Genomic DNA, 72,089 nt, shown 5'->3' with positions numbered 1-72,089 from the left:
GATTGATGAAGAGGTGCGCCGAGAAAACAGTAAGTCACATGTTTCCATTTTGTGACATCAATGGCGACCAATTGCTCTCTCTCTGCTTGGGTAGACGACAGAATATTTGAGAGAATATAGTCAGCGTAAAGGGCCTGGCTTCAAAGAGGTTATTAAATCACTGTGCAAATGAATGCTGTTAGTACTATAGCGTAGTAGATGAGAGGATAGGCAGACTCAGTAAAAAAAATAATACATAGAAATGAATGATTCCCAATTACATTTCCATTGTTACTTTTGCACATAACCAACTATGCCATGTGACATGCTTTCTCTGCTGAAGCCAAGATTGCCACTGATCAGGACAACTTGCCTGGTTGATATGATACTCAACTCCAGTGAACGTATCCATGTGTTATCCACATAATAAATGTGATTTACAGAATGATGTGTTGAGTTGTTGTCATCAGTAGATGAGCAGAGCCGTGTGTACAGTGACAGTGTGACACAACAGCAGCTAACCACTGACAACCTGACTGCTAGGCTAGAGACCACTGCAATGATGAAGACTGACGTTTGGATGATTTACTGTACCTTTAAGAACATGGAAATTACACAAACATGTCATGTTGTTGTCACTCTTTGCGCCGCTGTCTGGTAGAATACAGTATGGGTTCAGCAGCGCAGACAGCCCGTGGGGTCAGTCGAGGGCCAGTCTGGCTGGGGCCCATTCACCCTCCACACAGCCTATACATTTCCATGATGAGCTCACTCGGCCCACTCAGCCCAGGGTTTTGTTGCTCACTAATCTGATTATCATGCCCAGTCTTTCCATCATTTCTGCATGTCTGTGCCCCCCACCCCTCTTTTCATGGGAACACTGGCCTTTGTTTTGGGCAGGTGGCATGGAGGGGCCCAGGGCCTCATTCTCAGAGAAAATTACAACTCCATGGTATGTCAGAAGAGACCACTGAGTTAGTAAACAGGTTATACTAGAAGATATCCATAAATTGAATATTGTCCCCATAAATAGGCCTACGTTACAGCATCTGAAGCTGTCAAACTCTGGTTTATACATAGTTCCTTTAATAACAAGCAGACCTATAATGTATTTTCCTTGGCATGCATTCCGCCACAATGAACTGTCGTCTCGATATGTCTGCTGTTATTCTATCTTGTTCGTTTGCAACTTCAGTAACACAGACTTATCTCACAGGGGCAAGGGAGGGTCTCACAGGGCAAGGGAGGGTCTCACAGGGCAAGGGGAGGGTCTTACCGTGGAAATGGAACGCTCGAGACTCGCCGTGGAAGCCCTGGACCTGAGAAACTCCATCCAAACCCTCTCCAAGCGTCAGTTCATCTAACACGTTGATGCGCAGAGCGGGATCGACACCAAAACCTACAACTTATTTACAGAAACACATGCAGACACAATATGGACATACATACTTCATGTCATCTCACAAAAATAACAAACTTAAGTCATTTCTTCCAAATGCACCAACTGTGAGTTATGATGATACGTGCATCAAAGTGTTCCAACAGAAATACAGAAGTGACATTTCGTGACGTTAGAATGATAAGGTTCTATCTCCATTTAGGGCAGTTCAGAGATATTGAGCGTCAAAGTTTTTACATTCCATTATGTTTTGTGAAATGGAACCTTTGTATTTTATGAATTACTAACTCAAAAATGTCAACATTTTAAAAATAACATCCAACAATTCTAACGTCACGATTTACCGCCGTGTATCCTTCTTATAATAGAGGACAAACACGACATATTCCACATAAAATAGACTCCAGCACCAGGCTAAATGTGAACAGTTGTAAGATAACCTTTAAATGGGTTGTCTGATATGCATGCAGTCCTTGATATCCCTTGAAATACTAAACTGACATTGGCAATAGTGTGTCCTACCTGAGGAGAAGCCAAATAAACCGAGGACAAGAAATGTTTGTATTAATCCCATGGTGAATATAAAAATTAGTCCATCTTTTTGTCCACTTCCAAGAGACAGTATCGTTCAATCACATGCGAACGATGTAACGCACCAGCGCAGCAGTATTACAAATCCCAATTTTTTGCAAACGGCATAATCATAACTTTAACGCACAATTTGGCAAAACACATCTGACCCAAAAAGCTTTTATTCCATTCAGCTCGAGGTTCCTCCGTTTGTCTGTGACACAGGTGGAAAGGGAATGAAAAAAGCAATGGTCCTCTGTTCGCAGTCTCCACGAGCGCAGTGGTGAGGAGAGAGAGAGAGAGAGAGAGACAGAGAGAGAGAGAGAGAGAGAGAGAGAGAGAGAGAGAGAGAGAGAGAGAGAGAGAGAGAGAGAGAGAGAGAGAGAGAGAGAGAGAGAGAGAGAGAGAGAGACAGAGACAGAGAGAGAGAGAGAGAGACAGAGACAGAGAGAGAGAGAGAGAGAGAGAGAGAGAGAGAGAGAGAGAGAGAGAGAGAGAGAGAGAGAGAGAGAGAGAGAGAGAGAGAGAGAGAGAGAGAGAGTGGAGCCATGGAACAGGTCCAATTAGGCCCCCTTGTGGCTCCTGGCGCGCAATGGTCGAAAATAGAGCACGAACGTTGAACCGTTAGCCACTCCATACATTATTCAACATTTAGCAAAAAATCAAGTAAGACTTCTTGAATTACTAGTTTTTTAATAATCACTGCCATATCCACTATCCTAAATGATTCTTTAAAACATGGGCATTATTTATGCCTTTATTTTGTAGCCTATTTTGTTTGTACATTTTCATAGAACATTAAATCAAGTGCTTGGCAATGACAGTCATCTGGTGTGTTGTCTGGAATCATTTATTTTCATAGGAGCTTTGTTACCTATACTTGTGTACTCCTCTTGGCTCGCACTCCTTCATGGGACGATGGGACCAATTAGAATTTTAAACAGAACACTTTTTGCGAGGCTGCGCCGGTAAAACATTGTTCTTTTTCCCCAAAAAGCTGGAAGAACACTGTATCACATTTCATGTCCAGAGAATCCAAACAAATCGGCTGCCAATTGGACAGTAATAGAATTCTCTCTCTTTCAACAGCCAGTTCTGAGGCAATCTCAACAACATGGGTCTGGCCAAACCTTGGATTCCAGTAAAAGATATTTTATTCAAGCTGGGCTGACAAGTGGATGACAGATCCGTTATCTACTAAGAGCGAGCAGATTCCATCCATGGGGACATTCCCAGATCCTCTCTGGCTCTGTGCTCCAGTTCTACTAAACAAGTCGTGAGCTTAGAATGATAAGGTTCTATCTCCGTTTAGAATGATAAGGTTCTATCTCCGTTTAGAATGATAATGTTCTATCTCCGTTTAGGGTAGTTCAGAGATATTGAGCGTCAAAGTTTGAAAGAACAGTATATGCAGGGCCTCAGAGAGGTGGGGAAACAAAGTTAAGACTGGCTACGTTAGCTTGTCTGTCAGAGAGACGCGCGTGTTGCGGTCAGAGAGCGCCGCGTTTTTACTGATGAGGCAGGAGGACCCCTGCGCTGCTTCTCAGCCAGGCCTAAATACACAATACCACAATGTCATGTTGTCATGGTGAATCCATAATGGTACGGTGTTGCCTCAAGGCAACATTTGCATTTTAACAAGTTTCCATTACTTAATTAGCAAAACATTATTGACGGGCTTGAAAAAGGCCAGGAAAATATGTTTTCAGACGATGTTTGTGGAGAGAAATGGCTAAGCTGACCCTTCAGGACTAGACTATAGCTCTAACTCCTAGCGTCAGTTCTATGTACGCAATTTTTAGGGCATTTCTGCTTTAATGGGATAGAGGCAGTAGATATTGACAGGAAAGATGGGTTAGAGAGAGCAGGGATGACAGGCAGTAATACATGTCCGCGGCTGGACTCGAACCGGCGACCTTGAGATGACATGGCTGACGCCTTGAAATTGGCTATAAGAAGACAGTTCACGGTCAATAAATATCAAAAAGTGTGGTTGATCTGGCGTTATTGTTATGGATCAAGGGTCGGACACATACAGGTCCAGATCAAGGTTCTGACGTACAGATCGCACTCGAGTTCATAGTGCCGTCTCGTATCTGCGACCTTAAAATAGGCCAGAACCGCTATTGTTCTCGGACGTAACCACAAGACCACCGAGACGCTACGGAATTATGACGGTTTTAGGATATTTAAACCTTTCGAACTTTCAAACCTTTCGAACGTTCAACGGAGCGAGAGCGTGGTCAACTCTGTATAGAGACTTATAACCATTGGCTTCCCTGAACCCGCATAATAATTGCGCAATATCTCTAGGGCTTTTCGTCCGTCATCTGGTGCGTCTCGCATTATGAGCGACAAACTTTTGTCATCTAGAAACTGAATGAGCTCTGCGTAAATCTCTGCATTTTTCTCCTCATCTTCTCTCAACTCCTGAGCCGAAGCTGTTAAGGGAAGGTCTGCTTTGAGAGTGTCTTTCAGTTTCTGTAGCCGGAGATGGCCCATGAACTTTGTTTCCCACAGTTCGTACCTTTCCTCATCTCCGTCAAACGCTAGTCGAGAGACCAACGCGAACTTCTTTCCGATTGTCTCGCCATGGTAGCACTCTGGGCCCATAACCTGTTAAACGTTGGTTATTGCGTATTGGCTAAAACCATAACGATCGGACTGCACACTGAACGGCGGAATCATACGCTGTCAGACAGGGTTCATGTTATCAAGGAAGCAACTTTTATTGTGGGAATGGTCACATATATAGGATCAGCTGGCTCAATCATTCATGTCACACAGCTGGTGTCAATCAATCAATGATGCCCCACTCACACTGGGATAGGGATGACTGGAGAGCACACTCATGTCAACAACATGTTTAAATAACTCCAAGCCTTATGTTTGTAACTTCAAAATACAGTCATTACTCCCAGATGAAGTTCTGGCAATAGCCAATTGGCTGCAAAACAATTTAGCTTCAGTAGCTGAATGCAGTAACACGATTGGATGGAGTATTTTTCATCCACGTTGACTGATTGGTGACACATGACATCGATCTGGCATATCAGCTATGCAAAACAAAACATTTACTAACTCAAAAATGTCAACATTTTAAAAATAACACCACACAGGCATTAATAAACACCTAATGGATCAGATTATGTAAAAAACTCAATATTGACAAAAATGGAGATAGAACCTTATAATTCTAATGTCACGAAGTGTAAGTAGTGACGTCATTTGAGACAGGGTCTGGTTAAAAAGTGCTCAAGTAGGGCAAGGTCCTCTTTCAGTTTTTTCCCAGATTATGAAAGTGCAGATTGTAAACTTTCAAATGATGTGTCATACATTCAAATCTGAAAATAGTTGAAGAAGAAACGCGCTCTGAATCGAACCACACACACAAAACAACTGACTAGCGCTGAAAAGGAACATTGCTACGAACATCTAACTGCATGTTTAGCACATCACAACATGCTGATAGAATGTGAACATGCTAAAAACACATAACTACACATAATTAGATGATCACACAGTCCTTGCTTTTAAACACGTTCTAATATGTCAGTTTGTTTACAGGCCACGTATCACTTACCCAGTAGCCTAGGTTCACAATTCACACATTATAAGTATTTAGTGATCCTAAAACTGTTGTTTGTTATATCAAGTGGGCTCTTCAACACTTCAACTTTCGTAATATGCACCAAAATGGAAAAACGAGTTTTGAAATTGCCTATTTGTGCTACTTTGCATATCACATGTTAGTCAGTCCAAATATACAATGACAATGCATGTTATTTAGGGGTAATTCATATAATGAGTAATGAGTCGTTCAATCACCCTCGATTATGTCCTAATTTTAGAAATATCCCTGAAAGTTGTTCCTTTTGTCAAGTTTCAATATCAATATAAGTGGGACATTCTTCATGTCACATCCCATGTCTAATCCTCTATCTCAATCCCACTGAGATATCCACCAGTCAGAAGATACTCGTGAAGCCTTTTAAAGCACTGGGTAGCCATTGTCAATATAATAGACTTGTGCACTGCCTCTATGACTGTGCCAAGGACCCACATCTGCTGTGTGAGAGTGCCTCCAACACTCCATTCATTATTAATACAGAATTTCATCTGGGTCGACTCACAGGAAATGTAATTACTTAGTATTGCCCACAAGTTGTCATTTCCTAAAGTGCCATCAGGAAAATAAGGTCATTAAAACTTGCTCCCTGGCCAAGAATATACGTATAGCAATGCAAACAGCCTCTTATGGCAAGGACAGTGAATGCTCTTGTGTGATTCTAAGCAGACATGATGGAGGATGCTTAACCATGCTCTTGGGGGTTCATTTACTTAGCTTCACCATAACCTTACCTATGAGCAATACCGTCGCCTCTTTCATAAGGCAGCTGACAAAGTTGGGCTTAGGGCCTAAGATACTGGGGGCCTTCTTCAGAGGCACAATTGACAGCATCCTGACAGGTTGTATCACTGCCTGGTAGGGGAACTGCACTGCCCAAAACCGCAAAGCGCTGCAAAGGGTAATGGGGCCAGCCGAGAAGATCAGTACTATCTGTACTATATTGCATATTGTATGATATTGCATTTCATCTCATTGTAACCTGCACAGCATTTTGCAGTACTGTTCTACTGCAGTACGACTGGTCCCGCTGTAGTACAACTACCAGCACTTTATCACTTTATTACGAATGTAAGAAGAACCTGAGCCTACGAATTTTACTCTTGTGTACTCGTACATTGGGTATAATAAAAGCAATTCTGATTCTGATTCTGATATCAATATCAAAGACGCTGAAGCAGTCAAAGTCAGTTGTGGTACTACCTGTGTTTGAAAGGGGCTTAGTTTGGGAAAGTGGCTACTCTCTCCTGTCTCTCCTCAGAGCTTCCGTTGGGGAGTAGAATTCCAGGTCACATTGGCCTTGTAAAAGTCCCCTTGTTATTTCCAGGGTAAACTGGCAAAGAATCTTATAATATAATATACTAATATATATATCTTATAAAGGGTTGTGGTTATTCATCCTAAATTACTGGTATAAGTGTTGTGAGGCAGGGTAAGGCACAATTAAAACCAAATGTAAGATTTACTTTCATGTCCTGCATACCAATTCTCATTTCCCTGAAGTGTACACTTCTCACTTCTCAATACAAATGGGAAATCAAGTGTTAACTTATTTTGGAACCTCTCAGTTGGAAATTACCTCGATGTTACAAAAGTATTTGGAGCACTAGCAGTACTGAATTTCAACAAATGGTGTCACCGTTGTCCCATTGTAGGGAAGCTGGGTGACACCGTTTCGTGACACTTTGGTACCAGCATCAAATATTCATCAAAATCCATCAATCAATAATGATAAATGTATCATCCTTAATGGTTCACTAATAAAAGGACGAAACCCAATCTTCAGTTATCACATTATCCAAACATATATGAATATTGATCTAATGGTAAACAGGCAATCTGGGATTCAATCAACAATAACAAAGCTTCTCCCCACCACTTGATTTGGTAAACAATTGATGTATAAGGCTGAAGAAATGTAACCACTCTCAAATCCATAGATGGAGCTATGGATGCAAGGACTGACCATCCATGAGATTAACATTTAGTTAATAGTAGCTATAAGTGTTTGTTTACAATTACATTCATTTACAAACAATAGAGTAAAACAACACACTATAAATAAGTCAATATATAGTATATGTATATATATATATATATATTTGGCATATACAACTTACTCAAATCAGTATTGCGAATATAGAATATTATATATCTAGAACACTAAGTACCAATTCCTCATTGTGTTATCTTGCCAGGTGTGTACAGTAGATACTGTAGACCACTTGAACCCATTCTGACATATCCACTGGATGCAGATTTGACCATAGTGCCTTTAACCATGAGTTGATGGAGCAGAATACCCTTCTCCATCTGGGATGTCTTTAGAATCATAGATGTCAGTCATGTGAGTGTAAGTGAAAGGAGCCCTGGGTTATGAGTGTTGAGGCTACAGCATACACAGACTGACGTGAAAAGTCACTTTATACTGTCTGGAATATTGCAGTCTCCAGGAATCTGTGTTGGAATATGTCCAATTGTGTCCAATCTGGAATATGTCCAGTTGTGTTGCAACTCTTTTTTTAGCAGTGATGAGTCATCCACAGCTAAATAAGAAAATAATTGCAAATTGAATTTATCAAAGGTCCACAGATAATTTCACAATAGGGAAAACTTTTTTTCTTTTTTTTACCAAAAGGCAAACTCGCAATTTAAACAATTAGTGACACTGGATGTGTACACTGAAATGCTGATAACTGATGTGTACTACGGTCTCTGTCAACTTGATTGCGTAAAGAAAATGAAATAGATATCTTTGGTTAGCAAATTTTAGTTTGCTATGAGACACATTATCACTCATTACCATGAGTAACATTGGATGTGTTCTTCGAAATGAAGAGAGACTGCAGCCCAAAAGTAAACCTTTCAATATTTGTTCAACAATGGGTTATTTTTGATATCTCTGTCCCCGTGGGCTTGTTAGATATATAGACTGTCATGGCTTTGCACTGCTCCTCAGTGTGACTCTATTCCTCTGGTCTCCATTGTGTGGGTGTGCACAGAGTCGGCTCTCCAGCCCTCACAGTGGATGAATGGACCTGGGCTATTCAATCCACCATACTGAAGCTCATTAGAACTCTATAGAAGCACAATTGTGAGCCCCACATTAGACACTTCCTCAGTGCGCCACAGACACAGCACAAAGTGCCAGTTTGCTGCTAAGCTAAGCGCATTGTCTTCTGATTCATAGAGTCTGGCTCTCCATTCATGATATTAAGTTCGAGTGGTGGAATATCAATTGAGTGGCCAATGGCCCGGTATCTTTTTAAGAGCTCTGTGGGAGAGAGAGAGGGAGAAAAGGAGCTCAGCTGGTCTGCAGAGTGCTGGATCTCAACAGGGACCATTGTGGGGGTCTGAATGGGGACCCCCGGTTTTCTCCTCCAATAGGGAAAGGAGAAAGGACATCAAATAAATTCACATGAACTTGCTTTCAGAACATTTTCCAAGAGCTTCAGAATGGCTTAATTATACCTCCCTCTTTGGGAGAGCTACATTGGAATTTGGCTAATTAAGAAGCAGTGAATCCTATGTGCTGTGCATTTAGAGATAAAACAAATAAATAAGTTAAGTCCTACAAGGTTACAAGCTAACTTTAGCCAACCTTCATTCACTAAATGTGTTGATAAGTCCATTATCATCAAGGAAAGTCTGGTCCAATTGAATGAAAACAAAATTCAATCACATTTACACAGCAAACCCCAAATAAATGCAACATTTTACCCAAAACGGAACGACTCAAACTCACATCATCTAGCAAAAAATGTGTTAATCAAACAGCTGTCTCATCCTTATGATGTCAGTGAAGGTACACCTGTCTTGTAGCCTTGATTTCTGTGGATCTGCAGTTTGTCCTATGAAGAACAGTCCTCCCAGAATCTACTTGTGTAGAGATGAATAGCTCTACACTGCAGCCTGCGGCTCACTCATTCTGTCATCAACAAAATGGCTCGCTTCACCCTAACACCAGACAAAGGCCCTGGGGCCGTATCACAAACACTGGCCCATGTGGAGCATGTAAACACGCATTAGGGCCCTACAGAGGTAGATAGCACACAGCGCCGCGCCGCTAACACCCCATCACGTGAGCACCGCTATGCTTCCTCCACCAGTCTGGGGAATAAAACCTCAAATTTGATTACAAGCCACCTTTGGCTCCCTGGCCGTCAGACAATGGTGCAGGCTGTCTGGGCCAATTTCCATGCCCAGCATGAGGTATCCCCCAAAAAACCCTGCCCGCCCTCCCCGTGGCCCGGACATGCTTGTTTACTGTGCTCCGATTTTGGTTCATTTCAGTCGCCCCTATTTGTCCAACTTCTCTATTATGGATCAGAGGAACATAAGCCGGAACAGTCGTTCCGCAGTGCTAGCCACTCGTTGTTTAATTTATGCCACCACCCATCTGTGTGTGTCTCTACTTAAATTGGGGCCTCTGAAATTCAATGAATCTGTTAATAAATCGGGTAAATAGTCAAAATTATATTCATTTTGATGATATTACTTATATAGTATATGATATGTGAAAATGGTCTCTGATTCCTGCAAAGCTGTACTAGCTTGTCTGGCTATGAAAAGTAGAACTACCCTGTTCTCACATTGATACATAATATGACATTTATCATTTCAAATCCAAAGCACAGTAGATATGAGTATCATATCCACCAATTCCATTTTAATCTCTTGCAAAGTGGTTTAGTTTGTGTCCATGTCACAGGTGTGACAGATCGCCTGGGCCTGATGCTAACTTCTGTGGCTCATTGCCACAGTGGTGGTTTCCACATGCAGGACGAAAGTATGTTTTGAAGGTTAGAGTGATTGTCAACCTCTATTCATAAAAAATGTAGCCTCTCAAGTCAGTAAATGACTGAAAACTGTGTAAAAAAAAGTGGAGGAGATTTTCTCATAAGACAAACCGCTTTGAGAAGCTATTTTAAAGATTTTGGACTTTAGGAGGTTTATTAGATTAGTTAGAAATAAAAAACCATGCAACTGAACATCTTGACTACCCAGTAAATAAGACGTTTCCATTATGATTATCATTCTTTTGTGCTGAATGTGTGCGAGTCCGATAAGTGTGATTGTATTGATTAACTTTATTAGGTCATTGAAAACAACACATGCATGGAACCCCAGAACAAATCAAACGAAGTATACTCTGTGTGAGCAAGTTGCTAAGTATTTGATTGCCTGCCTTTCTATAGGACACAATAGGGGCTCTGAAGGTGGCCACAGAAAAGAGAAAACTATTTACTGCACGAGAAGTCAGTATAGTGCACGTTAAACTTTGGCCAGTCTATTGTCTCTGGTGTCTATCATTTAATAGGCAAGTTGACATAATGAATGGGTCGGGCCCACCTTCTGCCACTCCAGAATGGAGCCCAGTCTTATCTGAATTGAGAATCACATTAGAACCTCTTAGCCAATCACAAAGCAGCAATTTCTAGCAAAGTGCAGTCCCTTCAGGGGAAGAGGAGAGACGCTTTTGTTTTCTTGGGGCTTTAATGAAGTTGGCCTGGTCAGTCTTGGAGGGATTAGCTCCAACTTGTGTCACTTACTTCACCCTGAGACTGTTGGACAGTGAGTGGAGGGGACCTGTTGTGTTCAGGGTAGTTATTGTGAAACGGTATGGTCCCAGTACGGAGCGGGAAGAAGAGAAACATGGCTGGATTACCCCCTCCTACACATCCAGGCTTCGGGAGCTCGGGGAAGAGTTTTCTCATCGACAACCTGCTGCGGTCAGACTCAGGGCAGTCTGTGGCTGTCTCAGAGAGGAGAGCAGGTGGAGTCCTCAGGGGTGCTCCAGGTCCGGTAGGGCCTCATAGTAGAACCTGGGGGCCTCAACATGGTCTCTACCAGGGCCAGAGTCAACACTGTGAACAGGTCAAAGACAGAGGGGCTCCTCGGCCACACTCAGGTAACGTTAGCATTATGTAAGTTATTCTGTTGTGTTAGAGTTTGTGAGATGATATCTAGTCGTATAGACCCTAGGAACCATACTACAAATAATAGTTGTAAAATGACGTGATATGATATGATATTATCAGACCTACAAATTATTTTTAAAATATCTATAATTGTAAAAATTATTTATTTATTCCAATTTGAATAATAATAATAATAATAATAACAATAACAATAACAATAACAATAATTGTTATTTTGCCTAGAGATGCATATAAACGTTTCATCCATGTGTATTATGCTTGTGTGATGATATGCAGAATGTTTAGCTTTATCATAACCTAACCTTCACAGCAATCTAGGTATTATTAATAGCTAAATATAAATGCAATTACCTTATCAACCTAAAAAGCTTCTGCTCAATAGACGTGCTACTTGCTGGAGTAACAATCAAGAACTTTGAATGTAGAGCAAATGTCTCTATCTCATCTTTTGAATGAAAGCTTCTTAATGCACCCAGTGATGCTACAGTTGAAAGTAGATATTTGAATTCTGAGGAACAAGAAATTAAATACATCACATCAAGTATTTCGATTCAATCAAAGTAGTCCTGCATCTTATTCTAAGAACTATACATTTCAAGCACCATCAAGCATGCATTATAGTTTTCTTTACAGCTTTACTAGACTCATTGTGATTATGATTTGTGATTATCTGAACATTTAAAAACATTTACTGTGGTATTTAAGAAAATAAAGATGATAGTAATATCAGTTTATTATAGTATGTGTGGTACTAGCTTCCACACAATAAGTAACTAGAATTGTACTTATTGTTTTGAATAATTAAAAAAGTAAATATTATGTAATTACTATGTTATATTATCCATTTCTATATTATACATTATTATTATATATAACTACTATAAGATAAAATATGTGAGGCAGTAAGCTAAATTGCTAACTGTAAAAATAATGAAGACTTTTGAACCTACCAGCTTTGATGTTGTTAATGTTTTACAGCACTATCAGAGGCATAACTGTGATATAATATATATATAAATGTCCATAGAGTGAGGCTGTATGCGTTTGAGTTGTTGTGTAGTTGTATAGGGCCTAACATTTCTTAATATATAAGTAATAACATGTAAGGAAATAATAACATACTCTCAAGAGGAGATAATGACACCCTTGAAATATGACCTATATCTCCTATTAGTTTTAACTGTGCCTCTCGCTCTCTCTCTCTCTCTCTCTCTCTCTCTCTCTCTCTCTCTCTCTCTCTCTCTCTCTCTCTCTCTCTCTGCAGGTCTGTTGAGCGGTGTATATCTGCACGGCCCCCCTCAGTATCTGCTGGCATGCTGCGGTGGGTCCAGCCCCCCTCCTGTCTTCTCCAGTGAGTGTCTTATGCTTCATCAGCAATGCCTCAACTCCTCTCTAAGCATTAGCAGCAGGGTCTCTCATGCTCTCTATAGCTAATTACTGATGCAATGCCAAAGAGCTAATTCTCCTCTCAACTCTCTGCAGAGCTATTCATGACCATTCACGGCTATTTAGGCTGAGGGGGTGGGGTATGAGTGGGGGGGGCTTTTATTGCCATTGGGGGCCCCCTTTTGCACTCACAGATACACACTAACACGCACAAATATGCAGAGCTAATAAACCTCTTGTCCTCTGTCAGATTAGGATTGTTATTAACAGTGCGCGGCTAAGAGTTTGTAATACTCTAGAACTGAATCTCTGCACTCAGCACAAAGTGAAGTTTAGTTGGGCTGTCCAAGGGTATACGGATGGTCTTGCTGGACATCAGAACAATGGAACCTCATATTGAATCCCTGTGAATAAACTGCTTAGTATATTGCCAAAAGGGAGCAATTGGTGTGTTTTTTCTAAGCTAAGTAGGATTCATTCTAAAAAGGCAGTGTTGTTTTCTCTTGAGTTGTGTCAGAGCTACGGGGCTAGAAGTGACATCTTCTGATTCTTGACAAGTGAGGCAGCAAATAGCATGGCTCATCGAGACCCCTGTTCTGCTGGGTCCCCAGAGCCCTCTTAGGGCCCTTAGTGGGCTGACACTTTCCCACAGTGCCCGGCAACACAACAATGCCAAGCCTGGCCATGACCAATCGCCACTTTCACTCCACCGTCCACACGCGACCCCGCTGCAATTTTTCACCACAGCAATGAACTCTGGAGGAGCACAAAAAACTCCACCTCCATTCCTCTGCAGGAGGGGGTTGGAACGGGAACAGCCCACTAGGCTTTTGTGTAGCTTAAGAGCTCAGCTTTCCGAGTCCCTCCTTTCTCCTGTCCTTCACTCTTATTCCCCCCCCCCCCCCCATTGGAGGCCTCTTGACTGGAACATAAAGCACTCAATGAAAGTGACTTTTATAGACTTATTCGAGCTCATCTTCCCATACAGCCGAGCCCATACCTGCAAGTGAAAAGATTTAGTGAGGGAGCGCTGAGCCAGCGAAGTAGTGGCCTTTCAATGAAGCCCACCATTGAAGGGGTTCCTCAGGGTTGTGTGCTCAGACCAATGGGGCAGACACACACGTAGCCCGAGATTGACCTGTTAATCGTCCGTTTAAGTGGAAGCCATTGAAGCCCAATTGAGGGCTGAGGAGCGTGTCTAAACCTGTTACACGCTCCCCGAGGTGGTCCGTGTGCAGATTTGTCGTACAGATTAAAAAGGCACTGCTGAATGGACCGGCTAAATTGTTCCACTTGACTTTTGTTGTGTGTGCACCTGTGAGTGAGGCAGCGTGGGATTGCTCCTCAGAGTTTGCCAAATCCTTTTCTCCTCAGTGAAAACAGGTCTCCGTTCTGTCTTTAGTCACCCTTATTTTGTTAAATTGGACAGAATGGCGCAATCTCAGATCTGGAGGGAAAGCGAGTGAGTGTGGATATTGGCTGAAGTAGATAATGTGAGGGATTAAACCATTGCAGTATGCTAGTGAATGGATGAAAAATAATGAGAGAGTAATGAATTGCATTTTATAATGAGTATGGGGACATTATTTTTTATAATGATATGATCATCTGAAATGATGCCTAACAAACCAGGCAGATAATCTGCCCATTACTGTAATCAGTTTAGAGGCTTTTCAATCATGCTCCACTTGTTATGGGAGAGCTACTCATATTCATATTCACTGTCATATTAAAATATTGGTACATTTCTTGATGATGACAATGTGCCTTGGTGCTCATGTACCAGAGAGAATGAGAGTGTGCGTCAGTGTAAAAGAGAATCACTGGTCCCTTACAGTATAGGCTACTGGGCGTACAAACATTAATATGAATGCTTTTAACCTTTGAATATTCAGAAGGAGCCAACATTCCAATGTGGTCCCCGGATACAAGCACCAAATCCCGGAGAGGGATCCTAAGGAGAGCTGTGTTTTCGGAGGAGCAACGGAAGGAGCTGGAGAAAATGTTCCGGAGACAGAAATACATTAGCAAAACAGACAGGAACAAACTAGCAGCCGATCTCAACCTGAAGGAGTCTCAGGTACTATAACCATTACACCACATCATACCTATCCATTTTCTGAATGTTTCTCATCCATTTTTTCTGACCCTCCTTTCTGAAGTGCCATAATACTGTCCACTTTGCATCATGTTAACCTCTTTAGTCTGAATTAGTGTGTGGCAATAATATAGCAATAATAGCAAGAAGATAAAGCTATTATCTGGGGTAGTGGTGGTCTAGTGGATAGTGAGTTGGACTTGTGATCGGAAGGTTGTGAGTTCAAATCCCGCCTGAAACCACACCACTACTAGTGTGCCCTTGGGTAAGGCACTTAGCCCTCAGTTACTCCAGGGGGAATGTCCCTGTAATTCGTAATTGTAAATCGCTTTGGATTAAAAGCGTCTGCTAAATGGCTAAATTAAATTAAATTATAAAAATGTATTATCTCAGCTATTGTATAGAATTAGACTTAGACAGTCAGTGACTGCCATCACTCGCTCTATATTAAAAGTCTATATTCCTGTTTCTAGGTGAAGATCTGGTTCCAGAATCGCAGGATGAAGTGGAGAAACTGTAAGGAAAAGGAGGCTCATGGCGGCCGGTCCCCCATGGAGGAGCTGATGTCCAGGGGCTTCACACCGGACGAAGAGCCACAGCCTCCGACTGAAATCACGGGCGTAGAATCGTACAGATCACCACCACAGCAACGGGACAAGGAAACAAGGGTTACCGCGAAGAAACAACCACACAAGGAACCTGTGACTTTCAAACGCCCATTGAGTCCCCACAGACACACACCACACACAACCTGACCCATGAGGAGACAACAGACTTGGAGATTTTGGGGGTTACCTTGCTATGAACATGGACTCTCTGACTGGCATCACTGACTGGATAAAATGACTAACAATCTTTTTTTTGCATTGATTAAACTGCTCAGTTGTGTTACCTTAACTCTGAAAAGAAAGCTATCCTCTTGGGAAATACAACTGGTACATGATTTCCTTTTGTGATGGGAATCAGTTACAATACTCATGTGTTTTGAAATCACTCTTTGAAAAGAATTCTCAAGATGTAATTGTTTTCACATCAAAACATGTTGTAATTGTAATATACATCACACAAATGATACAGTCAGTTACACACAAAGGCCATGTAAAAAATGCTCAAAAAAATCAAGTCAGATTTCTTACTTTTTCACTGATATATTGTCTGTAAATACACGTCATTATTGTGATGGTTTCTTCATTGCATAATATTCAGTCCTTGGAGCATGCCATGATAAACGTACAAAGTTAAAGTAAACATATAATCTTTACAACAAACACAAAACTGTGCAGGGATATTGTAGTGCTTGTGAAAAAGGATGTCAGAAATAAATCATGACTACCACTAAGAAACAGTGTGTGAGCAGATCATAAGATGCAATGCCAGGTACGCAATGCTAGTGTCACATGCTCATTTGGGCTTCTTACTTGACCAAAGAGGATATATGTAATGTCCATCCTAGAGGAAGTTGGTATTCGGCTGGGTTGGCTAGCAAGTGTTAGCTAAGTTAAACAAACAGCATGATTTTAGGGGGTCGAAAACAAATGTATTTCTTTTCCAAATTTCCTTTGAGGACCATTTGCTGCAGATTTCTCATCTGCAGCAAATGGTAATGGTATAAGGCGCACCGGATTATAAGGCGCACCTTCAATGAATGGCCTATTTTAGAAATGTTTTCATATACAGGGCGCACCGGATTATAAGGCGCATAGAATAGATACTGCAGTCAAACGTTTGACTGGGGTTGCGTTACGCCCAAGCTCCACCTACTGCGTTGCGTCACCTCTCCATCTGTGTTGTGTCAACTTCCCGTTGTCCAAGCTCCACCTGAGCGTTGTCACCATCAACGTTCTACCTGCTTCACTGTCAAAAATATATATTTTTCCACCTCAAGTATCAGCCGTTCGTCATCCATTTTTGCAACAAGCGTCAAGGACCTGCGGTGATTCACAGCTGACTCGCGTGAATAGCAATTCGCAATAGCTGCAACCACGAGATATAGAGTAGTTAGCTACAAGCATTTTCAATCTGCTATTATCTCTATTAGTGGATTAACCGCTGTGGTGATTTAACAGCTGATAAAAATACATCAAGTAGACTACAAACAGAGCAAAACAACACCAGAAAACAACCAATAGGCTATACAATTATAACCAACAACCAATATGTGACAGCTCCTGGTGAAATGTGCAACGTACTTTTTCAGTTTTTACACATGCTTAAACTACAGATTGTAAGCTTTCAAATGATGTGTCATACATTCAAATCAGAGAAAGATTGAACACGACAGGCGTATTTGAATGTTGGTTCATCTCAAACACTGAATGGGAGAAAAGTGACTCTGACCAAACCACAACAAACGCTGCTAGCGGCTAACAGCTAACAAAACACATCGCTACGAAGGTCTAAACTGTATTTTAATAACATGACAACATACTGGGAGAACATCGACATGCTAAAAACACATAACTACACATAACTAGATGAACACACAGTTCTTGCTTTTGAACACGAGCTAAAACGAAAGTATGTTTACAAATCAACCCTCCCTTACCGGTAGCCTCCGGCAAACGAGAATAATGAATCCAATACACAAATGATAAGTGTTTAGTGATCGTTAAACTGTTGTTTATTATATCGAGAGGGTACTTTAAAACTTCAAGTTGAAAGCACCAAGAATCTCACTTTGTTCCCTCGGAAACTCTGTTTAGTCTTCTTTACTTGGGGTCTTGTGGTGTGGGACTGTGAGTAAGCACAACACCGGTGTTTACTGATTACCGTAATGCTGCAAGCGGTGCGGCTTTGTAGTTTACCAGTCGTACTGAAACATTGTATTATTATTTAAAAAAAAATATTGGGCATGTAATTTTTACATTTTGATCCATATATAAGGCGCTCCGGATTATAAGGCGCACTGTCGGTTTTTTTTTTTTTTTGGGACTTTTAAGTGCGCCTTATAGTGCGGAAAATACGGTACTTTAATTTGCCTATTGAGTACCTTGCACAAATATGACCCTTCAATATTAGCTGTTAGCAGTGTGACCCCACAATGCTAACTGTCTCTTGGATTGCATCTGTTACAATACAATATGCAAATAGAACAACATGAATTCAAAAATGGGCATCACATATGTATCTGTTACACAAAGATGCTATGCTAAGGTTGTGGTCTTAAGATGCTATGTTAGGGATGCTATGTTAGGGATGCTCTGCTACGGGTGTTGTTAGAACAGCCCTGTTCCGGGAGAATGGTAGGCCTACACTTGAGGATGCAGAGGTAGCTCTGGATCTTGATGGTGTGTGAAAGCTGTAGTCTAGCAGGTTACGGTGGTCTATAGAGCTAACCTCAATTCTCTCAGGGGACGAGGAGGGGGGGACCAGGGTGTCAGGGGAGGCCAGGTCACTGAGAGAGTTTCTTTTTCTTTAGAAGATTTGGCCCACACGCTTAGCTGTGTTGCTCATTCCACGAATCCTTACAAGTTGTACCTCGTTGTAAAGGTGACTAATCAGGCTTTCCAACAATATAAAATACAATACCAATTGGTATTATTCAAGGGGAGGTATAATCGACCGAAATTACGTTTTCAAACTTTTTTTTAGGAGTTTATATCGTTCACAAATAGCCTACACAGACAACTTTACTCTGGTTCATATCACTTAACATAGGCTACTCTATAATTATATTGAAAACATATACCTCCCATGTCTGATTAACAATGCATCTTGGCACTGGTAATGTGTTACCATGTTGAAGCATTTCTAGATATCCCCCAAAAATAAATTGGACCATTTTGGCTAAAAGCTATGGCTAATGTTAACTGCTTTACCTGATTCAGTCAGATGGGGGTGGCATACTATGCTAGGCTTGCAGAATATAGTGTAAGCACATCATAAGTAGTGAAATGCTTGACATAAACTATACAACATGGTCATTAACTAGGGAGGGTTAATCCACAATGCATTTTCGTATTTACTCTTAGTGTATATCATCATAGCATAGTAGCCTATGTATATCAGGCCATAATTAGGTGACTGATACCTTACAGGCCCATGGTCCTAGGGTACTTCATAATATCATAGCTTCATGACTTCAACTTGGCCCATATTAGGTGAGTGGTTTACCCCCCTGTCTGTAGGTCCACTAGTCTAGCAGGAAGGGCCCTCAGATTTTGAGATACCCCTACCCGAGGTAGAACAAATGACAACAATGATTTTTCTTATCTTTAGGGTCTCCCATTAATGAAATTGATTGTTGTCAAATTTTAGTTTGGGGGAAAATATGTTTTTTGGGTTGTTCTTTAGAGCTACCCCAATCCCTGAAAAAGAGCCAAATTAGACCAGGCCGAATATGGGGAAGGTGACAAAAAAGCCCATAACTTGAGAATGATCACTCTCAAATTTGCTGAGGTATGAACCAGGTGGTTGTCCTACATCACCAAATAGTCAGACAACTATTTACCTAAATAAATGCTGAATTATAGTCCTGTAAACTTAGCTTTAGTTTAGACGGAAATTGTACTTTTTGGTGACAGGAACAGTGACTCCATCACTTTTCTCTCATTTATCAGAAAAACAGAAATCCCTGAAAAAGATATCATTACTGAATTGTCTAGGGTGCTATTGAACACTAACCAGTAGTTGTATGGAAATATCTGAGAAGATTGGAAAAGACATGTCTAACTGTCTACCAGCATGTCATGCACTCACTGGCTGTGACACAACAAGTAGTTTGTACAGAATAGGAAAGACAACAGCATTCAACAAACTCAAGACCCATCTCAGCGAGCTCAAAGATCTGGCCCATTTTGGACTCTCTGCCAGCTTGGAAGAGTCTTTGCCAGCCGCAAGAGAATTTGCGCTACTCCTATATGGAAAGAAGAAAATGGAAAATGGATTGATGTGCACAAACCTGGATGAACTGAGGTTCATAATTGCATCAACATCAGATACAGCCTTTGCAAATCTGCCGCCAACAGAGGATGCATTTCAGCAGCATGTGCAGAGAGCAATGTTCCAGACAGCGGTATGGTGTCACAGCCACATGCCCAAACCCCTGTTATGGAGTCCTATTGGCAAGGGGTGGATTATCAGAGATGGGGCCATTCAACCTGTCCTTTTTACAAAACCCCCAGCACCTACAGAAGTGAGAGACATCACTCACTTATATTGCAAAGATGCAAAGTGTGGAGAGAGTGGAAAGTGCCAGTGCCTCTCTGTTGGCCTTCCATGCACAGAGTTCTGCACCTGCTGTGCAGAATGTCAAAATGTGTCCCCTAATGTTTGAGGACTTTATTTAATTGTACTTTGAATTAAGGTTCCAGTTTTAATAAAACCTGTACTATTTACACCTATGTTTTAGAGGCTTGCAATTTAGAACTAATAAACTTTATTTGATTGGGTTACTCTTATTCTGACTATTTGGTGATGTAGTCCAGCCACCTGGTATTTCCCTCTCCAAATATGATGACCATCAGAGTGAACATTCTTAACTTAATAGGCTATTATGCCACTTATCCCCCATTCGGAATTTGACTATCAGAGAAGATGTAGGCCTATGTCTAAAGAAATCTCATTTGCAATAGAACTGTATGAGATATTTCCATACAACTACTGGTTAGTGTTCAATAGCACCCTAGACAATTCAGTAATGATATATTTTTCAGGGATTTCTGTTTTTCTGATAAATGAGAGAAAAGTGATGGAGTCCTATGTTCCTGTCACCAAAAAGTACAATTTCCGTCTAAACTAAAGCTAAGTTTATAGGACTATAATTCAGTATTTATTTAGGTAAATAGTTGTCTGACTATTTGGTGATGTAGGACAACCACCTGGTTCATACCTCAGCAAATCTGAAGAGGAAAAGAGTGATCATTCTCAAGTTATGGGCTTTTTTGTCACCTTCCCCATATTCGGCCTGGTCTAATTTGGGTCTTTTTCAGGGATTGGGGTAGCTCTAAGAACAACCCAAAAAACATATTTTCCCCAAAAATACAATTTGACAACAATCAATTTCATTAATGGGAGACCCTAAAGATAAGAAAAATCATTGTTGTCATTTGTTCTACCTCGGGTAGGGGTATCTCGAAAACTAAAGCCTTTTTTGAGGACTTGCTGCTAGACTACACCCCCTATCTGTCAATCTACAACCTGTCTGTCGATCAACCCTGTGTCTGTCAATCTCACCCCATTTATGGTTAGGGGGGCATGTCTGTAGGAACACGCCCCATTCACTCTTGCGGTTATATTTGTAAGTGATTCTGTATATTATCATGAGTCATTGTGTGTATTGATTATCATTTGACTGTTTGAATGACTTGACAATGAGAAAAAAGGTAAATATTGACCATTTATTGCCACATATTTTTCATTCAACACACAAAACACATAAATACCGTATTATCAAAATAGAAAATAATACTCTTTAAAAATCATTTACATTTCTATGTACAGTAGAGTGCATTCTATAACTGTGTGCTATATAAGGGTTGAGAGAGAGTTAGCTACTCTGAGTAAACAGCAGAGGGCAGCAGAGTGTAAGTGAGAGTCCAGCTCTAACACTAACAATGCTTTTCCTTGTTTTCCACCTTCTGGAGTCAGCAGGTCAGTAATGTAATAACAATAATCATATAACTCAGCCCTGGGTCCCATCCCTTTCTGCCGCACAGAGAACATAACTTTCTTGAGTCCAAGTCCAAGTTCTTTTGTGTGAGGCTACCCCCTTGAGAGTCACACAGATTCAGAGCTCATTTTTACAGTTCAGTTGCTGTGCTGAATCAATCAATGCCCCATCAGCATTTGTGATGTTTCCACTTGCGAGTGGCTACTGCAATGTTGGTGTCCTTCTTGTGCCAGGGGAAGAGGTGGGTGAGGGCCAGGGTGCCATCGGGCTGCACAGCGCCCGTCAACAGGTAGAGCTGTGCCCGTCCGGGGCGGACCACTAGGGTGTGGGCGCAGCTCAAGTTGATAAGGAGCCACTGCTGGAGGAGGTGCTGGGTGTCGTAGGGCAGGAGAGGGCCCTGGCGGATAAACTCAACCCTGCCCTCCACCTCGAACTCTGGCTCACCTGACGGCAGGCGCAGACGAGAGAGCTTGGCTGTCACAGCTGAAGAGGAGAAGGAAAGGAGGGAGTGAGTATGCGTAAGTAAAAAAAAAACAAGAAGGCTACACCCAAAACTGTAAATGTGCATTGAGTAGCCTCGCTATACACACACACACACAAATAGGCATTAGATAAATTCTCACAACAGTCACGGTATGTAAAACAACACACTGTAGTGACAATATCCCATTATTATGCTAGGTCATGTGAACATTCCACTTACCAAAGTCATCCTGACACAAGGCATCCAGTACTGTTTTCAGTGAGGGGAGCTCCTCTACAGAGGGGCAGGCTTGGCATGCAGGCTTAGGCAGTGCTGTAAGAGAAACAACAGAGGTCAACACTACTCCTGAGCAATAACAATAGAAAAAAGACTCCAGCAGGAAATGTGTTCATTCAAGCCCAAATAACATTCCATTATAAAAAACGGAAAAAGTAGGGAACTTTAAATGTCGATTTAAATAACTTTATTTTAAGGAGCTATTTGAGGATACTGACCTTTCGCTAGGTGGCTGTTTTGTTTCGGGTGTGGGGTCAAACACATGTCCTCCTGGGCAGGGAAGCGGTCACAGTCCAGAGCCTCAGGCCAGGCGTGGCCCTGGCAGGCCAGCACCGGGGCACAGCTGTCCCTTACGGACACACACAGGCTACGACACGGCTGGATAAACCTGGGGAGGAACAGAGACACGGTCAGGCCAAAAGTGGACACTCAAAACAACAACACACCAAATGAGTATTGATAGACTGAGGGTGGGCACATTTTTTAAATAATCAAGGTCCCATGATCTGTCCACCTGAGAGGACATAAGAGAGAATGGGAAGGAATTGGGGACAGACGGACAGAACCAAATAAAGGGTGAAGAGGAGGGACAGATAGGGAGGGTACCGGAGAGAGAGCAAGAAGAAGAAAATAAGCCAACCCAATAGAGTAAAACAGAGAGACATCAAGTGAGACAGGAACAGAGAGAGACGGAGAGGAAACGGGGAGAAGAAGGACACGGATGATAAAAACAGAAGAGGGTTCCTTACGTGTCCAGGCAGACCGGGGCGATGAGGGAGCAGAGGAAGGCCTGGGCCTGAGGGTGGCATCCTGTCTGGAGCAGAGGCCGCCAGTCCTCCGACCGGGGCACCACCTCACTCTCCAGGCTGCTGTGGCCCAGAAAGTTGGGCAGACGCATCTCTGTATAGCCCACGTCCTGGCACACGCTCATCTGGTGGGGGATGGGCACACAGCGGGTCGACTGGCCCATATCGAATGCCAGGGCAGCCGGCCTCACGAGGACCAGCAGGAGAACCAGAGTGAAGAAGAAGACTAGAGCCATGGTTGAAGAGAAGGGGAAACTCAAACGTCCTGAGAGTTCCAAGGGAAAGACTGGTGGAGGCTGTTGCGGTTGTTGCTTGCTGGAGGAAGGAATAGTAGCTCTCTGCTGACGGTCTTGCCCTTTATATACACCTAGTCCAGACCCATCAAGTCTGTTATCAACTACCTATCAAAGACCCTGAGACGATGTGTGAGGAGACAATGGCTGATGACTGCAGACAGGGAGGGGGGTTATAGGTGAATGGGGGGAGTGTGTGTGTGTGGGAAGAGGGGGGGGGGGGTTCAATGAGCAATCACAACCAAAGATTTCTCTGAGCAACACACATTATTCCCCAGTCTCTTTCCTACTTTTCCTTTTCTTTATGAAATGTATCTTAATGAACTATGCAGAGCAACTTGCATAGCGACTGTTTTATTATCCTATATGTTTTATTGTCCTCTGGGTTATCACATTTTCCCACTGCTGAAGTGCTAGATAGACTAGACATGGATACTATCTATTCAAATCATTGTGAGAAAGTAGATCTATTTCTTATGCAACACAGGAGAAGGTTTCTTGAGGAGTTTTAGTAGACAGACAGGTAGTCTCCTCAATATAGCAAGGCTCTTTCATGTCTCTTTCTTTGCTAATTTGAGGGTTTCCTCAGAAGGGTCCTGATCAGAGCCTATACCTCTCATTAGCAGACCAGTGTTTCTAGCTTACCTGGCTTTCATCTCACACCAGCTCACAGTCATATTCAAATGCTAAATGCTTCCACTCTTCTACAGCTGTATACCTAGCTATATGCTACACTAACCACAGCTTGAGACCGATACAAACCATGATACTATAATGTAATGCAATATTGATCTTATATTGGCAAGTCAGTGTATCTGATCTTTTTGCCCATATAAATGCATTTGAGTATATTATGGGGAAATGTGGTTATGTATTTTCTTATATGGATGGTTAATTCATTGTGTACCACTGCCCCCCAGTTATTCAAACTCCAAAATCATCAGACTAACTTAATTTAATGACACTCACAATACTGTATTTCTGTAAGGGGATAGTTCCTCTAAAATGTCATTTCTGTGACTGTGATCCTCTTCCATTATATTAGAAATGTGTGAAAGTACAAGCTGCTAAATAACCTGGATAATGACTTAAAAGTGTCTTAACAGTATCGACTGTAGTGATGTATGACATGTAGTTAATCATAGAAAATCGTTTTTAGCGTGAACTATTCCTTTAATGTAGAATGAATGTAGCTCTTCAAACATTGCAACAAAACCTAAATAACTACTGATAAAAGCATCTTATAAAAAATATATTTTGATCCAGTTTAAAAAACAAAACCCCAAAAAACCTGTTACATAGTGGCGACAGACAGACATCTGAGAATGCGGCTCACGTCTCAGACAATTTCTAAATCTCGCACTGCGACGGTGACTGGTACAGGCACCGCTCCTAATGATGGTCTGGCTCTCTCTCCCTGCTGCTCCGTCTCTAAAGACGCTCGGCTCGTCTTATAATAGCAGAACATTAAAGTACAGTAGTTGTGTAGGGTTCTGTCTGTCTCCACATTCAGATGTGTATCTCAGAATCCGCCTGGAGGGCTTGGAGAAGAGATGGGAGTATGGCCCTGGATCCCAGGCCACTCACACACACACAAGACTGGGTGGCTGAGGCTGCAGACGTGCCAGGCTAGCCAAGCTAAGCTCCCCCCCACCACCACCACCACCACCACCCCACCCAAGTCCTCCAGTCTGGCTGGCCCCTTTCTCTCCTTTCCTCTCAGGTCTGTCTCCACTGCTTGTCTCCCCAGCCAAGCAGCCCCTTTTACAGCCTGATGAGGCGAGGCTGAGCCGGGGGTAGACGAGGAGAGTTTACTGAGAGGGGCCTAACTGGGCAATTAGAGTCACAGAACAATTTGGGAGAACAATGGGGACGCGCGTTTAACAAGCTCCCCCTGCCATTATCCCAGCAGGGGTCTGTTTTTCTCCCTAACGGCCCCCCTGCCCATCAGTAGACGCTGTGTTTGTGTTGGTAATGTGTGGCCTGCCCCGCTGCCTCCTAATGGGGGGGCTATAGTGGGCACCTGTCTATCAAAGGCACAGACAAATAGGGAGTTACAGGAGCACACTCCCAGGCCCATACAAGTCAGTCACTCAGCACTACTCACTTTCAAACCGCTGGCTAAAACAACTGTATTAGCATGCTAGCATAGACTCGTGGTGTAAATGGTTTAGTGCCAAACACTACCGTGGGCTACCAATCTAGGTATGAGAATTGTAATGAACCAGTGTTGCTCTCTGATATATTTTTCTAGAAAGGGCACAGATGCCCCGAAATCTGCAGGCAGTTTCCCCATTGCTAATGAGTTCTATGTCAGCCGAAAGGCAGGGAGAAACAGATGTAGGCAGGGGCATCCTGCCTATTGAATAGTAAGGGAAATTGGAATGTAATGAACATTATTAGCGTTTACATTTGATCTAGAAACACATGTATGTGTGAGACACATACAATAGGACAGCAACACATCACCTGAGTCCAACATCAAAGAGAGGTTCTCGGGTAGGGAGGGGTATGTGTGAGTGTGTTTGTGTAGGTGTGTGTGTGTGTGTCTGTGTGTGTGTGTGGTGGTGGTGGGGGGGGGGTTAAGCTGGGTTCTATGGCAGCACGGCACACGCAGATAAAAGCTGTCTCCTCCCTGCCCATTAGAGTCTCCCCCCACCCCCCCCACCCCTCTCTCTGGGCTCCACCAGGGCTGTGACTGTCACTGCAGACTGTCAGTAGCACTTAATTGTCACATCCAGTCTCCGGGCCTGTGGGCAGACGCTGCCACACTGAGGTGTTTAGACCCAACTCTCCCGTCTCTCAGCAGCCGTTGTGTTATGTAGCCTTGTGCTGCTCACGTGTGTCTGAGTACTAAGAAAACGTATGGTTGTTATCATCCAATACCAGACCATTGTTTACAGTCACACTATCGCCTATGATACCAAACAGAGCTATGTGTGTGGACCATTTTGGGCTGGACAAGTTATATACGTTTCATTTACCGGATAAATAGTTCAAATATTCAGTATGGAAGAAGCAGCATGCTAACTAACCACTTTCAGTATAGCCCACAGGTCAACTAAGTGCTTTTTTGGGGGGATGTAGCTAAATTTGACATTGAGATCATTTCTTTGTTTGTTTTTACTCACAATGGCTGCATAACAAATTAATACCTGATATAATTACGCTTTCTGTGCCAAAAATGGTCATTCCCATACTCTCTTACCATAATCTGATTTCTCGTTTGAGTCCAAATGGTGTGTCTGTAACAACCTTGGAATCAATCCCAGATAGTATAGAGTCAAATGCTAATGCTAATTAGGAGTTACCAATTTTAGAGACACCATTTCACCTCGACATTCTTAGCGTTTGGATCCTTCAGGATGTGTATATGTTGACATGGGACATGGCTAACCAAATCAATATTGGGTGCTGATAACCCTTGATGGCTACAATGTCTTCAGGTCTCATAGGGTGCAGTCACTACCCATCTTCCGTCAGAGACTGAAGACCCGTCTCTTCAAGCTACACCTTAACTGCTCCTCCTGAGACATCTACTACCCCCTAGCACTGCGTCTCCTGAGACACCTGCTTTTCCTCTATACTGCGTCTCCTAAGACTTCTACTGCCCCGCTTGTACTGTTTCTCCAGTGTCTATAAAAATGTTAAATAACACTTAATTTTTTTCCCTTCCATCATGACTGCCAATGGCCCCTGGCCTGAGCTAGATTACTCTTCCTGCTACAACTGGTGAATTGATGACTCATTTGCTAAGTCAAATGTATCAATTGTAAGTCTCTTTGGAATAAGGCGTCTGCTAAATGCCAAAAATGTCAATGTAAAAGGTCTCATAGGGTGGCGGCATCGTTGTCTTTGTAAAGAACAACTGTCTTGCTGTGTCTGTATTTAATTCCATACTATAGCCAAGGTATTTGAACACCCTTGTTAAGTGTATGTCTAGGTAATGCCCCCCCCCCCCATCCGTATCTCCTGCAGCGCTGCCCTTTTAATAGCTGAACATCTGGCTCATTTTTAACAACAATTCTCAGATGGTACAATACCCAATCTGTGGAACGCAGCCAATGTCCTTTTCAATGAATAAAATGCATTTTAAATGAGCAGTCAGGTTTTAGGTCTGGACACCGCACCATCTCTGCTGCTTCCCTAGGTATACTTCAAATTCCATTGCGATCTCTCTGGATAAGAAACAGTTTTGTGCAGCTGTATTTACCTCTCCGAGGCTTTTGATACTGTTGGTCATGCCCTCCTATTACAGAGGTTATCTGCAATTGGTTTCAAAATTACCTGCAGGGTGGGATTCAATGAATTTCAGTCTAGTTTTCTCAATGTTAACAAAAGTTGTTACACACAACAAGGTTGGATTCTTGAACAATTGTAAATCTTATCTTTATGCTGATGACACTTGTCTACTCCCATGCCTCCACAGGTCAGCAGGTTATTCTTGACCTTCAGCAAGTTTTGATTCTATTCAAGAATGGTCAACTGATCTTAAGCTGGTGCTGAATGAGGAATAAACTAAAAAGTGTTTTCCTCGAAATCCCATAACATTGATTATAAGCTCCTGAAACAAGCTCAAATTGAACATTATGGGCCGGTTTCACAGAAAAGGCTTCAAGCCTAATCCTGGACTAAAAAACATCTTCAATGGAGATTTTTACATTGAAAGTGTGATTTAGTCCAGGACTAGGCTTAAGCCTTGTCTGTGAAACCGGCCCAAAATGTTACAACATTTGGACTGTTAATAAAGTCTATAAAAACAAGTCTTCTTAAAACAGATCAAGAGTTTGAGAGAAACAGAAATGAGTCCTGCTTCTCCTTCGAGATGAGGAAGATTGTCCAGCCGACCCTCCTCCCTGTCCTCGACCGCGGCACACGGCAGCCTCGGTTCTCAAGACTTGATCTGCTCTGTGGCCCATCTCCAGGGATAGTTTCTACACCCACCATGGTATTTTGTATCAGTCTGTGGGTTGGGACTCTTTGACTCTGAAAAGGGTTTATCATTGGATTTTATGTGTATATAAAGCAATTAATTTAAAACTCCCATTAAAATTCAATAATTTATTTTATGACAGCCTAGTGGTGATCAGACACTCTCAGAGCCAGCTACTTTTTAATGTTCCACAGATGTTGTACAGAATTGGGGGAAACTCCTTTTAGCTACCGTGCTCCTCAGACATGGGAAAGACTATATAGCGGTGGGTTCGGAAAGTATTCAGACCCCCTTAAACCTTTCACTCTGTCATATTGCAGCCATTTGCTAAAATCAATTAATTTCATTTTTTTCCTCGTTCATGCACACACAGCACCCAATATTGTCAGAAAAACACAGACTTGTAGAAATGTTTGCAGATTTATTACAAAATAAACACTGAAATATCACATGGCCATAAGTATTCAGACCCTTTGCTGTGACACTTGTATATTTAACTCAGGTGCTGTGCAATTCTTCTGATCATCCTTGAGATGGGCCTACACCTTCATTGGAGTTCAGTTGTGCTTAATTATATTGATTGGACTTGATTAGGAAAAGCACACACCTGTCAATATAAGACCTTACAGCTCACAGTGTAAAGTCAGAGCAAATGAGAATCATGATGTCGAAGGAACTGACTGAAGAGCTGAGAGACAGAATTGTGGCAAGGCACAGATCTGGCCAAGGCTACAACTAAAAATTCTGTTACACTTAAGGTTCCTAAGAGCACAGTGGCCTCCATAATCCTTAAATGGAAGAAGTTTGGGACGACCAGGACTCTTCCTCGAACTGGCCGTCCGGCCAAACTGAGCATCCGGGGGAGAAGAGCCTTGGTGAGAGAGGTAAAGAAGAACCCAAAGATCACTCTGGCTGAGCTCCAGAGATGCAGCAGGGAGATGGGACAAAGTTCTAGAAAGACAACCATCACTGCAGCCCTCCACCAGTCGGGGCTTTATGGCAGAGTGGCCCGACGGAAGCCTCTCCTCAGTGCAAAACACATGAAAGCCTGCATCGAGTTTGCCAAAAAAACACCTGAAGGACTCCCAGACTCTGAGAAATAAAATTCTCTGGTCTGACTCTGATGAGACCAAAATCGAACTTTTTGGTCTTAATTCTAAGCGGTATGTGTGGAGAACACCTGGCACTGCTCATCACCTGCCTAATACCATCCCTACAGTGAAGCATGGTGGTGGCAGCATCAGGCTGTGGGGGTGTTTTTCAGCTGCAGGGACAGGACGACTGGTTGCAATTGAAGGAAAGATGAATGCAGCCAAGTACATTGATATCCTGGACAAAAACCTTTTCCAGAGTGTTCACGACCTCAGAATGGGCCGAAGGTTCACCTTCCAACAAGACAATGATCCCAAGCACACAGCTAAAATAACGAAGGAGTGGTTTCAGAACAACTCTGTGAATGTTCTTGAATGGCCGAGCCAGAGTCCTGACTTAAATCCAATTGAGCATCTCTGGAGAGACCTGAAGATGGCTGTCCACCAACGTTCACCATCCAACCTGACAGAACTGGAGAGGATCTGCAAGGAGGAATGGCAAGAGATCCCCAAATCCAGGTGTGAAAAACTTGTTGGATCATTCCCAAGAAGACTCGTGGCTGTATTGGCTCAAAAAGGTGCTTCTACTAAATACTGAGAAAAGGGTCTGAATACTTATGGCCATGTGATATTTCAGTGTTTATTTTGTAATAAATCAGCAAAAATGTCTACAAGTCTGTGTTTTTCTGACAATATTGGGTGCTGTGTGTGCATGAACGAGGAAAGAAATTAAATTAATTGATTTTAGAAAATGGCTGCAATATGACAGAGTGTGAAAAACTTAAGGGGGTCTGAATACTTTCCGAACCCACTGTAGATAGAGGTTATCTGCAATTGGTTTCAAAATTACCTGCAGGGTGGGATTCAATGAATTTCAGTCTAGTTTTCTCAATGTTAACAAAAGTTGTTACACACAAGGTTGGATTCTTGAACAATTGTAAATTGCATCTTTATGCTGATGACACTTGTCTACTCCCATGCCTCCTCAGGTCAGCAGGTTATTCTTGACCTTCAGCAAGTTTTGATTCTATTCAAGAATGGTCAACTGATCTTAAGCTGGTGCTGAATGAGGAATAAACTAAAAAGTGTTTTCCTCGAAATCCCATAACATTGATTATAAGCTCCTGAAACAAGCTCAAATTGAACATTATGGGCCGGTTTCACAGAAAAGGCTTAAGCCTAATCCTGGACTAAAAAACATCTTCAATGGAGATTTTACATTGAAAGTGTGATTTAGTCCAGGACTAGGCTTAAGCCTTGTCTGTGAAACCGGCCACTGTAGATAGAGGTTGGAAAACTTCCATTACACGTGTTTTAAGTCAATGGTTAGGGACCAGCACAGAGTCTTATTTTAATAACTGAAGTCTATTTTGTATTTTATTGTGTTGTATTTATATGGTGTTGTTTTGGTATAATGTTTCTATTGCACACCTGAAAAAGAGACACTGGCAGTTTGTCTCTCTGGACATACAATCAAACAGCATCTGAGATGTAGTAGGATTTAATTCTGCCACCCAGTGGAATGTATGAGAACTACATCTGGAGTTTGCTCACAGCAGTTATACCATGAGGACACTTCCCTGAGACAGTCATCTTTACAAACCGTTTCACACCATTTTGCTCACGGATTAACATATAACATGCAGCACACTGTATACAGGTCTGGTACAATTTACAAAGCCATGTCATGGCGATTTTAAAGAATTAAAGGAAAGTCTATTATAACATAATAGGCCTGCTGGTGTGGAAGTGGAAGGCTGCTGAGCAGTGGTGGAGGTGGCACACATCTTACAATTTCTCGTTCTCTTTCACAGCTCTGAGGAGAAAGATATGAGGTATAAGATATGGGGCCTTGGTCATTGATGGAAAAAGTGAAAGCTATATCTCATAGTGACTTTTAATTCCACTTCAATATAGAGTGGTTGTAAAAAGACGACACTCTGACCCTACCTGTGTGAAGGCCTGAGAGAGGGAGGGGGGTCACAGCCCAGGAACGCCCCGTTCTCAAAAGAGTACTGCAGCAGAGCAGCGAAGCATGGATCCTACAGGGGAATGACACACTTGTGGTTCATAAAAGCACAATATTCACACGTTGCAATTCTGCAAATTAAAAACTCCCAGGGCCTTTCTGAACCTTGATGAGAATGTGCGGGTTGCCCACGACGATGAGCAGGGCTTTTGGACGCGTGATGGCCACGTTGAAGCGCTTGGGGTTGGCCATGAAGCCCAGGATGCTTTGCAGGTCATCGCCCAGTGCCTCGTTAGACCGCACCTACGTCAGCAAGACACCACGCGGTCACACATACAGGCCATTCTTACATCGTAGGTCCATAGGAGACATATAAGGTTATGAGTAAAAAACTAACTTAGTAGTTGAGTGTGCAAGTGCAGAGGGGAAATGTTTACCGTGGACAAGATGATGACCAGGTACTCTTGACCCTGGAACTCCTCCACAGAGCCCACCTTGATGTCAGACAGGCCCACCCTGTCGAGGAGCACACGGATCTTCTGAGACTGACAGAGAGAGAGAGAGAGAGAGAGAGAGAGAGAGAGAGAGAGAGAGAGAGAGAGAGAGAGAGAGAGAGAGAGAGAGAGAGAGAGAGACAGAGACAGAGAGACAGAGAGAGAGAGAGAGAGGAAACAAAGAGGGAGGTCAGTTAAAGAAAAAACACTATACTGGTTGGGACAGAATGATGAACTACAGTGGGGTGCAAAAATGTGGGCACCCCTAGTCAAAATGCCTTTTACAATTAATATCTAAGTGAAAAGAAGCAAACCTAAACCTCTAAATCGTAAAAAGTTAAACATGACACATTTCATCACATTTTAAAGCAAGATAAAACGTTTTATTTTTTTTATTTTATTTTTAATTTGTTTTTTCAGATTTTATCCCTTTTTCACCCAATTTGGTAGCCAATTTAACCCAACTTAGCATCCAATTATCCCCTGCCTATTGCATGGGATCCGCCGCACGACCCCGTGGCCGGCAGTCCCAGAGGAGGGCGCCAGGCAGACTAGGCTGACTGGCTCCTCGAGCCCAGTACCGTTATTCCGGCACCCAGGGGGCGGTGTTGCGCGACGGATCCTAGTCCAGAAATACTCCTATACCCCCCTCGGAAGCGGCCGGCCAATATGCCGCTTCCCGTGTGCCTCGGCCATATCTGGATCTGGCGAGCCGGGATACGAACCCCGGCCCCGGTGGGCAGCATGCACTAGCGAAACGTTTTACTTTTAACTCTTTGACTGCCAGCCATGTTCAGAGCGGAGAGCTCCACACTGCCAGACTTTTGGGGCATTTTCGCTGAACTTTGAAGACCCACCAAATATTGACTTTTCGGACTACATAAACATTGAACATATCTACCAAAACTTTAGACTCTCTTCTTTCATCAGAAAAAGAAAGTTTGTTTCTAGCCTCTTTGAGTGTTTAGAAATCGGCCGTAGAACATAGGGTGGTTTCAGCAAAAACACCTGATTTTGACCAATAAACAGAGAAAACGAGCTTTTTCTGCAGAACTTTTTTATTTATTTTTTTTTCTGCACTTTTTCTGTATCATCCGACTCTGAACTGTTTGAAGAGTCGCGCGATGGCCGCGATGCTCCGCAATGCTCCGCGCCGCAATGCTCCGCGCCGCGTTTGGCACATACCCTGATCCGTTTCGCCATTACTACAACCCACAGCAAGCCACTTCCTTCTCCAGGCTTTTATCGAACTACTGCCCCCATCTGGGACCGAAATACATTACACCCAAGTCTGAAATTCACTCGCTAGGTGTAGAACATGTCAATAACGCGATCCCCGCGAAAAAAAATAACAAATCTATAAGACGCCAATTGGCGTCTTTGGCAGTCAACGTTACTATTCTATAAGACGCCAATTGGCGTCATTGGCAGTCAATGAGTTAACAGTTTCAAAATAATAAAACAAGGAAAAAGGCCTTGTGCAAAAGTTTGGGAACCCTGTCAGCTAGTACTTTGTAACTCCTCCAACTATAACAGCTTGCACATTTCAGAATATGTAATTCAAAGCTGGAATTATATGCACCTGACTCATTGAAGCCCTAACGAGTAAATCACCATGGTCTGGGCCTTAGTAATCATCTTCTCAAAAGGTTCCGTTTCCTTTTTGCTCATTTAAAAACTATGAGAAATGAAAATAAAAAGAAACCTAGGTTCAAATTTGCAGAAAAGGTGTCATGTTTAACTTTGTAGAATTCAGTGTTCAGGTTTGCTTTCAATCACTTGCAGATTAATTGTAACAGATATTTAAACCAGGGGTGCCCACATTTTTGCACCCCACTGTATATGCCATTGGATGCTTTTGAAGGCATACTAGGGGGATATGAGAGAAAAGAACAGGCTGTTCTTGTCGACTGCTAAACGGTGCAGTCTTACTTGTTTCCTGTAGGGGGCAATGACGCCTATGTCTGAGGCGGCAACAGGGTCGTAGAGCTTCTTGGCCAGCTGGCAGCAGTAGAGCATCACCTGCACAGCCTCCCCAGGGTTGAACCAGGAAGGGTTGTTGCCTTCCCGCATCTCCGTGCCCTGAGAGAGAAGAGACAACAGGCATTTATTTGGCAAATGGACTGACCTTATATAGCGCCTTATTCCAAAGTGCTTCACACACACATTTAACACACCAATGACAGCAAGCAACCATGCAAGGTGCTGGGCCGCTCATTGGGAGCAATTTGGGATTCAGTGTCTTGCCCAAAAACACCACCTTCGATACGCGGCCAGCCGGGGATCGAACCGCCAACCTTGCGATCATTAGACGCCAGCTCTACCTCCTGAGCCACAGCTAACCCTTATGAAGGGTATATCTATGCCCTGTGCCATTTACATGGGAGAACCCATGTCTTTGGTTCATATTCGCAGGGCTTAAAGTGGGAAAAAATCCTGTGCCTGAAACTTTTTCTTGGGGAGGGGGGTCACAGTTTGAGATATTGGGAGAGCGGGTACAGAAGACAGCTTCTTGTCTCAATGTTTAAATGCATTAATACTATTTTATAGTCAATACAAAATATATGTCTCAATGTTAAAATGCATTAATACTTTAAATGAATGTGCAACAATACTATGTGCAATATGACAACCCTTGTGTACATAAGGTTCAGATATAGGAAAAGTTAGGATATTTATAGCATAGCATAGAGTACAGCACAGTGTTTTATTGTATAGTATAGTAGTATAGTAGATAGTGTACATAGCCTTTATTTATGTAAACCAGCTCTTTTCCCTTTTTTATTTTACCCTTGGCCCTCGTGTTTTTAGTCTTTTTCCAAGCACCAGGGGAGCCCCTCCTAAATTTCGTTGTATGGTACCTGTACTGTATTACAGTTTTTCTCAATTGCTAAAACACATTTCACAAAACTTTCCTCCAGTTTCCCAAAACTCTAAACACAACACACTTTTCTAAAGCTACATAAGCAAAACCACACCTTCTCTCTTCAAAACTCAAACTCAGACCCTACCCCTAATCCTAACCCTAACCTTACTGTAACCCTAGCACCTAACCCTAGTTTTCCCACATGTATGATAGTCATGCATAAAAATAAATCTGCGCTCCCTGTCTAACGTTATATCTAACATTACATATTTTACATTACAGTAAGGCTGATTTTGCATGATAGTCATGCATTTTTAGATATCTATTTCCCCCCTTTAAATGGCATATGATGTCCGAAATGTTACTAAAGTTCAGCCGCGAAGTTGTTGCACTGTTGTCCTATCGAGTTTTACGTAAATAAAGGTTTGAAAAATGTACAAATGTACAATACTGTACTGTATCACAACTCAATGCAAACACTACAGAGGATCCATTACACACAACAATACTCACTGAAAACAATGTTCAGGGTGTGATGTTTTTTTATTTATTTATGGAACTATACCACACACACACACACACACACACCACAATCATTTGCAACAAGTGTCTTAAATTTTGAGTCGTTATGTTTAATGAATGAAGCTAGGTGTGTTCATTGTGTTAAAATGTTGCTGACTGTGGCAAGCATTTTGCATCACATGAGCTTTAATTTGAGAATTTGACATTTTGAGCAGAGTTTTTTGCAACTTGTGTTTTAGCAAGACAAAATGTGTTTAGATTTATGAGAAAAGGAGGATTGTGTTTTGTGAATTGTGTCTTCATGTGAAATGTGTTTATGGTTTTGGCAAATGGGAGCTAGTTTTATTAAATGTGTTTAGAGAACTGGTCATTTGGTTTAGAGAATTGGCTTTTGTGTTTTAGCAATTGGGAAAACCTGTAATGACAATAAAGACCATTCATTCATTCATAATACTGTTTTATACTTAATAAAAAAAATAAAAAAGTAGATGTCTTTAAAAGGCCAAACTGATTGCATCACTTATTAAGCCACTATCACTATAACAATACAGAATAAAATATATACATGTCTTTAAAAGAACAAACTGATTACTTATTAAGCCACTATCACTTATATTCTCCTTCTTGGCACCACGTCCCATAAGGCTTCCCGTCACTACTCAGGGTTTTTCCTGGCTCAAAATGAGGCGGAGGTGGTACCAGTGGTGTTTGACATCGGGGGGGACCGATGAAGCAGGGCTGTCTGGGGGTCCTTAAACGAGCATCAAACACTTAATTTCTTGCATTCTGGTGAATTGATATGCACCAATTTGTGCCCTTTCGCCATAAATTTATGGTGGAAATGTCATTATATATGTAAAGGAAAAAACAATATTCAGGCACCAGATGGCCATTCAAAATATAATGTAATATAATGCAATATAAGGCTCTCAGGCATTCTGTACTTTCAAATATGCATTCTCCTTGAGCAGTCAACATCAACTATCAGCTGTTTCGCTAGCAAACACGAAAGCTAAGTTATTTGTGAAACAGCGCCCCCGCCACCACGTCGGCGCAATGCCGCAATTGCAGTTTTTTTTTTTTTTTTTATTCTCCTGCGCCGGAAATCCGGCACTGTGCCGGAGTACTTTAAGCCCTGTATTCGATGGACAAAGAAAAAGAGGAAGGAGAGAGAGAGAAAAGACAGACAGACGGGCAGACAGACAGACACCACTCACCCTGACACCATGAAAGATGAAGGGGAAGCCCTTGGTGGGCAGTTTGCTCCAGTGGCAGAGGGAGTCCACTACTGCCCTCTGGGCGCGGACACACAGCTCCCCCTGGTAGAACAGCCTGGAGGGCAGCGCCAGCAGGGCCTCATGGGATCTGTAGTTGTAAATCAGCTTGGTCACCTGGAGGAGGGTAAAGGACAACATGAGAATGCGAGGAGGATCCATTCATATGCTACACAACACGTGACACAATTATCAGTTTTTAACTTGTATTTCTATATACAGGCTTAACCTGTGTGTCATATACATGCATCACTGACGGCGTGTCTACTCACTAGCCTCGGGTTGTAACCCCCCTCCTGTCGTGAGTACAGTGAGCGAGCCATAAGTCTCTCCAGCAGGGACACACCCAGCCCAAATAATGATGCTACCTTGGACTTCACCACTGGCCCCAGCTGGTGGGGGTCTCCAGTCAGAACTATCTAGAATGGGTGGGGAGGGGTAATACAAAAAAAGACATAAGTTACTCCATTATCAGGGGCCAGACATTAAAGTCAGCTATGTCTGAGGATGTGCAATGTTTCTGCAGTTGTGTGGTTACCACAGTGTGTGTGTGTCACCACAGTGTGGTGTGGTGATCTTGAACGTGTCCATGGTTTGGTGTAGCCTACCTGGCCGTCCCTCTCTAACAGGAGTCCCATAGGGATCAGGGCCTCAGGCTCGGTGGCCTGGCCAGCCTCGTCCAGGAACACATGGGTGAAATGACCCACCCTAAAGAAATGTCATTGTTTGGTACCTGTACTGTAGCAATGACAATAAAGTCCATTCAAACAACTAACACCTCACATGGCTGAATCAACTATATGCATTTAAAAATTGTAAAATAAAACAATTCATGAATCGTTGTTCATTCATGTATTGCTACACAGAAGTTTCCATTTGAAAGTGAACTCAACACTGCGTGCTATTAAGAGCCCCCCCCGGTCCCTTACTGCATGTTGATCTGGTAGAACATTCCAGCACTGGAGCAGGTGCTGACCACTATCCTGTGGTAGGAGGCCTTGCGAATGTCCTCCCCGGCCGCCGAGTACGGCCTCAGAACCTCTGAGATGGACTGAGGAAGAGGGGGAGAGACATACACACTTTGTGTTTCAATGTCCACACTAACATACTACTTAGAATGAAGCATGTATGTATTAGCTGTGACTCCTATGTGGTATGTGCTAGGGTCGGGTAGATATTGGTTTATAGCCCCTGAGGCACAGTGTCTGAGGTAAAAAACAAACTTTTTTTTTTTTAAAGAGGAATATTCTAATTCAGGGGTGCCCAATACGTCGATCGCGAAGTTAGTATGGGTAGATCGCATGGCATTGAACAAAGCAAAAGGAGAGAGGAAAAAAAAAAAAAAAAAAAAAAAAAAAAAACGCCTATCATCCATCCTCACTATGGCTTTTGCCACTTGATTGACGTACAGGTAAGCCAGTCTGAGATCTGATCTTTTCACCTAACACCTAACACAGGTTCACCACGCATGCGCAGTCAACAGCGCCAACTACAAAATACCGGCGAGACTAATTAACTAGTTAGCCTTCCAATTTCTACTATTTACTATATAATACTAAAGAAAGGGTATACAAATGAGTGGGGAAGCTGGACCAAGTAAGAAACCAATAACGTACAACTTCCATCCAGAATGGTAGGAGGACTTTTTTACACGATGTGATATTGGAAGTGCGTCTGTCTTATCTGCAAATCTACGAAGGCTATTTCGAAGAAGGGAAATGTGGCAAAAGAGCGAAAACGTACAGCTGCAACGATAGCTTCTTATCGCGTCAGTCACGTTCTTGTTAAACACAAGAAGTCATTCAAAGACGGCGAAATTGTGAAAAAAGCGTTTCTCGAGGTTGCAGATTGCCTTTTCGATGACAGATCCACAGTGGCTGATGACACCTTGCAAGCCTGCCTACACCTTGCAACCAGCTCCTACAGCCCTGACTACTAGAAACTAGCTGCCTCCTCCCAGTGCTAGGTCTCCCACTAAGGTAGAGAAATGCATTTATTTCCTCCTTTCAAACTAGGGAACTACCTGTTTTGTATCTGGTTTACTTTTCTGTTTGTTGGATCAGTAGTTGGCTATGGTACTGCAGACTGGCTGTCAGTGTGTGAGTGAGAGAAAGTGAGAGTGTGTGTGTGTGTGTGTAAGAGAGAGAGAGAGAGAGAGAGAGAGAGAGAGAGAGAGAGAGAGAGAGGGGGGGGGGGGAGAGGGAGAGAGAGAGGGGGGGGGAGAGAGAGAGGGAGGGTTTGTGCTATGGCTCCCTATGCAGACTGGCAAATGTGTGTGTGTGTGTCTGTGTGTCTGTGTGTGTGTGTGTGTGTGTGTGTGTGTGTGTGTGTGTGTGTGTGTGTGTGTGTGTGTGTGTGAATAGCAAAGAGGGAGGGTTTGTGATGGTCTTCACCTGTGTGGCTGTGTGACAGAGAGAGAGAGAAAGTGTATTGTGAGTTTACTATGCAGGCTGGGAACTGTGTGTGTGTGTGTGTGTGTGTTTGTAGTATGTGCGTGTACGTTTGCGATGTTGAAACTAGACTGGTAGATCTTGGCAGACTGGCTACTTGAAAAGTAGATCTTGGTTCAAAAAAGGGTGGGCACCCCTGTTCTAATTCATCTGAGTCGATGCAGTACCTCCTCTCGCCTGCAGGAGGCGTTGACACGTGCCAGGCTGCCTGCGTCCAGGAAGCCACTGTTGTGGAGGCGAAGGCAGATGAGGTCGGCGGCACTGTTGGAGGGGGTGCACACCAGCACACGGCTACAGGGCAGACGGTAATACACCTGGGAGAAGAACGCATTTACAATCATTCTCCAGGGGGAATATTCATATCTATTGGAATAACGTGAACAAGCTCAAAATAAAGGACTGTGGAAGCTGAGAGAAACACAAAACCCAACGTTTGGCGCATAAAAGCACTTTTGGGTGTGGAGATAATAATAAATACAGAAATATAGTGCGTGTATGCCTACCTGCAGTATGGCCTCTATGAGGGTGATGGTCTTGCCCGTGCCCGGAGGTCCAAACAGGACGTAGGGAGTGGGCCGACACTCTCCTGCCAGGATATGCTTCACAGCCTCCTTCTGAGAGGGGTTTAGTAGGCGGTTGAAGAAGTGGCCTGGTTTTGGAATGGGTTGAGAGTTTGTTCTGCCGTCTGAGTGAGAGGAGAGGAGAAATCGCCTAAGCGTGAGCTGGACTGTCGACTATGATGCCATTCGGGTTCTGCAAACTTCATCAGCTGGAGTAGCTGTGTCAATACAGGGAATATGTCGTGCATGTGCAAATCCCTCTCACCAATTTTAGTCTGTGTAGCCTTTGACACCATGTCGATGGAGACGCTTGAGGTCTTCTTCCTGTCTTCTGTGGGGGCTCCCTGGGAGTAAATAGTTAAAGAGGGAATGATTGAAGAGTTTCTACGACAGTACTTTGACTGATTAAAGTGACGGATTCAGTCTGAGGTCCAGCCCTGCCTAAGCTTCTCTCTCACTTTGTTCTCCTCTGTGGTGTTCTCCTCTAGAACCCACTCTCCTGTCCACAGAGGGGCCTGTCGAATCGCAGCACTGGGGAAGAGAACTAGGCAAAAGAGGAGCGAGGGGAAAAAGAATGACTCCGGAGGCTGGCTGGAAATAGATACTGGAAAACGGGACGAATTGAAATCAAAAGCTCACCTTTCTCACCAAAAGACCTGGTGTGGTCAAGAGCTAAGTGGCATCGCCTCATGGTCAACCTGTCAACACAAGCAGGATGAAACATAACACCGTAAAACTTAAACGGGGTCGTTTCCCCACACACATGTAATCCTAAATAGCATGTTCAGTGGAGATTTCGTATTACAAATGCTGTTTAGGTCCAGGACTCTGCTTGATCTGAGAGCTGGAGATCAGCCCTGTGAGTTCTCTGCACAAAGACACTAGCTGAGGGGGGAGTAAGGACACACGTGTGTCATGCCACAGGTTACCTGTTGAAGGAGAACTCCACATCGAGAAGCTCTCCCAGGTAGCCCTGATGAAACGCTTTGTTGACTCTTAGGCTCACGTCCTCCTCATTGATCTGTGGATGAGACCAGTTAGCATTAATAGGCAATTTATACATACTAAACAAGAAAATAATTTGTTGCCAATGTTATATAGGCGGGGGGAATTACAAGAAGAGACCATTTATTTACATTCTCATACCAAAAATATGTAAAATGTTGTAAATCCAAAATCTTACAGTACCTCTGTGACATAACCAATGTACTCCGTCACCACACCTCCATTCGGTGGCCGTTTCAATGCCACTCTGTCACCTGAGGAGAAGACAAAACACAGCAATAAGGTCCATACTAGCCACATCACCGTGGGGGGGGGGGGAGCTCAGGCCCTTCACTCACCTATGAAGAGATTGGGCCTACCCTCCGCCACGCCCAGCACCTCTAGATGCAGATAGGTGGGTCCCTTCCTGAGGAGGGCTCCACTGAGGCTGAACTCCCTGAGGTCCCTCTCAGCCTGCAGTTCCTCTAGCCACAGCAGGGCCGAGAAACGGGGATGTATGTTGGCCTGGGACAAGGTCTGGGAGGGAGGGAGGGAGGGAGGGGTATCAGATGGTGAGGAGAAGGTGGAGTGGAAGGGTCAACTCACACGAGACTGATGAAAAATATCCCTCTAGGACTTGCTGTTGATTAAGGCACGCTCTAGTCTGTAAATGTGCGGTGTCTTGGTGGTTCACTGTAGAGGTCTGGCTGGCGAGCCTTGACAGCACCCCGACGCCATGAACAGATTGGGCCGGGCTCGGGACGATTTTATTTGGCATAGACAGGGTTCGGGCCGAGTTCTTTGACGCAGACACGCATAGCGTTCCCGGCGTAAAAAAGAAGGGAGAGTGTCAGCAAGAATCAGAAATAGGCTTCGGGCCCGGGTAGGGCTCGGGCCGGTGTAAACGCTTAGCTCGTCATGTACGGCAGGGCCGGGCCTGAACGCCACAGGCTTGGGCCGAGATTTCAGGCCCGCTCAGACCTCTAGTTCTACTCACCTCTCCTAAACATGGCTGGGCCACCAGGACATCGTTCTGGGCCTCCACACAGTCCCGTAGGGCCTGCGGCAAAGGGTAGTTCGGCAGGAAATTAGGCAGGTGGCGCCTTTGGAGGCTGTAAAAAAACATAGAACCGCTAATAAATACTTTTGAAGAGCGGTTAAGAGGGGGTCATCAGCAAATACCTTCGTCCCGCTTCAAAGGACAGAGGTCTGTCAATAATTCACCAGAGTGGATCCACCTGCCATCATTTAATAATGCCATCACAGGTGCAGAAAATAAAAGTTGGAAAATAACAGAATGTAACATTGTTATCAAACTAAAGGCGTCTGTCTTTGGTCTCACCTCAGGCGCAGAGCAGTTAAACGTAACCTAAATGTTGTTCATTGTTAAGACTTGTGGACCGACAACATGGTTGATGGACAGAGCCAGGGTGCAGTTTACCTAAAGATCTTGGTGGGCCTCACAGTGATAACCTGGGCGTGCTGTGGTAAGAGCAGTGGGGCTGCGGGGCAGTAGGGGGCGAAAGGCTGGAGCAGGCTCTCCTCCTTGCTGTCCACCATTACCTCCAAGCGCCTCCCGATGGAGAAAGAGGGGAAGTGCAGCAGCAGCAGCTCTGAGCAGCGCCCCAAGTTTCTGAACAAGTAGGAAGGATGTTTACTTTGTGAGTTTTAAACAACAACTATAGAAAAAATACCAGAAAAGCATGTGGGCTACATCTGAGGACACGGGCACACACACAAACACACACACGTCTCAGGAATGCTACCCTGAGGCCTGGGAAACCTACAAAGTCGAATGGCAGAGAGGAAAAAGCATAGTCGATGGGACAACATAATCTCAGTCACTCTACAAAATTGGTCTATAACCAAGTGGCCCAAAAAAAATCCCAGAATGGAAGATAATCTCTTTCATATCCATAATTGTGTTTGCAACAATGCACTCAAGTTATGCAGCAAAGACAGTGGCTGGCAATGGTTTGACTACAAAGCATTATGGTTTTCTTGCACATGCAATGCAGTTTTTGCACCATCCCTAGTATGAATAATAGTGCCAGCTGCTTCATGTTATGGGTATGTTGGTAGTGACCTCCTAATCCATACAGTGCATAATTGAATCACATTGGAATCACATTAACTATTATCCTCCAGCACTCAGATGGACTCAATCCAACTTGTTGAGTGATTTGTTGAAGACATTTTTGCATTTGAGCAAATTTTAAGAGTGTCATAGCAAAGTGTCTGAATACCTATGTACATGATATATTTATGTATTTCAATTTTAAAACATATTGCAAACATTTCTAAAAACGTGTTTTTGCTTGGTCATTATGAGGTATTAATGGCAACATTTGTTTTAAATCCATTTTAAATTGAGTTTATAACACAACAAAATGCGGAAAAAGGGAAGGGGTCTGAATACTTTCTGAAGCCACTGTATATATAATGTATTATGTATATATAATGTATTATGTATAAGATGACATCGTATATATAATGTATTATGTATAAGATGAGTTAAGTGAGACTTACTTGGCCCGGCAGCCCACTCTGACAGACACCTTCTCCCCTGGCGCAATCTCCAGGTCTCTCTCCTCTGTCCTTATCGCAGGCTTTGGAACATCCTCCTCGTTTTCTGGAGCCTCCTCATCTCCCTCTAACTCATCGCTCTCCGTCCCATGGCCATTCACTTGTCTAGTAGGCACAGCCACCGGGTTGAGTGCCAGACCCAGCATGGGGTTGCGCATGGCGGAGAGTGCAGCGCCGTGGATCCTTCCGTAGAGCATTTGTGTCAGACCAGGCTTCTGCAAGAGCCCCTTTCTCTGTCCAGGTGAAGCGGGCTCTCTCACGTGCCCCAGTGTGAACTGCTCCTCTGAGTCCCATCCAGCAAACTCACAACACTTGAACCTGTGGGTTTCAGAGCCTTGGTTCCTGTGAAGAGAAAGAGGAATATGCACCACAGTTTGAGGGAGAAGAACGTTATATAATGTCTCTGAAATACATTATATACATATGTGACGAGGTCTGGTAAAAAAGGGCCACATGTTGGCAATTCTCAAGTTGCGCAAATGAGCAAAAAGCTTTTTCTTTTTCTTTTATGTTTCCCCTTTTTTCTGCATATTACGAAGTGTTGAAGACTCGATATAACAAACAACAGTTTTAGGATCACTAAATACTTAATAATTTGTGAATTGGATTCACTGTCTCGTCTGCCATAGGCTAATGGTAGGTGATAAATGGCTTGTAAACTAACTTTAATTTTAGCGGGTGTTAAAAAGCAAACTGTGTGATCATCTAATTATGTGTAGTTCTGTATTTTTAGCATGTTGATGTCCTATCAGCATTTTTAGGCTAAACATGCAGTCAGATGCAGTTCGTAGTGATGTTCCTTTTTAGCACTTACATTCAAATAAGTATATCTTCTTCTACTATTTTCAAAGATTTCAATGTATGACATCATTTGAAAGCTTACAATCTGCACAAAAACGGAAGAATTACCATTAAGACTTTTTAACCAGATCCTGTCACATATATATATATATATACAGTATATGAAATACAGATACACTCCCAAAGCTCACTCACTGTATCCAAACCACTAGCTCCCGGCTCTCCCCCAGCAGCAGAGCCCCAAAGCCGGTCTTGTCACTGACCACCAGGCCGCCCTTATCCTCCAGGAGACTCTGGATCTCAGCCTCAGGGAGGGTGGATCTAGCAGCATTCATACTGTCCGCATACAAGGACCAGAAAAGTAAGTGTGTGTGGGTTTATGATAATAAAGATCAACTACAAGCATTATGAGCATCCAGAGTTCATACAGAGTTCTCAACCATCAAGTACTGTGTGCACAACGCATGGGTACCTGAATGTATCTTTTCAGTTATTTATTAACATTATGAATGCATGCTGGTTCCCAGACGTTCCCCCATGGACGTTGGTTGTTGTTACCTGTGCTCGCTGGGGGCCATACACAGAGCCCTCCAGCAGTAGAAGGACTGGCTGCTCTCCACCACCACCAGGCTCACCTCGTCCCCGGGGCGGGGCCGGTAGCCGGCCGGCAGCAACAGGGAGTCCAGGCTGAAGAACACACTGTCCTCCACCACCCCGCAGCTACCAAACGCACTGGACACGCGCACCTGGGGATGAGTGAGAGGGGTATTGTGGAGAGGTTCTTCATAAGACCTGGGCATTACTTTTGTGGAGGCTGACTGTTCTGAAAGGGCAAACAAATCAGCACACAAATACATGTAGGCATGTCGCTAATCTCCGAGTTATGTACAAATGTAAGCATCATTCCTCTTTTTTTTTTTTTTTACTGCCAATTGCCTCAGGCCCGAGCATGGATCACTTTTCCTTGCCATGACTGATGGATAGATAATTCACTTGCATGGGAAAAATGTATTTGTTGTAAGTCGCTTTGGATAAAGGAGTCTGCCGAGTGCCAGAACATTTAAATGGAAAAGACATTATAATCAGTTGACGGATGGGTTTTGGAAGAGAGACTAACTTGGTCCATACGGCGGTACCGCAAGGGTGACACAGAAGAGGCCTGGGTGCTCCACTGGGTGGGACTGATAAAGTACTGGGCCTGGACCCAGTCCCCTTTCATTGGTTCAAAACCTGATGGAGAGGAAGGAAGGAGGTATTGAGATAAGGCAACATGAAATAAGAAACAAATGACTGAATTTGCGGCAGGCAGGCTGACGGTACCTCCAATGAGGGCATGACGTGGAAAGAATGTGGTCTGGTTAATAAAACCACCATCTCTGTCTAATGACGTCACAGTGCCGATCAGAGATTGGAGCTGGTTGGTGTCTGTCTCCAGGGAGGCTCTTCCTCCGTCCTCCCATGCGTCCGAACTTTTCTCCACCTTTTCAAACATGGCAGGCCACAGGAGAGTAACAAAGTCAAACAATACGTACGTCTTAATGTGACATCACCAACTTTCCTCATAACATGAAGTAGAAGGAATTCAGTGGAAATGTATTCAGTCCGTTCTTCCTCCATTGGTTACAGTGCGCCGTTTGTTTGTAGCCTATGCATTGAGTCACAAAGGACTTTTCTGACACGGTATCTACAATATTTGGTACAGTTATAGCAATGCCTTGGTCATAGACTCTCACCCTCAGTGCTTTCCATCCGCCTAGGGCTGTGTCTCTCGCTGCGATGCCATTGACAGTGTCCCCTACTTGCAGTGGCACTCCGCCCAGAACCTCTCCAGGGGTGAAGTAGACAGTGTTGTCGATCATGCCGTAGTCCGTACACATCAGGGTCACCTCACTGGCCTCCAGGTGGCGGACCTCCTCCGTAGCTACCATACCTAATCACACACATGAAGTTTATCTGCCTTTCGAATGGATTATGTCATCATTAAGTGTTTAATTGAATTATTTTGGAGTATTTTATATATATATATATATTTTAGGATATCATATCAGGGCTTTTAATTAAGCAGTCATTTGTATAGAGGCCTACATTATAGGATGTCTCCCATTCTGATAGGAGACTTGCACTTTTAATTTGGCTTTTGATTGACATGTCAGTGAACAAGGTAAGGTGGCATGGGTAGACTTACCATAACACCCATCCTCTTCATCTTCCTCTATCTTCCTCCAGAATGGTGCCAGAAGCTTGGATATCACTGCTGTAACCATGTTTGCAAACTACAAGCAAACGAGAAGGAAAATACATTCAACAACAATGTGCATGGTTTGTCCAATTCCTAAATTTGACAAAATCCGGAAATACACGAGGCTATTGTTAGTTGTTTGTGACCTAATTCAACACAGAGGGGGGAAATGACCAATACTGTTGACAGGCGGTTCAGACTACTACATTAGCTGTCGTAGCAGCTAATTGGCAAATAACCGAAAGTCTGCAAGCTAGTTTCCCATCCATACACGGACACATTTGACGTTCCCATCCCCCATCGTATGCAGCTTGTAACCCACTGTCGTGATGAGTAGGACAATGCAAAAGATTATTAAATAAAACATCATATTACTCTGTGTCTCTGCGACTAAAGCTGTGTACCAAACCCGTCGTCGCGTGCAGCTAAAACGTGTTGTGGAGTCACGTGCTGTCTGATGCTGCGGGAGGTCACGTGCTGTCTGATGCTGCTGGAGGTCACGAGGTCACGTGCTGTATGATGCTGCTGGAGGTCACGAGGTCACGTTGATTGACGTTGATTGGCCGCGAGACTCTGGTTGAAGGTCGACAGACTGCGCAGGCTGGAGAAGCAAGAATCACTTTTGGCAATCGAATATTTTATAACCAAGTTTGTTTGCCAACTAATTGTTGTAATAAAATAAAGTAAGGGTTTTTACTATTTTTAGGGGTCACTTTGATAATGACGATGTGTGCACGCAAGTAGCCATTGTCAGTGGCGTACCGCAAAATCCCGAGGCCCCCCGCAAGGTGGCGGCGGGGGCCCTTTCGCAAGGTTAAAAAAGGTTAAAAAAAAAACGTGCGTTTTGCATTTACTGCTGTTCTCTGGTTCATGTTCTTATACCAGTGCTCACTATAGAGTATTTTAAATGAACATTCGTAATGTAGTCTAGTCTCTGATGTTCATGGTCAACTAAATCAGGCTATTTTGCTAAACAAATAATGTTCCTGAGCAGCCTCGCATCTAACGCTAGCTTCGAACTATTGATAGCATAAACGTTGGTAAATGTCACACAAACGACACAGTATTGGCAGGGGGAAAGAAGGGGAGTCGAATTGTTATTGACAACGGATTTACATGCTGGAAAAACATGCAGCTAAAATTCAGGGAACATTTGGACAATAAGAGACACAACGGAGCTGTGGTCGCGTGGTCTAATTACAGGGCAATATGCGCGGGGCAAAAATAATCTATTCCCTCCCAAATCACCACGAACAGAACGGCGGAGGTACGGGTAAACAGGGCACTTTTTTTTTTATGTTGCCACCCTCTATTTTTCGGTGAAATTACGTCTTTGTATTGAGCGCCAGTGAAAAAAGAAAAAAGAACACTCCGCCACTAATGTGAAAAATCCTGGAGGAAACACTGTCCGATGCATTATTGACGTTGCGAAATTTCGCGACAGACTACATTCTAAATGCTTGACTTAGCAAAAGGTACAAACAAGTGAGAGCAATAAGAGGGGGTGCTAGCAACCAATGTAAGGGGGCCCCCTAGTGGCTGGGGCCCCCCCGCGGTGCGTCGCTTGCGGGCCCGTCCGCTACACCACTGATGGAAGGGTGATAACAGCTTCAAGATACTTATGAAGGCCACCCAGTCATGTTGTCCTACTAAAAAAAAAGCAAACTGAATAAACTCCATCAAAACATTATGCTGCATACCAACAAGAGTAATCCTAATCTACTTGATGATTATGTTACGGTAAGACGAGATGTTAAGGGTTATCACTTAACATCAAAAACATGCATGGCTGATTCCTACATTTGCATAGGCTTGTTTATTTCTCTTACTCGTTCTATCTCCCCTCCACGTAGGCTATTTCTGCTCTTCTATTTGGCAGTTAACACATTTTTCCATGTCAGAGATAGGTGGGACTCACAAGCTGACATTTACGATGACGTGTTGGTGAGTCAACAATGTCATCAATCTTGATCTCATGATGTGATCTGTTGGCAAAGTCACGAAATGTCCCCCCCCCTTTCATTACCCCTCTCCGTTTTACACACCGTCATCAACATTTGTAAGATTCTCAGTCAAGTTCACTCCGCAGACATTTGATGCACAGACTTTCATTACTGAAGAGTCACTCCCTATTTTGGGCATTCTAAATGTGGCAGGGTTGTTGACAAGGTTTCTCTCTGACTGCAGTTAGTTTCTTATATCATAGGCCTATGAGAAATATTCTATTTTGTAAGCCCACTGTGTTCCCAAATATTGTTTGTCTTGTTGTTTTTGCAATTGACCTCTGCCAGTGGCCTTGGAGTTCTGAATACCTATAAACTTGTCAAAAAGATCTTTTTTTTATCCTCCACCTAGTGAATTCATAATATTTTGTCTGGTGTTTTCTCTATCCAGTTATATAACAACTCTTATGCCTTTTTTAGAAAGCTTTAATTGAACAAGTTGAACTTGTTGGTTGCATAAGTATTGGGGAAACATTTGATTTGGCACATTGGCAATTGCCCCTTGATTCTCGTGTTTCCATTCGTTTCCAATGTCCTCAGATCTATAATGACATCGGTCATTGTCATGTACACATAGGGCTGGGACACGGACACTGTACTGTTGCCAGCCGATCATCTGATTCACATTAATATAGTGAGTATGTTCCTTAGGGAGACTGCGACAAATTGTTTTCATGTATAAGACATTGAATTTATTTCCGCAGGTGCTGCCCAGAATAAAGTTTTATGGCCATTTGGCAGTCATGGTTGTCTGTCTATGGTTAACTCATTGCATTCTGGCTGGGAACTAGACTTTCTGTATCATAAATGTCTAGTTCTAGTTCTAGTTGAAAGGGATATCTACCTCTGGAATGGCTTAAAATGTTTAGAAATAAATTGCATCAGTAGAAAAATAGGACCTTTTAGTTATGTAACTGCTTTTGTCCTGGTTGAATTGAGTTGAGATTTCGCTTTATGGGACATGTCTACTCTTCTCTACACTAGAGGGCAGTGTTGACAGTATTTTCTTGCAGAAAATGATATTTTTGCTCTGGAGTGCAAATGAGGCCAACTTTCCAGCAGATCAGATACAAATCTCTGAAACACTGTTGCTATAACTGGATACACCACTGGCCCAATTTAAAGAAAAAAAACGAATGCCAAAAATGTTCTAAATTTATACTGCTATCATCAAGATCATAGAGAAAAGAGGGTCCTCCTAATCAGATAGCGTTTAACATAAACTTCCTCTCTCTAATTAGTGGCTAAATTACACAATATGCAACCATAACAAGAACCATTACAGTAAACCGGATCTGATGCAGTTGGGGCTGGCTGCATCAGGTCATCTCCTGTGAACGTTTGAGACCAGTTTAGGATCAGAGGTGAGGCTCTATGGGCATAATGGCACAGTGCCATCTGATGCTGCCACCAGAGGAGCAGGCCCAGGGGAGCCAAGTACAGTTTGTTCCATTCAGTGGTTGTAATCAGTGTGGGTATATCATACACAGTACAGTTACTTGGCAATGTGTTCTGCAGTAAAGGGCCATTCCACACTCCTCAGTGGAAACCTGAATAGAGAATAGCATGTGAGTGCTTGCTTGCATGCAATGATCAGTAGTGTCCAATGTAACCCCACAGCAAAATGGGATTAATTAGATAATCCCTTTTGAGATTTCCTTTGCATTCCTTTCCATTATGAGAACCAGATGCAAATACAAATTCATGTTGCATGATTAATGTATATGAAATGCTGAGGTATCTCTATAGAACTGCAGAAAGAGCAAAGAGCAGGCAGAGCCAGGTTTCTGAACGTGTCTGTTATTCATCATTGCAGATAATGAATGCATAACCTTATTTAGTGATACTGCAAACGTTGTTTTAATCACCATGTTGAATTAATGATGGCTGTGACAGTAACTAGGCAATTCATACACTATGGTACACATTTGACATGTAAGCTTAGGTAAAGGGACAGTTGCTTTATTTCAACAATATCACATATTATCATATAGCCTATGTAGTGAAATACAGGACAAACAGGGTTCAAATCTGCCACATGATTTTAGTGCCCTGATAAATTAGATTTGATTTCTAATTACTTGGACCACAGATACACGTCTTCCACCTCGTGGCATTTATTGACAGTGTATTTGTTTTAAATGTGCTCCAACGACTGGACGTTGTAAGAATAGGCTACTCGTGAGCTTAGAATGATAAGGTTCTATCTCCGTTTAGGGTAGTTCAGAGATATTGAGCCTCAAAGTTTTTACATTCCATTATGTTTTGTGAGATGGAACCTTTGTATTTTATGAATTACTAACTCAAAAATGTCAACATTTAAAAAATAACATCACACAGGCATTAATAAATACCCAATGGATCAGATTATGTAAAAAACTAAATTTTGACAAAAATGGAGATAGAACCTTATAATTCTAATGTGGCAGATCCCCTTTATGCAGGGGGGGAATCAGCCAGCAGTGAGCTGAGCAGCTCCTCTCCAAAACCCAGAGGGAGAGGGAGAACCAAGGGAGAGGGAGAGGAGGAGGAGGAGAGGGAGAGGGAGAGGGAGAACCTAGGGAGAGGGAGAGGGAGAACCTAGGGAGAGGGAGAGGGAGAGAGAGAGGGAGAGGGAGAGAGAGAGAGGAGGAGGGAGAGAGAGAGGGAGAGGAGGAGGGAGAGGGAGAGGAAGAGGGAGAGGGAGAGGAAGAGGGAGAGGGAGAGGGAGAGGAGGAGGAGGGAGGAGAGGGAGAACCGAGGGAGAGGAGGAGGAGGAGGAGGAGGGAGAACCCAAGGAGAGGGAGAGGGAGAGGGAGAGGAAGAGGGAGAGGGAGAGGAGGAGGAGGGAGGAGAGGGAGAACCGAGGGAGAGGGAGAGGGAGAGGAGGAGGAGAAGGAGAGGGCGAGGGAGAGGAGGAGGGAGAGAGGGAGAGGGAGAGGGAGAGGGAGAGGGAGAGGGAGAGGGAGAGGAGGAGGGAGAACCCAAGGAGAGGAGGAGGAGGAGGGAGAGGAGGAGGAGGGCTGTAGTAACTCCGCCTCCGGACTCGATCATCTCACATTCCTCCTCCTCTCTCAGCCCCTCACGTTAGAGAACAGAGAGAACGGGAGAAGAGGGCACCAGAAGCAGGAGAGCAAAACCGACCATGGCCATATTCAAAACGTCTCAGCTTGACATATCCGACCGGAACGCATCTCTCACGTCGACTTGGGCATGGAGCACCCGCGCTATAATAACCAGAGTCCAGTTGAATGACGTTACCGTTACACCTGGGCTGCTGAGGACAAAATGAGGGTCATCTTTATCCAGAACGCCGGTTTCGTCGCTGCTTTCTCGGGAGGCAATGACGCTGAAAAGAGAGATTTCGCCTGTTAGTTGTGAGTTAATTTAATGATGTTGGATGCAGAATATTGACGGTAGATCATGTGAATGTGAACGACCCCAGAATATAGAACTATAGACTACGAGATCATGTTAGCAGTTACATGAGAGAAGAGAATAGCCCGTTACGATTTATAGCCTATATTTTTTTTTCTTTAGATCTTTAGATTGCTCAGAATTGAGCACCATTGTCCATACATACCCGATAGGAGACATTGTTTAAATAATCGAAACTGGGATATAGCTTTCCGACATGCAGTCGTTTGTCCAAATCTGAATTCCATATTTAGCCTACTCTGTGTAGCCTTAGAATAAACATGTATTATAGCTAGTTAGACATATGATATCCATTACATTATGTATCAGACTCTCGAGGACAGATAATGTCCCTTTTATAATAGACTTTAGCTTTTTTTATTTAATCTTATTATAATAAGGAATCACTCTTATAATGCGATCAACGGATGGATAGATATGGAGTTGGAATTCTCTGATCAGAAAATAATGAGCAAACGAGTGACCATTCGACAATCCGAATTATGAATTATTTTTTATGTTTATTAATATAATTACGCATTATTATTCCTTGTAATTTATTTATTTATTAATACCATTATTAGACCTACAATTATTATAATATCAATATTTGTTACAAATAGCTAGTTTTAAGATATTTAACTGTGGGAAGTTAGTTAGAAATAGCTACTTCTCTAGAGATGGAAACCGATTGTCTATCAGCGCACCGGCTATCCCGTCCAGGCCATACCTCAGCGAGAACATCAACGGGGGGCGACCTCTCCCCGATGGGGGGCGACCCCTCCCCGCCCCCGCTCCCCGCCCCCCATCCACCGGCAGAGACCCCTGTGGCGGGCGGTGACGACAGGAGAAACTCCGGCGTGAAGAAACACCACCACAAGCATAACCTGAAACACCGCTACGAACTGCTGGAGACCCTCGGCAGAGGAACTTATGGCAAAGTCAAGAAGGCCATCGAACGACACTCCGGGAGAGAGGTGAGACACTTCCAAACGCTCTTCTGTGTTTTTTAAACATCTGTAGCCTCTCTACATACCCAGCCATCACCTTGTCTTGAGATGTCTTAAGATGTCTTAATTAACAACATTTTTTGTCTGTCAAGGTCTTAAGACCTAACCTGAAGACATGCACTCATGCACTCACTTAAGACATGGAGCATAAGAGCCATATTTTCTGTGTCTTGAAGACACAGAACATCTTGAGATGTCTTAAGACACTGAATATCAATGTAGACTAGTAGTACAGCTATAATTTAGGCATACTGGTTGAGACGCCCGTGCACTGAGTCACAGGCATACAACAGAGAGACCCAAATAGCTACTTTGTTGCGCTCCCAAGGCGTGTGCGTCTCTTTCCCCCTCTGGGAATCCCCCCGTGCTCAGTGGGCCCTGGAGGCCATGGGAATCGAGACAGCACGCGCACTGTCCCCCCAGTGGTGCCTCTGTCCCCCCAGTGGTGCCTGGCGACCGGATGCTGGAGTGCAGATGTTTAAATCCCGCATCATTGAAGCCGGTCAACAGTCCTCCAAAAATACTTCTGTCGAGTCAGATTGTTGGTTAACGTTAGTCCAGAACGCACAATTAATTGCTGTCAAAGACAAGTAAGAGGTCCCCCCAAAAGAGAGTTTGGTCAACTTTTAATTCCTAGCAGTGCTATCTTGTTTTGTTTTGTTTTGTTAGTGCTTATAGTTCAACTGCTAGGCAGCAGGCCTTCTCCAGTTACAGTATTCTATGTTATATATTCGGTCGCTCCATGATGTTGTGCCTTTGGGTTATCAAGGTTAAGTTGTTTGTGTCTGGGTATGAGTCAACACTCATAACACACTACTGGAGTGGTTATTTTTTGTCATTGGATGCTCACCATCTTGAGTCAAAATGCATAGCTGTACTTGCAAACCTGGCACCTCTTCAGATTATCTCCACATGCTTCAGAACCTGATGCTAGCAAGGGAAACTTAGTAGGGTCAACGTGTCCTCCCTGGGTTACATAGATGCTGGCAAACGCATGCTTGGAAGGGGCACCGTAAACTCTCTCCCATGGCTCCCTCTAATGGCCTGGTCTCACTGCTTCACTGAGCTCAGTGCTCTATTACCAGTTTAGACTCCCAACACATTTTTTTAGACACTTAGGGTGCGTTCGTAAATTCGCTCTGGAAATGGGATCAGCACTCATGGAATGCCTCTTGTCCAATCAAATGATTTGGTCCCTTTATGACGTAGAACCCAGTGTGCGCTCCGGCGCTCTCAGAGCGAATTTACGAACGCAGCCTTACGAATGCCAAGCAAAGCCTCTCTACAAGCGAATCTAAAAACATCTATTGAGAATGACGAGTGTGTCCATTTGCCCAGCATTCTAGTGAAACATGGAGATACGGGAGTCACTAATCCCCATACATTCCTCCTCTATCTTTGAGATGGGGCAGGTTTAGCTGTATAGCCTCTAATTGTGAAAGCTTCAATGAATGCCAAGGAAGCTGAACCTAGAACACTGTGCCTACCTAGGGATCTAAGGCAGCCCTTTGACAATCAGCGCCCCAAGTACATTGAGTACAGGAGTTTCAAGATAAACGAGACAGAGAGAGTGAGAGTGCAGACAGCCGCCAGGGCACACGTGTCTGGCACGGCGTAGTGAGAGTGTACATGACCCCTGACCTAAAGAGCTCTTGGTGTCCATATAGCAGAGATAGCAGAAGGGGTGAGACTGTTATGCAATCAGCCTCTCCCTCCAGGCCCGTAGGACTTCCCCTGGGGTGCCTGTTTCCTTCACCGGGTAAATGAGAAGAGCAGAGTGGCGAAAGAGATTGAGCAGAGGGAGACTGATGAGATGTGTGTGTCTGGAGAAGATGGAGGGGAGTGATGAGTGTGTGTGTGTGTGTTTGTGTGTTGATACCTGTAAGCACATTTTAATCTGCATAACCTTCTGTTGTTGATTGGCTGTTTAGAAAGTCACTGTTAAGTTTAAGTGTGTATGTTGTGCATAGTGCGCACATTCCTGGCTTGTACTGTATCTGTTCATCTGTCTGTTTGTGGGCTACTATGTGTTTGTGTGTATACATTAGGTGATGGTGGCGTGTGTGCGTGTGTGTGTGTGTGTGTTGTCTGTGTGTGTGAGAGAGAGAGTGTGGAGATGTGTAGTGTGAAAAGGTTGTGGTGACAGCAGGGCTCAGTGCGGGCAGTGACACATGAAAGGCCATCCCTCGCAGGAAATGAGAACGGAGTGGAAAGTTAATATCCTGTGGGAGTTCAGGAGGAGAGAGGGGGATAGCAGCTCAAAGACAGGGAACCCCACCATAACAAGAGGGGTGGGCTTCAGTTTAGAGGTTACAAAGTCACATTAATACGAGCTTAAAGCACTAGTTACCTCACTCCCAAATAATGGATTCACTTGGGATTGAACGTGGAAGAGCACAATACTGAGATGTGCTGGTGTGTGAGCTGTGGTTTCAGCATTTCTTTTCTTCACTCAGGCGTTGTGAAGAAACTCTTGAGATAGACTTTATGGTCTCCTCCCTGCCATTATCCACTCCTTGGTGAATACACACACACACACACACACACACACACGCACACACGCACACACACACACACACACACACACACACACACACACACACACACACACACACACACAGCACATATTCCATCCATTCGCACACATCAGCATGATCTTCAGAGAGAAAAAAAACACTTGTGAAAAGAGTGCCGTAAGGGCTGCACTGGCCAATCAAGCCAGCTGGCAAGTGGATGATACACAGACGGAGCTGCCTAATGATCTTACAACAGGGTCAGGGGAACTAGAGAAGAGACAGGGGATGGACTGGGCTTTCTCTTTGCCATGCATTGTTCAAAAACTGGCTAGCTCGCGAAAGAGTTTACATCCAGTATGATTACAGGGTCATGCCGGCCTTCTATTGATACAGTACCGTTTTCTTCCTTTGAGAAAGTACATTACGTCTTCTCTGTAGAAATTGATACCACACCACTGTACTTCTCAATGAAAAACAGCAGTGTCTGTGTCCAGAAGTGACCTGCTGTAGGGCAGGCGGTGCGCTAACTCACATAACAGAGATACTGGGGGAGGCTTGGTGTCAGAGAAAAAACTCAAGGTTTTGGACTTGGCATGAGGTGACTGTCACTGCTGTTGATACCCTCATGAGGTAATGGAAAATCATGTAACACAGATAACCTTTTTTTACAAATAAAGAACCGCGACTTACTAAGACTAGCACTTAGCAGGTGAAGGCTGGGCCACGGTTGTTTATATTTAGGCTATATATAGTATGTGTTTTATTCTATGCAATCAAGTCCTCTCGATGGGAGTTATTCCGGCTGGGGTTCTTTTTTATGGATGTACACGATAATTAGCTTGGCATGTGGTTTCTGCTGCCTGGGCTGGAATACAGGCCTGCTCTTAACTTGGCTCTTCTGTAATAGCTCTTTTCTCTCAGTAGAGAAAGCACTTTGTTCACCCAGTAACAGAGAGGTAGGAAAGGATATGGCAAGGATATTTACAAAATATTAACCATCAAGGAAGATTCACTGGACTGAAGCTCCAGTCATTGTTTAGTTGTGGCATAATGTCAGTATGTCATGCACTCATGAACACGAATCCTATAGGCCTCCGATTTTGTTGATTAAACTGCTGTAAGGAAATGTGTTTCACTAGATGTGGGTCTGTGTGTGTAGCGCCGTATACAACAGTAGTTTATCAGTGTAGTGACACACTAACAAACTATGTGTGTTTGGCTCTGTCGTATCCGTCACAGACTAGTTTAGGAGATCCAGCAGCTAGCTCACCACTCCGCTTCCCCTGCTGGCTCCTATTCTCACACAAGCGTGCCAGGGGTTGCAGTTGCCATGGAAACCCCCAAGTCCTCCCGATCTTCTGCTACCTGATATAACCATTACACCGAGGTCAGGGAGGAGTCAACCAGCACAGATCACAGAGACTGTGGAGCATCAAGCCCTAGCACTGTCTGTTGGTAATACCAGGGTAAATGTCAGAGTACAAAGGAGGGCCTCCATTATACTGCACCACGTGGCACGTTGTTTTTCTAGAATGAGGAGCCTTCATTTTACCCCCCCACACCCCCGCCCCCCCCCCCCAAAAGAGGCACAGTAAATTACACAGCAGAAGACTGTTATGTGATGACCGCCTCTCTCAATGCCTCTCAGTATGTAGACGTTGTGTCTGCTGGGTGGACTGGATCACCATTCACTAGTGAGCAGAGGTCAAAGTGTAATATGGACCCTGATGAGACTCAGGGGAGTATGGTTGGTGGAGGTTGAAGAGGTACAGAAATCCATTATGCAAGGAAATCAGAATCAGAATTATTTTATATATTCGCACAGTACATTCCCACATACAGGAAATGTACATGGTGTGGTTCGCGCATAGGACATAAAGATACAAACCATAATACAAAAAATGCAATGCACAACAGAGTTTGGTTGTGAAAGTGTTCTTCCTGATTTAGGCCTAACTGATGCTACGGTTTCTCTGTGTGAGATATTTGTACGTAGATATGTGTATGTATGATTGTATTTACTGCGACCAGTTTTCAAGTGTAACTTCTATTGATTGGTACACTAGGACACATTGTAATGCTCAATATGATGATTATTTAATTTCAATTGACCAAAACATGTTTTGGTCCCTTCCTCACAGGTGGCTATTAAGTCCATACGGAAGGAGAAGATCAAGGATGACCAGGACATGGTTCACATCCGCAGGGAGATAGAGATCATGTCGTCCCTACGCCACCCCCACATCATCTCTATATATGAAGGTGGGTCTCCCTCTCTCTGGCTGTCTTCACGCACACGCACGCGCACACACACCAGGGGAGCAATCCAGTCAAGAGATTTTGAAGCAGGCTGGTGCCAAAAAGCACGTTTCCCCATTGAAACCCGTGTTAAACGTCATATTCCATCTGGCGACATAAAACTGTTTTTGGTTTCTATTTTGTCCTAATATTATTCGCCGAAGTCATGTCAAAAGCATATTCATTTTATATGAGGATATTTGTGTACCTACATACATACATACATCAAGTTTTGTGTACATATGTATGGATATTTGTGTACATACATACATACATCAAGTTTCACCACTTGACAGGTGTTTCTGGTAAGTCAGGTGTGTTCCATCACATCATTTGTGCAGGCGCAAGAGAGCTTTCAATGTCTAGTATTGATCCTAGGCTTTGTGTTTGCCTTTGGAGTCAGTCTGCTATTGGTGTCTGTCAACATGAGGACAAAGGAGCCAAGGAAGCCATTATTGTGCTGTTTTGTCATCAGAAAAAAGGCTTGAATGTGTCAGAATACATCACCAGCTGACAGAGGCTTCACTGCAAGGTGCAGACCACCGCTAGCTATCCTAGTCACAATGGATGGTCTGGTGACAGTTTGAGGTAGGGCAGCAGGTAGCCTCACAGAATGGCTGGCCAGTAACCGGAAGGTCGCTGGTTCGATCCCCCAGTGCTGACAAGGAGGATGTGAGCTGGAGGGTTGCTGGCATCACATCCAAGTCACATCCACCGCCGATGTTTCCCCTGAGCAAGGCACTTGACTTGGCTCCTCCAGGGGTCGTGAGTTATAGCCTACCACCTCATCTGTGAAACATGGTGGAGGGGGTGTTTCACGGTGGAGGGAATGTATAGCTGCCACTAGAACGGGCTAACTTGTCTTAATTCATGATTGTCATTGTGGAAGGCAGCAACAGAATGTATGTGTGAAGAAACATCTTGTCTGCTCGAGTACAAGCAAATGCCTCCAAATTCATTGGATGGTGCTTCATCATACAGTAAGACAATGTCCCAAAACATACTGCCATAGCAACTAGTTCATTTTTCAGGGCCAAAATTCTTAACTGGCCAAGTCAATCTTCAGATTGTCGGAACATAATATGCTAAATACAAATGCTTAATTTGGACATTATATGAATCCGTGCCATTACTTTTGGTGCCCTGAAATAGGGGAACTATGTATGAAGTGATTTCATTTTGTAATTAGTTGTCATTTCTGAATGGTGAAACCAACATGTAAACATACATTGACAGTACATACTTTAATTACATACTGTAGTAATTGTTTGATTTAAAATCCAAACCTTTGGAGTGTAGAGCCAAAAGAAGACAAAATGCTTCACTGTCCTATTCAGGGCACTATCTCTCTCTCTCTCTCTCTCTCTCTCTCTCTCTCTCTCTCTCTCTCTATATATATATATATATATATATATATATATATATATATTAATGACGCACACACCAATCACTCTCCTCCAGCTCAGCACCCGTCTCGCTGTGTGACTGTCGTGTTATGACATGCAGATGTCATAATAAGATCTGGACCAAGGCTTTGGGATGTTATTCATCTTTTCTTCTCTCCTGCCAGACAGTGTGTGTGTGTGTGTGTGTGTGTGTGTGTGTGTGTGTGTGTGTGAGAGTGTGAGTGTGCGAGAGTGTGTGCGTGCGTGTGTGTGTCTACACGTGCGTGCGAGCATGAATGACTTTGACTTTCTGTGTCTGTGTGTGTGTCGAGGGACGCCGGTGGGGTTTACCGCTCCCACATCTGAGACGTCTCATCTTCTCATCCGCTGTCTTCCCTGGGCTTCATCTCAGGGCCAGACATCTGCTGATGCTTAGAGAACTCCTCCAGCTGGGAGCCAGACTGTGTGTGTGTGTGTGTGCGTGTGTGTGTGTGTGTGTGTGTGTGTTTGGTGTATATATGTGTGTGTGTGTGTGTGTGTTTGGTGTGTGTGTGTCTGTGTGTCTCTGTGTGTGTGTGTGTGTGTGTGTGTGTGTGTGGGGAGGGGGGGGGGGTGAGAAACAGGGCTAACCCCATTCACCCCGGCTCCCAGTTTGACTCCTCAGCTATGCATTGGGAGGAGAGCTGCTAAGCCCGCTATGAAGCCGCCGCCACCACATACCTGTATCTGTTCCAATAGACAACCTTCCATCTTGTCTGGGGTTGGGTTTCACTCAGATACTGTATTTCTTTTTTACTGACGTCAAGACTGCATGTTGTTGTCTGGTACTTGTACTCTGCGATGACAATAAAGTTGAATCTAATCTAATCTAATCTAATCTAAAAGAGCTATCAGAAGGGCCCTAACTGTAAGTGAGTATGGACTGTGAGTCGTGAGGGTTTGTAGCATCTATAGTCAACAACAGGAATGTTTTTATGCCACGTCATCAGGAATGTGGTGTCGTGACACAGCCCAAAACTGGCCGATAGTGCTTTTGTGAAACAGTGATAGTTGTCATGGTAATGTGCCAGGAGTCAATTGAGAGTGTTGTTGTGGGTTTAGCCTAGTTTGTGTGTGTCTGATTGAGGATGATTAAGACAAGCCAGTTCAGTATAGAGCCTTAAGGAGCGTGTGTGTATGGTTGCTATGCGTGCAGCCCCTGAATCTACAGAGTACCACCATGGTTTTGCCAGGCCCTGTGAGACGCCTGCATGGTTTCTGGTGTTTCTCCTTAACTCAGTGTTTACTGTTGTGGCCTGGCCTCCTCCCAAAATAGCCATGGAAATGTATAGACACAGATATGTGTATCCGGCAACACCCGTGTCAACAGCTAAACTGCTTGTGTGAAGCAAAGCTGAACCAGATGTGTGTCATGAGATTGATTTTCATCCTTCTCGCGTTCTGCATCCATCAGCAACGCTCGCCAGCCAGCGAGAGCATTCGAAGCACATTTCGCTTGTCACGTTGGAGCATAATTCATAACCTCATATAACCCCCTCCCCGTTTTTTAAAAGATTGTTTCTTCAAAGAAATGCTTCGTAAAGCAGTCAGATCAGTCCAATTCAGCTCCGGTTGCTATTGACTTGTGGGAAGGCTTTTGAGTACTGTCATTGTCCTCCAACAGACTTAAGGCCTGTAAAAACAAGCCTGGTGTGACTAGTACAAGGACCTCCCTCTGGTTTATAGACGAGGAGACTTTAAAGAGGGATAGATATTGAAGAGGGGAATTCCTCCTCCCTTTGTTTGAATGGGGGAAAGAGCACTGCGTTATGAGTCAACTACCATACCCTAGCATTTGTAGGAACAAGACACTCTAGAGTTCAAAGTTCTAGGTTCGAGGCTTTTACTTCAAACAACACGGTAAAAACATTAAAAGTAACCAAACTGCCGTATGGCTACTTAGTTTGTGCTACTCTGCTAGCTACTTACCCCTGAATTAGCAGTCCGTGGTCACAGAGACCCATAGCATTACAGGGCAGTGGGACAATAGGTCCTAATTAGTCTGATGAGGCCAGGGCCCGCGGAACAAAGAGCCTGAGTGACTGGGCCACTAGTACCCAGTGGGCCATGGCTAACCCTCGTTATGTAAGCCAGGTAATTATTACCCCAGTGACAGGGGTAGCGGGAGGGTCAGAGGTAACGAGCGGCCCCACGCTGAGCCCTCAAACGGCGCCCACCGCGGATCACCGGCGGGTCGTCTCAGGTCATCGCCCCTGTCGGCCAATCGGGACCGACCAACATGCCCCCCCACCCCCACCCCCCTCCTCCTCCAGGACATTTGGCCTGGTTCCCGAGCTGGCCTGCCCGGCGGAGCATTCTCGTCACAATCAGGGAGGGTCAGCATCAATCAGCATCTACCATGTTTTTACAGAGGATTACTCTCTAGAAGGACCCGAGGGAGGGAGGGAGGGTGGGGTGGGGGGAGGGTGAAGGTGCTCACTCATGGGTGCAGAGAGGCAGTGGCCTCCCCTCCAACCCCCCTGGTGTCCTGCTGTGTGGGAAAATCGACTCACAAAGAAGAACATGACTGACTGTTTTGTCGTCATCCCCTCTCTCTCTCTCTCTCTCTCTCTCTCTCTCTCTCCGCCTGACTAACAGTTCTCACTCATCTGTCACACAGCGCTCTCCCTGTCGGCACTGCAACGTACCTCCCAGATAAAACGATTCACGGGGGAGTAGATAACGGGGGGATAAAGGACAGGTTGCGGTGCGTCTTAAGGCTGTAAGGATGGATAGGTAGATTCTATCCGCTCCGGACTCCTTGTCTGTGAACGGGGCTTTGTGCGGTGGGTTTCGGAATGTGGGAGAGAACGGCGGAATTCAGTGACGCGTTGAGGAGATGAGTTACGGTCAAGGGCATGACACTCACGTAGTCAGTCGACCTTCTAATAACAATAATAATTCATTGTATTTATATAGCGCTTTTCCGAGGCTCAAAGACGACTGACAATATGGGGGAAACTGAAAACACACAGAAACAACAAGCAACAGATGAACACGAGCACATAGAACACAGAGTTAACGAACGGGGAACACAGTAACGCAGCGATGTCCAGGGGGGGAGGAGGGGGGTGGCAGGGTTAGGGGAGATGGTTAGGGGTAGGGGAGGTTGTATGTATGCATGGGAGAACAGGTAGGTTTTGAGGTGGGATTTTAAAGTGGAGAGTGAGGGTGAGTCTCTGAGTGGTTGAGGGAGAGAGACCCGCTGTCCTCGTTTTCTTTTTCGATCCTCCTCTCTTTCTCTTCTTTTTCTGTCTTCTCCTCCCTACTACACTCCTCTCTCTCTCTGAGGGGCTGCTGGGGAGAAGAAACAGCCCCTCCCTGCACTGTTGTCAAGCCTGTAATCACTCATGAGGTGGGGCTGATGATGTCATGGTGGCAACAGCTCTGAGATGGACCGTTCTCTGGAGTTCACACACAGGCAGTTTACTCTACGACTGGGAGTAGTCTACTCATTACGATAATATTCAACACGGCATCCCGTGAAATGATGGAATGTTATTGTTACAGTGTTATTGTGATTAGGGCACTTTTCTATATACATTGTACTGCAGTTCAGCTCAGCCATTCCTGTGAATGTGTATAAACCGATGTATTAGTTGTTTGTAAATAAGATTCCTTCCGTTAACAGTTCTCCCTACTCTCCTGTGTCTTTCAGTGTTTGAGAACAAGGACAAGATCGTGATCGTGATGGAGTACGCCAGTAAGGGCGAGCTGTACGACTATATCAGCGAGCGGCGGCGCCTGAGCGAGAGAGAGACGAGACACTTCTTCAGACAGATAGTCTCTGCCGTGCACCACTGTCACAAGGTAACAGAGTACACCTCGGAGACACACACACACACACACACACACACACACGCACACACTTCTGCTAATCCACAGTGTATAACGTAATATAATATTTTGTCCCCATATAGCCAGCCAGTCAGTCTGCTGTAATGTATGAAGCATGATGTTCTTGGCCTGTGTGTGTGTGTGTGTGTGTGTGTGTGTGTGTGTGTGTGTGTGTCAGGGAGTAATCCGTTTCTGAAGGGAGATATAACACAGGCAGTATGATCCATAAACTTGTGCACTAAGCAGTCTCATTACTGGCTCTAGTTCTCCTCTCTGCACGTCCCCCCTCGGAGCTAGCACACTCCCCAGTGCACCTCACCCTGTCCCTGGCCTCCTCCCCTTCCTGGTTAACCCCAGACCCAGTGTCGTCGCCCCCCCACCCCCCCCCTGGGTTGGCTCCCCTCCGTAGTCATCATCTCTACAGCTGGAGACGGGGATGATGTCATCCACCCTGCATAAGGGAAGACCCAGACACCCAGCACATGGGGGGGGGGGTGAGTCACCCGCGGCAACCGCGGAGAGGGAAGGGAGGGGGCAGCGCGGGAGAGGGGTTGGAGTAGTGTGGTCGACTGACTCAGGAAGAGGAGGTGTGCGAGAGTGCTGATTACTCCCAGATCGTCTCTCCTCCAATGAGAAGCATGTGAACATGTGTTGGTTGTCAGCGCTAACCAATTGGAGACGCGCAAGCGTGCGTTCCCCGCAGCTGGAGTCATCAGATCCGAAAATGTGCTGCACGTTCCCGTAGTCCCCTGCAGGTCCCCCTTGCATTTCCCCCCTTTAGTTGCTTTTGAATCCCAAATTGTTGTGAAAACATAATTTATCCTGGTCCCGTAATTATAGGCTCGTGTTTTTCATATGTGACACATGTGAGTCAGAGCGGGGGAGAAATCACAGCAGATGTCAGCACAAAGACACAGAGGGGCAGAGCAATTAAAGACTACTAGACCCACCGGCCCACTTGATTTCCCCCGAGAGCCGAGCTTGTGGCTCCGTCTCTGTAAATCATCTCCTCTTTCATAATACATAATACAATGTATATTGCTTTGTATTACTCTCTGTCAAGAAACGATATGTCGTTGTCCACATGAGGCCTTACTTGGGGGGGATTTTTTTTTCCGGTCCTTCACAGAACGGGGTGGTGCACCGGGATCTGAAACTGGAAAACGTGCTACTGGATGAAAACTGTAATATCAAGGTAAGAGTCCTTTCATCTCAATACTGTCAATACTGCTGACTATTGTTCATCCCCGTTACCTCTACAGCATATGTAAATGTTTTGCCAGAGAGCCACATTGGCAGAATTCAATCACTGGGAATCTAGTTTTAACTGCTAATTAACATGAGATAACTCATTTAAGTCGGTTTGTCTGCTCACACAATGCTTTAATTAGAAATCAACTCCAAATAGTGATGTAGAAACATCCCAATGGAAGAGAAAACAAACATACTCAATAGTCGGATGAAAATGGAAAGTGGAAATGTGCCTGCTGCTCCTTGACTGTTCTCATAAAAAAATGTTTCATGTTTAATAAACACCCCTATCTAAGACCAATACAGTTGCAGTAGTGTTGGTACGATAGAAAACATTTGGACTTTGACGATACCAAGTATCACAATTTCAATTCTTAAAACAGCACCTCGTCAAAAATAAAAACCTCAAAGAGTATCCTATTAAATAGAGCATGGAACTGGACATGCATCGGTGAGCCAATCAGAGTCAAGGATGGCATGGAAAGGGAAATTACGGTATGTTCCCCTGATGTACTGACTCCTGTGTATGGGAACGAAAAAATCCTCACTTCATTCTGTAGGGTTGGTTAGGGTTAGTTTCTTCATGCCTAATCTCCGCTATTTCATGCTGTCTGTCGCGTGTATGAAAAACTGCTAATTTTATAGATGGAAGCTTGAGATGAAAGATGAAAAACGTTTTGATGTTGTCATTTGGGCTGCCCGAAAAGTCCCGAAAAGTCAGTACATTTTGTTCGGTCGAAGTCGTAAGGCGAGAAAAATGTCCTCGCGCGAAAGAAAACGTGTCATGTGGCATGTGTCTGCTGTGGCGATACACTAGTGATTAACGAGTACATTCCTTGGTCAGGTACAAACCTCGTTGTCACATAGAGCGTCTAATTAAGCCGTTGGCCGCACACAATCAGAATTACAACTCTTGACTGCTCTGAAACGAACTGAAATTATGCTGTATTCGGTAGTCTGTAATTTACATGTAAAATATGAATATTGCCAGTTTAAGGGTTTACGAGACTCACGATGACTATGCTTGTTCTAGAATGTTTCACCATCCATATGCTTAACTTTCCTCTTCTACCCCCGACAGATTGCTGATTTTGGGCTGTCCAACCTTTACCACAAGGACAAACTCCTGCAGACATTCTGTGGGAGCCCACTCTACGCATCACCGGAGATAGTCAACGGAAGACCTTACCGCGGCCCAGAGGTACGTAGGCAGGGTCAAGGGTCAACGGTCACAGACCTCAACAATGAAATTATGAATGATTCTTTCTGATCTCTGTGTGAGGAGTTGTGTCTAATCTCCCGGAACCTATCCCCTTGGGCGTCATCATCATCTTCATCTTCATCATCATCATCATCATCATCATCATCATAATCGCATAGCTGACACAGAGAGTGGCGGAGGCTTTCCGTCTAGGTCTAGCTCTCTTTGATGGGATTATCTTTCCCCGCAGTGCTCTCCTACCCAGACCACTAACCAGCAGCACTCTCTCCTCTCCCTCAGTGGGAGGCCACAGATGGTGTCTCTCAGCAGCCCTTTGAAGACCTGTGGGATTGTTGTTGCTCACAGTCTTTCCTTCTAATAGGATTGGAATGGGTTCCACAGGCTGGGACTGGGGAGAGCTTCATTGCCAAGACCAAGGGTGGGACTAAATAGTTTGGTTGACACAAAATGAAGCGAGAGAGAGAGAGAGAGAGAGAGAGAGAGTGAAAAATGGGCCCCCAAACAATTTATTGACTAATTCCGAAAGTAATTCCTCAGGACGCCATCCTCCTTAAAATGGAACAGTTGTGTGTTATATAAAACACACAAGTACAAGAAACGTCTTTATTTTTATACCCCCAAGTCCAAACCGTTCAATTTGAGTGTAATTCACTGTAATTTTCTTCAGAGTGCTAAAGAAAAAAAACACAACGGGCTAGATTGTAATCAAAATTACAGAACCCAGTCGGGAATAGGGCCGCAAATTACAGCTAACACTTGGAACAAAAACAGAACGTAACAATGGTGCTCGCCCTGTCTGGCCTTCTGAGAGCTTGGCCCAGGGAGTGGACCAATGGCAGAGAGGCCTAGGGGTGAGACATTCCTGGTGCGGGCCCTAGAGGAAGTGGAGTCACTCTGGGGCTGCCCTATCTGATTTCCTCTGCCCCTGACACACCAACAGAACACTCGGCTACAGCCATCAAGAGACACATTCTTCCAGGAGCCTTGTCCCCCCCCCCCCCCCCGCAAACACACGCACACACACACACACACACACACACACACAGACGTCTGCTAATCAGTGACTGGCAGCGTGTCTCCTGAGATCTGTCAGAGGCCAGGATATCACAGCTCTGCCATCTCTACTGGACTCATTAACCCCCCCCCCTACCCCCCTGTTCACATCTCCCTGCACCCCCTCCATGCCCCCAGACACAGGTCTTATGTAACCGTTTTGCTGAGAAAGCCACATCGCATTAGGTTAGCTGTCACAAAAGTGACTTGCTTCTGGCTGACAGAGAGACAGTGAGAGAGAGGAAGAGAGAGTGTGTGTGCATGGAGACTAACCCGGCACACCACACCACTTCAGAGCACTGGCATATATCAGTGTTTCAATGGCCCATGGGCATGGGGGCACATGTTGGCCTATTACAGAGCCAAAAGTAATATCATTGAGCTGTTTGGAAAGTAAAGGGCTGGATTGTTTTATGATGTGTGTGGTGGTGTGACGTGTGATTCGTGGCGGTGTTTGTTGTTCCAGGTGGACAGTTGGGCTCTGGGCGTGCTGCTGTACACCCTGGTCTACGGGACCATGCCGTTCGACGGCGGAGATCACAAGAACCTCATCCGCCAGATCAGCAACGGGGAATACAGAGAGCCCACCCAGTCCTCAGGTACAGTAAGACCCTCGTACTCTCTGTAGACGTACAGTCTCTCTCAATTCCGTTTGTCTATGTACTGTATGTGTGTATGTAAAGTATGTGTTCTCTACGAAGCTAGCTTAACTGCCTTGTGGGGTGAATCGGGTGATGCTATAGAAACAAGAAAAGTGTCCCTCATCTGTGCTCCCGTATGCTATCCCCCCCCCCTACCAGATGCCCGCGGTCTGATCCGCTGGATGCTGATGGTGAACCCTGAGCGGCGCGCCACCGTGGAGGACATCGCCAACCACTGGTGGGTCAACTGGGGCTGGAAGAGCAGCGTGTGCGACTGCGAGGCCCAGTGCCGAGACCACCACGGGTCGCCCATGCTGGCCCGTTTCATCGACTGGCAGAACCGCAGCACCGCCGACCCCCGGGGGCCGGGGGCCAAACCACCCGCCGCCCTGCCGCCGCCCATCGTCCTCCGCCAGAGGCCCAAGAAGTGCAAGAAGGAGAACAACAACAACGAGGCGGGAGAGACCCACGGCAGCATGGAGGAGGACAAGCCGGGCCTGAAGAGGCCGAAAGGGATCCTGAAGACCCGCGTGACCGAAGAGCAGCAGCAACAACAACAACACTCGCCCAGCCTGGAGGAGGGGGAGCTGAGCCCGGGCCACACACCGGCCCAGAGGGAGAGAGAGGGGGGGGGGGAGTCAGGCGGCTCCAGCCCGGAGAGAGACGAAGAAGAAGAAGAGCCCGCCCTGGCCGGGGGCTCGCCAGCCAAGATGGTGCCCACACTCCCCAAGAAGGGCATCCTGAAGAACAACCAACAACAACGGGAATCAGGGTACTACTCCTCCCCGGAACGCAGCGAGTCCTCCGAGCTGCTAGGGGGCGCCGCCATGTCCCTGGTGGCCAGCTCGCCACCCAAGAGAGCGGGAGTGGGAAGGAAGGGCATCTTGAAGCGCAACGGGAAGTACTCCACCTACAGCGGGCCTCCCTCGGGCATGGGCGTGGCGGGCGGCGGCGACTCCTCCTCCTCGGGGGGCGACTCGGGTCTGTCCCGCAGCCAGAGCCGGCCCTCCAGCATGGTGGGCGACGACAGCGGCGCCCTGTCCCTCTCTCCCAGCTCCCTGACCCCCGACTGGCCCCCCACCGGCCCAACCCCGCGCCCCAACATCAGGGCCTGCGTGTCGGCCGAAAACCTGCTGCAGCTGGCCAACTTCCAGGGCTTCCAGACGGCCCCCCCGCTCCACCACGGCCTCCACCACGGGGCCAAGTTCAGCAACAGCAGGGGCGCCAGGGCCATGGGCTCCCCGGGGGACAACGGCAGCTTCTCCCTGCTGGGGGACCTGGATGACATGACTCAGGTGTACCAGCAAGCCCTGGACATCAGCAGCAACCTCGCCTAGGAGGGGGCAACAGGGGGAGAGAGGAGGCAGTAGCGAACAGGATGTAACATCTGTATGCGTGTGTGTGTGTGTGTGTGTGTGTGTGTGTGTGTGTGTGTGTGCGTGTATGGGTGTGTGTGTGTGTGTGTGTGTGTGTGTGTGTGAGGGTGTATGTGTGTGTGTACATGTATCTGTATGTCATTGACGACCAGTGTATTGCTGGGATGATGCACCTTTCGGAAGGTGGTAGTTTCCTAACAGGGGTTCAAATCCTGTTGGAAACTGTATATGTACACACACACACACACACACACACACGCACGCGCGCACACACATACACACACATACACACACACACACACACACACCTGCATACATGCACTTTTATGCACTTCTCAGGCCAAAGGAGATTCGGCTAGCAGGGTTTTGACGTGTGAGTAGAGAGAAAAATCAACTGGCACAAGAGAATGCCACCCAGCCTGCCTCCCGCATCCGCCCATACACTTTGCTGTGTTCAAAATGTTTACATATTCAGCAAAAAGGCAAGTTAGAATCACAAACGCAGCAACCAAAAACTTGGTTGGCTCTCCAAGCAAACCACAATAGAGTTTGAGTTTACAAAAGCACCTTAAAACTCACCCCAGAGCAGCACATGTTTCTGTGATCTATACTTCCTGTAAATAAACAAACCAGGGTCTTGCTCCAAAATAACTGACAATGATTATTATTATTTATTAATATTTGCGTAGGAATTTAGTTGAATATCAATACTGGTGGGTTCTGGCTGTACTGGAAGAGTCCAAGGCTCAATGTCTCCAACCCTTTGTGTGGAACTGACATATATAATTATTATGTTACCCAGTGAAATGAGAAACATATAAACTCGATATATTAATATGGCCGCATATGTAATGCATGCGGCCATGTATATCACCATTAAAAGCGTATGTCCTATATATGAACGTATGATATTAGGAATATGTAGGAAGTGCCTTTTTTTGATCCATATGAAATTATGTATGTCATTTCCTGTGAAGTGGAGAGATGCCAGGCCAACCTGTCACCAGTTGTGCTGTGTTGATTCGTATATGAATGTGGAGAGACCCAGGACCTTAACGCACAGCGACCTATCCAGCCTTACCGGTGTCGACGGTCACACAGACCTAAGCACCGTTTGAAATTAAACAGTCATGTCTCCAGCACTAGAGCAAAAGAAAAAAAACAGTGTCAGGAATAATAGCGAAAACCCAGAGAGATGACAGAGTCTTAAACGAGCCCTTTCGTGTGTGCTTTGTTGTTTTTTTCGCCCTTGTGTCCCACGCACGCCACACATGTACTGTACAGCACACATGTCTGCAGTTCGGTGACATTGGTTAAACACAACAGTCTCGCCAGTTGGGGTCTGAAGTGGCTCACCTTTAGCGAACCCTAGTGAAGGTAGATGGCTCAGACGCCCTCTCATAGCCCCCGGAATGTTCATGGCAAATGAAGTCCCCCTGTGGTTGTTTTATCTGTTTAGTGCTGGGGTTTGCAACTGGGTTTTGCATTGCAACAGTTACCTGTTGAGTGGCTTCATAACTCAACTGATACCAGATGATAATTATGGATAAGAAAACCTCACACCTCACATGAACGCAACGCTATGGTCGTTATCTGTTGTTCAGTTAGTTCGTTTTTAACCTACCCCCCCCCCCCACCCACCCACAAAAAGAGCAAAGTAAGAGGATTTGCTTGAGTGCACTGATGACACAGCGCATTCCACAGACAATGGTTAGAGACGTGTTGATGCTGGAGATGTTATCACCTCGGCACAGGTGGGTTCTGTGGTCTGTTTTTGCCTCCAGCTGTGTATACTAGTCCATTATGTCAACTAAGCACAATTAACAAGCTGTTATTTTCATTAGATGGTAAGAGAGAGAGAAGAAGTAGAGCGTAGAGATTTTTTTGAGAGGGAAAAAAAAGGTTTTTGAGTGAAAAAAGGTTCGATGGTGAGACTTGAGAGGGCTTTACTAATGTAAAGCATGGAGAAAGGTTGAAGAGTGGTGTTGTTGAGGAGTTGAAGGCAAACGATATGTAGACTAGAGAAAGTACGGTAGAGAAAGTGAGTTCTGAGTAGAACAAAAGGAAATGGGAAGTTATTGTTTAAACTAAAGACGAGAAGAAGCTTTAAAATGATGGGGGGGTGGTGTAGTTGCTTGGGTACTTTATGTACTCCTTGAATAGTTTGTGCAGAAAGGAATCCCCCATTTTCCCCATCAATACTAGTTTGACATGCATATTTGTGTTTGTACTTGTGAGTGTAGAGACTAGGAATGGGGGCTGTAAGCCCAGTATGTGTCGTCATGGGGAGAGTGTGGGTGTGTGTCAGTATGGCCTTAGTGTGTGACATATTTCAATAAACACATCACATCAACACAAAACCGACAGCAAACCATGCCATTCCCAAGCATAACTAAACAAAAAACACATTTAATGTTTTCAAAGGTCCGCTTGTGCAAAAAAAAAGAAAAAAAAAGGTCCTGGGTAATGATTCAAATGATAGACCTGTTACGTATTATATTGCATTTATTGCCTTTTGTATTGCATTTTATTGTCAACTGGATTTACAGTGATAAAATTATACTATGTTAGTATTTTGTTTTATTACGCTTCTGTTTTTGATTCTCCAAAATATAGAAACTTTATATTGCTTTATGTTATGGCAGAAAGTATTTTGTTTTTCTTCCCTGAGTTTGGCCGCAAGCAAGAGTATCTGATCTGATCAGTAGAATCTCAGTGTTTCCCCTGTTTTGGTACACCTGAAGGGTCACAGCAGCTGATCTTAGGTCAGTCATGCTACAGTATTTACCTGTCAAGTTGCATCAGATAGTTCTAGAGGTACAGCTTGATAATACAGCCTGGTGAAACGCTTACAGAACATAGAGCCTTGAAATCGACCCCCTTCCAAAGAAAGAGCATAGAAAGGCCCATTGACAACATCCAGAGGGGATTTCCATGGCTTAATATGATACTGTAGTAAGTAACCTCCCTAAAAACCTAACACGTGAATAATGGTCACTATAATGCACCCTCACATTGATTACCCTGGTTTGACCCCAAAGAACCCAGTAAGAGCCCACCTTTACCAAAGCAGGGAGGTCCAAAACAAAGGAATGACTTCAGGAGAATAAAATGGAAAAGAATCTGATGAAACTTGCGATCTGCCAAACTGGAAAATAACTGATGCATATCCGTTAGTTAGCAGAAAGTCTAATAATAGGAAAACTTGACTGGATATTGTTATGACAATAATAATAGTATTATTATGTTATTTAAGTATTATTTTTGTTACAGCTCATTACTATTGTCGGTGGTTATGGTTATGATTTTATTTTTTTTTATTTTTTTTAGGGGGTATCAGTTGGTGAACCTAGACTGCCACGGTGGTTTAAGTTGAGTGCCTTTGCTATCTTTTATCATGTTTAATTTTTTTGATAATGAGAATTATTATCAATGTGTTTTTTTTATACTTGTATTTATTGGTGATTAAGCCATTTTCATTTGACGTAAAGCTACTTTGTCCATGCTTTGGCCTGCCTGTGAGTGTGTGTTGATGACAGAACTGAGGTATCAGTCAGGAATACAACATTGTGGGAGGATGGTGATGTGTCATCTCATTGTGAAAGCTTTCGGTCAAGTATGTATTTTGGGAATTGCAAAAACAATAAGATTTCATCATATCTTGCTATGTCTTAAAAGTCGTACTCTGGGGAGATTGAACAAACAAATTCCTTTTCCCCTCCGCTACACAAATCATGCTACTGTAATACTGTACCAACTCAAATAAATGGATCACGTCAAAGAAGTTTGTTTGTTGTGTCTGTATTTTGTGCATTGAGTGTT

The 72,089-nt window shown here is 44.3% G+C and overlaps 5 protein-coding genes across 5 annotated transcripts in view; 2 read left to right on the top strand and 3 right to left on the bottom strand.

Annotated features, from left to right (window-relative positions):
• nell2a (neural EGFL like 2a) overlaps nt 1–1,952 on the bottom strand; it is a gene marked incomplete at both ends in the record, with an annotated part of 67,971 nt that extends 66,019 nt beyond the window's left edge. Inside the window, 2 exons of the mRNA XM_080545396.1 lie at nt 1,256–1,384; nt 1,901–1,952. Of these exons, the coding sequence (XP_080401522.1) occupies nt 1,256–1,384; nt 1,901–1,952 (181 nt within the window). The remainder of the gene's footprint in view (nt 1–1,255; nt 1,385–1,900) is intronic.
• Nucleotides 1,953–11,231: 9,279 nt separating this feature from the next.
• Nucleotides 11,232–16,023, top strand: dbx2 (developing brain homeobox 2; the record flags this gene model as incomplete). The annotated part of the gene is made up of 5 exons (XM_080544676.1): nt 11,232–11,487; nt 12,783–12,869; nt 14,800–14,984; nt 15,476–15,630; nt 16,008–16,023. The coding sequence occupies 5 exons, from the start codon at nt 11,232–11,234 to the stop codon at nt 16,021–16,023; spliced, it is 699 nt and encodes a 232-aa protein (XP_080400802.1).
• A 5,758-nt stretch (nt 16,024–21,781) lies between these two features.
• szl (sizzled) lies at nt 21,782–23,414 on the bottom strand (the record flags this gene model as incomplete). The annotated part of the gene is made up of 4 exons (XM_080544675.1): nt 21,782–22,095; nt 22,316–22,408; nt 22,591–22,760; nt 23,122–23,414. The coding sequence occupies 4 exons, from the start codon at nt 23,412–23,414 to the stop codon at nt 21,782–21,784; spliced, it is 870 nt and encodes a 289-aa protein (XP_080400801.1).
• A 7,869-nt stretch (nt 23,415–31,283) lies between these two features.
• Nucleotides 31,284–45,929, bottom strand: mov10l1 (Mov10 like RNA helicase 1; the record flags this gene model as incomplete). The annotated part of the gene is made up of 25 exons (XM_080544674.1): nt 31,284–31,311; nt 31,446–31,537; nt 31,630–31,767; nt 31,902–32,009; nt 33,891–34,040; nt 36,564–36,737; nt 36,989–37,039; nt 37,229–37,328; nt 37,550–37,671; nt 39,238–39,384; nt 39,574–39,755; nt 39,896–39,974; nt 40,089–40,174; nt 40,270–40,328; nt 40,560–40,651; nt 40,819–40,889; nt 40,974–41,151; nt 41,612–41,726; nt 42,056–42,247; nt 43,144–43,542; nt 44,197–44,337; nt 44,560–44,747; nt 45,119–45,231; nt 45,322–45,481; nt 45,735–45,929. 25 exons carry the CDS (start codon nt 45,927–45,929, stop codon nt 31,284–31,286), a joined length of 3,360 nt encoding a protein of 1,119 aa, XP_080400800.1.
• A 6,477-nt stretch (nt 45,930–52,406) lies between these two features.
• On the top strand, nt 52,407–68,228 carry nuak1b (NUAK family, SNF1-like kinase, 1b; the record flags this gene model as incomplete). The annotated part of the gene is made up of 7 exons (XM_080544673.1): nt 52,407–52,616; nt 57,307–57,427; nt 62,546–62,697; nt 63,854–63,919; nt 65,057–65,176; nt 66,717–66,849; nt 67,051–68,228. 7 exons carry the CDS (start codon nt 52,407–52,409, stop codon nt 68,226–68,228), a joined length of 1,980 nt encoding a protein of 659 aa, XP_080400799.1.
• Nucleotides 68,229–72,089: the final 3,861 nt, after the last annotated feature.

This window comes from Nansenia antarctica, assembly GCF_963989245.1.
Source record: "Nansenia antarctica genome assembly, chromosome: 14".
Lineage (NCBI taxonomy): Eukaryota > Metazoa > Chordata > Actinopteri > Argentiniformes > Microstomatidae > Nansenia > Nansenia antarctica.
This window is presented reverse-complemented; position numbering and strand designations above follow the sequence as displayed.